Source organism: Corylus avellana, chromosome 1 (genome assembly GCF_965113065.1).
Source record: "Corylus avellana chromosome 1, dhCorAvel1.hap1.2, whole genome shotgun sequence".
NCBI classification, from domain to species: Eukaryota; Viridiplantae; Streptophyta; class Magnoliopsida; order Fagales; family Betulaceae; genus Corylus; species Corylus avellana.
In genome coordinates this window covers 7,864,252-7,929,978 of record NC_142490.1, presented here as the reverse complement: position 1 = coordinate 7,929,978, position 65,727 = coordinate 7,864,252, and the positions used below count along the sequence as shown (strand labels likewise).

The window sequence follows — 65,727 nt, the reverse complement described above, 5'->3', positions numbered from 1 at the left end:
AGGGTATTTTGGGAATTGCGTTCATCAACCGTATGATTGAATGCTGAATTTTGACCAAATGGTTAACATTGCAAACTTCTAAAAGATAATAACCCTAATTTAACACTTTTCAAAATTTAAAGATATAATTACAAAAATAATAAAAGATTATAGCAGTGAGTAATGAAGTTTTCCCATTTATATTATCAACAATTATAGCCCAAGTCAATGAATGATCAAAACCGCGTACGTAACAGATGTCATGTTTCACCCACGCCTATATATATATATATATATATATATATATATATGATAGTTCTTAATTGGGTCAAACAAGCTTGCTGAAAAAAAAAAAAAAAAAAAAAAAACCCTAAATTATTGAACCTTCCTGAGGTGGATTTCTAATTTTTAAATTCATCTGAACCAAACCCACCTGATGATTACAGAAATTCACGTCAGTCCAGTTTGAAAATGAAGACATTATCTCCTAAACAATGCTTAAAAGTTTAATTTTAAAACAATAAAAATGGCATTTCACATCATAATTAGCTTCACCTAATTAGGCTTTATAAGAACTTGAAACCTTGAAATTAATACTACCACTTGTGAGTTTGAAAAGTCAGGTTAATTAGTTCTATATATATCTTTAGTTTTTAAATATTGGAGCATATCTATGACTAGCTACGGTCAGCAATATATAAAATGCTCATATCATATCTTTCAAAATCATTTTTGTTAGATTTATTTAAAATAAAATAAAGAATGGGTATTTCAAATAATTATGAGAGATATAAAATATGTCTAAATTAAAAGTTTTATGTACATTCAATTGAAAGATTTACATCTTTCACGTAAATCCAACATTTATAAATTGAGTGAAAAGAACTTTGGGCGCTATATATGAGTGGATTGTTTATATTGTACTTGCATGATCATGTTGTACCATGCTGCTTAATTTGGAAATTCCATACTGGTGAAATGAAGTGAAAGGGGACAGCTAGAAACATGTCTTTTATAATTGTTCTCTACATATATATAAAAAATAAAAAATAAAAAATAAAAAATAAAAAATTATATGTAATGGGGAAAGTGTGCTTCATCAATAGAAGAAGTCTTGCCTACTTTTCTCCTGTCAATAAATTAAAACGTTGCCTGGTTTTGTAATCTCAGAGCCCTAACATACTTTTTGGTACGTTTAATTAGGTGATCAGGTTTTACTGAAGCAGAAACGTTGATATATATATAGACAAATATTTCATTTTTGAAATGTTTTCTACAATCTTATTTTCTAACAGTTGTTCATACTTAAAGCAGGAGAAAATTAAACCAAAGTAAAATATTGTGAGAGGGCTCTAAACTTACGTACTTCTTTTGGCATTTATATTTCCAAACTTTAAAAAGTAACACTCAACGTTCTTCAACTACCACTTTATTACGGTTAACATACACCCTCCGTTGGCATTTTTCGTCAAATTGGACAGAAATTATATTACATCGTGATACAAACTTTGGGTAAAACTCACCATTAAAAACTGGCTTACAAAGAAAGGATTTCCAAGAGTTTATATACACATGGTTAAGATTAGACTTAAGCCATATAGGACTTTAGAATCATAACATACCACCACGCTTCCATGACCAACGTTCATGGCGGCCCACTCTATTAACACTGACCCAATGGTAGTCCTTTCTCTTTTGAGAGCTCCACTCATTTATTAGTATTTTAATCTAGCATATAAGTCGCCCCCTCTGTGGCTCAATCACAAAGCCACAACTCATTCGATCGCATACTCGATGAATTGGGTCTGATCCTATACTCGACATGGTGACTAACTCTGATACCAAATGTTACAAACATTGGGTAGAACTCACCATTGAAAACCGGCTTATAAGGAGATAGTGCCCAAGAGCTTATATACATATGATTAAGATTAAATTTAACTCATGTGAGACACAAGGATTGTAACACACATCGCCAGCACGTGATTTTTTTAACAAAAACTCTCCAAACTATCCCCTTTCTCTGAGGTTTCTTTGTTGACATTGACCCCTTAAAATTATGGGGGGGGGGGAAAAAAAATTTCTGAATGTTAAGCTTCTCTGCTGCTGAAAACTTGATGAGTAATAACAGTAATAGATTGCTGGTTCGATTTTGCACCATTTCTGGCTAATGTAATTAATGAATTTGTTTGTTTGCAGTTGGAAGCCAGTCTTGCAATTGTCATGGGTCATGAGTCAAGTAAAGAAATCAAAGTGATTGCTTTAAATGGGACCCTTGAAAAACCTTGTCTCTCATATATTGAGCAGATTTTGATACAAATGCTCGGTTCATGCATGCGACCAAATTTGTGAAGAGATTGATCCTGTGAAAGAATGCTGCATGCGACCAAATTTGTCAAGAGTTCTTAATAATTAAAAAAAAAAAAAAACACAAGAAAATTGTTAAATATTTCTCATATCATTGAAATGATCATCGAATATCCTAGAGGTACATGCGTGCTACGGATTAGGATCTTTTGACTCTTTCTTCTCATCTTAATTGGCTTAACAAAAACACCTTTTTACAGTAAGTTCAAACTTGACAGACTGGGAGAAAATTTCCTTAAACTCGGCCTATAAATTTACTATGTGTATCTAATTAATTAGCATATGAAAAATACATACTTTTTAATTAACACAACTATAAAAACGAATTTCAAAGAAAATGTAACACATTATTAGACTCCTTCAACTTAATTCGGAGGAAATTAATTTCGGTCCAAATTAAATTTATGTCCCTTTCAAAAAGCTGGGGTTATTGGATAACGGTGTTCATTGTGAGTGACCTATGATGAAGACTAGTGGTGGTTTAACCAAATAGGAGTCGATGACCTTTTAATAATACAGGCGGAGGCGTGCACTCCACGGCAAGTCATGCATGCAGCAAATATATATATATATAAAGTTTGAGCATCTTAGGAGTTGGAAAGTGATCAACATGCTCCCAATTTTTCATTGCTGATGCATGATTCCATTGTCAATGTTTATTGAAATAATAATAATAATTTATTTTAGAAAGCTTTTTATTGGGTGGTCCACATTTCCTTAATTCGTGTGTTTTGGATTCCCTTTCATAGAATAAATTAATGGTTAATTGGGTGGTTAGTCTTTGAAAGATGCCTAGGGCTTGCAAATGTTGATAATTAAAAACTCCACCTAGAAAGACAAACAATGCAACGAAAGGAGGCATTGTCTTGTTAAAGGGTTATATTTCATGAATTTTTAAACCCTAGGTGGGCTCCGTCAGCTGGAGCACCTGCTTTTTACCGTTTGAATAATATTGATTGGTGTATATATGCAAGTAATAAAATCAGGGTTGTATGGCAGTGACATGTGAAGCCATGTGATTTGGGTCCTCCATGTTGCTCCAGTCTAGGATCCCTTGAGTGTCAACAAAACATCCTCTCTAGCTACTAGGCATTATATGCTAATCTTGGCCATAAAGTTGTGTTTATATATAATTAAGCACTTTTTTTTTTTCTAGAGAAAAATAGTTGATCAATATTCTCTATGGTTTCATTGAGCAAATAGCTCCATAGGTACAAAAAGTTTATGAAAACTCGCTAGGGCAAGCAAAAAACACAATTAGGTCACCAGACGTATCTTCCGTTTGAAAATTTGATGGAATCAGTTAATAAAAACCTTGTTTGATGTGTTTATTAAGGGTTGGTTAGTTATTCTTGTTTGTTTGATTCCTTAATCAATGTTAATTTTTTGTTTGATATAATTTACTGCATTGTGATTCTTGGATATATATGGTGCTTAGGGTATAAAGAAGTTTTTCAATATATATATATAAAATAAACAAATATAAAAAATTAAAACAAAAAAGGGAAAAAATAAGGGGGGTGGTTCAGCCTCACCCCTAAGCCGGCCAAAAAGGGTGGCCAAACGACTCCCAATTTTGAGCGAAAAAGGCCACCGTTCCCCCCTTTAGCCAATTTGGGGGTGATCCGATCATTCCTTATATTTTTATTACAAGAGATGTGTTGCAATATTATTTGCGTTGACATGACACATTGATGGATTCCGTCAAATTTTCAAACGAAAGACATGTCCAAGGACCTATTTGTGTTTTTTTTTTCTTACCCCATAGAGTTTTCGATCAATCACTTTTTCTATCTCGGAGAGCTATCCGCAACTCATTGAAATACTAATTAAGGACTCATTTTTTTACATTTTTTCCATTTTTTTCTTATCCCTAACAAACAACATAACATATGATTGTAGCAAAGTAGTGTCTTCAGCAGGACCAGAGAGGCATCTCTGCAAAAAAAAAAATAAAAAAAAAAAGTATATACTCATGATCATGAGAATGTAAAAGAAATCTTTTCCATGTGAAATTTTCGATCAACTTAAGGTGACATAGCATGTTTGAGACCATAAACTATTGCAAATAAAAATATATGATCAGCTATATTCTCATTTCTAATAGGTCCACTGACTCATAGAGATTGAACTTTTATCTTGTTATTGTTTCTATCAAAATTTTTGGACAATGGTGGGGGTACAGGTATGTAAGGCTGCCCTTAATTTCCTAAACATTGTTTATTTATTTATTTATTTTTTTAATGCTCCTATAAATTCTATTTATATTGCTCTCTTACCAAAAGTAAAATCTCCTCCTAAAGTTTATGAGTATAGACCTATTAGTTTGTGTAACGAATTGTATATGATAATTGCAAAAGTGTTAGTTAAGAGGGTTAAAATGGTGTTGACATGTATTATTTCTTAAAAACAAAGTACCTTCATTCTTGAGAGGCTCATCTCAAACAATATTCTAGTGGCTTACAAGGCGCTTCATAATGGATGCTTAGATGAAGGGGAGTGAGGGAAATATGGCTCTTAAACTGAATATGAGTAAGGCCTATATATTATATAGAGTGGAATGAGATTTTTTTTTTTAGGATACGATGAGGAAATTGGTTTTGTGGAGAGATGGATTTACTTGATTATAACTTGCATCATATGTAACACCTTGGTCCCATATTGGGAAGAGGAGGAATAGCCCACATAGAGTGGATGATTGATATAGATGCTCATGAGTGCTAAGTCTCACATTACCTAGTTACTAGGTAAAACTGGATTTACAAAAAATTCTAGGTAAGCTTTAAATTAACTAGTCATTTTAGGGCAATAGCGTAGATGTAGTTAACACTTTTTTTTTTTTTGGTTTGTTACAATCAAGATCAATTGGGCAGCTACAATTGACAAAATCGATAAGACAATGAGGGTGGGAGCAATAGCTAGAGATCATGAAGGAAAAATGTTAGCATCAATGTGTTCTACATAGCCATACATATCCAACCCACTGGTAGCAGAGGTGTTGGCGGCTTAGAAGGTTATATAGACTTTAGTATAAACATAGGGTTCCAAAATGTCAAGATTAAGGAAGATGTGTTGGAAATAATTAATGATTAGTGCAAGGATTGGAGTTGGTGGAATCGGAATGGACAATTGGTTGATGACGAAAAAATCATTATAAATAGTTTTTAGTCATAGTCAGCGGTGTATACAAAAAGAGAAGCCAATGAAGCAACTTATAAATTAGCAAAGGTAATTATTCATATATCTTTAGAGCAAGTTTGGATTGAATATTTTCATGTAATCATTTGTGATATTGTTCTTGTTGAGAAATGTGTTTATTCCTGATTTATTAAATGAATACTATTAGTTTACCTAAAAAACAAAACACACTTCCTCTACAAGTTTTCTTATCCATCATCAATGTATTTTCTTGTCCATTTCTATAGCTTTCATGTTGTTCTTGTTGTTTTTTTATGTATTACAAGTTTTAAAGATGCCTTGACAAGTTCATGTACCTATTTTCTTAAAAAGAGCAAGAATGTTTTTAAAGGGCTTTAAACTCGCATTTGATTTCTTAAGTTTGTATGTTAGCATATTTTGTTATGTTACATGTTTCCGTTAGGAGTCTAGGATGAGATGTACCACATCCAATAAGCATAAAACCATATTTGGGCCTCTGGCCAAGAGTTTTCACTCTCTAGCCAAACGCTCGCCCATGAGCTCGAGCGTTCGCCCAGAGAGCAGGACGTACGCCCAGTAACTCAATTATGCGAGTTTAGGGTTTTAATAGCTCTTTTTGTTAGATAGAACCTCTTGTGTCACTCGGAGAGTTCTCTAGTACTGCATATAATGATATGTTGTATTTCATTATAGTTGATATTTATGATGTCGGAGTACTCAAGCGAGCGCACGAGGTAAGTAAACACTTACAACCGCTTTCCTTAAAAATGTGCGATATGTCAGTTGACTTAGCACGCGTATGATATGAGCATGCCTATTTTGCATAACTTGGTAATTATCTTAATAATTGGTTGATAAGATGCATCATATGACATAGTACACAGGTACGTGCGATATAATAGCCATAGGTTTACTATATAAACTTGATTCTATGGTCAAATGTGTGTGGATGTGATATGTGGGCCTTGAATTCAATGATTATTTCGTGACCAGCATAACCTTAATTAACGGGTCACTACAAGACGTACATCATTAGTAGCATGGGCCACCCAAGGTCAGACTCAGTTGGGCTATTAGTGTTATGGACGGTAGCATACAATGGTTGGGGTACCGACATTGTATTACAGGTCACTTGGGACAGCGCTAACCCTGCTGAGAAAGGGTAATATTTCAGGTAGACCATACATGATAGTAATGACTTAATAAAACATTAGTTTTTTGCATTAAAACTCTTAGGTGATTGCCACTGGAAGTACGCTCATTTCTTTCAACAAAACGATATTTTTATAGTGTATTAGCAGAGACAACACATCTTTCAAACCTTTGTCAAGTTGCATGTTTATTTTTGCTTAATAATAACTGGCTCATATCGTACCCAACTGTGAGGTTTATTTACTAAGTCTTTAGATTTGTGCAGTTATTACATCTTGTAGGAAATCTCTTTCTAGGAAGAAGAGAGTGGTGAGAGTGCCACTACGGATTTGTTTAAGATAGAAATCTTCATGTTGACGCCATTTTTGATCAGGTTATTATTTTTATTAGTTGCTCTATATCTATGTTTCGAGGATAATGTATGCTTCCTTTGTGGTTATTAGATTTCTCATATTTATTTCACATTCTAATGCATTAACTCTGATTTTGATTAAAAATGTGGTTCCCTAGTTGGCTACCAGTTAGTTATATTGGGGTAATTGCCAGTAACCCTACCAGATTGGTCAATGCCAGATTTGGGAACGTTACACTACATCATGACTTGATTTTGTTGCATCATTTGGTCCATATTCTGAGCCATATGCGCAGCTAGAGCTCCAGTGTAGAGATGTTTTGGTCTTGGGGGTTCAATTGAACCAAAGAGCCAACCTTATCCATTCTAACACTCCTCGACCTAGTAATCAACATGCAATCTTAATAAGAATAGAGATTGCCTAATCTCACTTCCCACAAAAGATACCAATTGATGATGCTGAAAATAACACAATTGAGCCGAAATGATGGTAGTCTGAAAAACAAAGTAAAGGTCAACTCAAAGGCTTACATGGTGGTCAATGGGAATAGCTCAATGCCTAAGTTGGTCATTGTTTTCTTGATTAATTGTCTAATAGTGAAATATGGTAAGAGAGAGTAGTGTGAATGAATGTGTACCTTCGAGGGGAGCCCACCTTTTGCATGGGCTCTGCCATGTGTCATTCTATGATTGGGTAGCATGTGGACTGATCATGGAAGGGCACATCCTAATTATGTCTTCAAGAGGTGTGTATGATTGAGATGGCATTAAATACCACCTAGTACTATGGCTTGGGGTAAGACTTGACGCCTCTATTCCGGCCTTGGTATGGTGTAGCCGTTCTTGGTTGTCTTATGAAGGCATGCATGATTCATGTGGTATTAAATGTCACTTGTTGCTATGATAGAGGGTAAGGCTTGACACCTCCATTCTTGTCCCAATATGGTGTCACCAAATATGTAACGACCTAGGGAAAAACGCTAGCCACATCTATGCTATCACCCTAAAATGATTAGTCAATTTGGAGTTTTTATAGAATTCATTATGAAGCCTAGTTTCACCCAATACCTAGGCAATGTGGGACTTAGCACCAATAACTATTTTTATAAACCACCCACTCTATGTTGACCTTTTCTCATCTTCCCAATATGAGACCAAGATGTTACAAATTCTCAATCTTCCCGACGTCCTCGTCAGGACCACGTCATGCAGAGCTCTAATCCAACATGACCTGGCATTACTAGGTGGCTTTGGTACTACTTGTAATGACCCGGAGAAAAGTGCTAGTCACATCTGCGGTTTCGCCTAGTAACTAGGCAATGTAGAACTTAGCACCCAAGACTATCTTTATAAGCCATCAACTTTATATGAGTTTTTTCTCATATTCTCAATATAGGACCGGAGTATTACAAAATATCTTTCTGAAAATCCAGGAGGTTAACACTGTGGAGGTTGGGGAATTGATCCTATGCTTCGTGGTTGGAACGTGACATGGTCAGTAGGCTGGGCTATCTGACTTAAGTTATTTCCTCACGCCTTGGGCTGGAGTGTCTAGTTCCATTAAGAGCTCTTCGGCCCAAGCCCGACCTCGGTGAATAATGGTATATCAATTACCATTGAGAAGTGCAAGATGGTTCTCACGTTGAGTTAATATAATCTATACTAAAAGAATACAATGAGTGAATAAAACGTCTAGTACTAAATCATTAGCGTTTGAAATTTGAAAAATGCTACACTTACTCTCACTTTTTTATACAATTTTTGCACCCTTACAAGTGGCTATTAAAACCACCATTGGATATGAGATGGATCTTTATTGGATTTTGATCCAATTGTGGTTTTAAAAGCCACCTATGAGTGTGAAAAAATTGTGTAAAGAAATATGAGTAATTCCAAATAAGTGTAGGATTCCTCTTGAAATTTAGATATTAGTAACCTAGAGTGCTGAACAATATTGCATGCAAGAAAATTCACCTGATTAATTCAATTATAGTAGATTTTCTTGTGTACCTTGATCAATTTCAAGGACAACTATACTGTCTTTCCATGGTAATTAGAATGAATTATGCTACTATTTTAGAATTTAGAAGGTTGAAAAATATGAAGAAAAAAAAAACGTGAGAGTTTTGGTAGAAGCCTTTTTCTCAACCGATATGACCATGCACATTATTTCTCTTTTGTTTTCCCCTCCTTCAGACACAATGGAGCCAGAATCAAAAGGGAGTCGAAAAGATGTTTGCTTCATGCAAGCGAAGACCCAAGTTCTTGTCGGGTCACTACTCTTATAAAAGTCTCAAGACAAACACTGAGGAAACAATTTTGAGGTTGGAGTTTCCCCAAAATACTTTTTCAGCCTCATATTTAATATTATCCACCACCATTTTTCCTGAGAACTCAAACTTCAAGAATGATATCCGAGAAAAATTGTGTGAGTGCATTGATTTATCACACTTTGTTATGCTTTCTCAAAGATTGACCTTCATCATGATAAATAGTCATTTTCCTTTCTTTCTCTCTCTTTTATGTGCATAGAAAAATGTTTGCTTTTATTTTCTTTTCTTACACATTTCTTATCTATCTAGCTCCATAAATGAGGCGTGCATGTCCTATATATAGATTTAATAATAGATTTGCAATAGACATAACAAGAAATGTGCAAGAGAATGGTGATTCCTTAAGAATAGGAATGAGTAATGCTACACACACACTCATCATTTTATCTCTCGAAGCTTATGTAATTTTTAAAACTATGAAAAATGTTAGGGGTCAATATTTTTCTCATATTTGGCTCATCTCATTTTACAAATCAATAATTAGATTTGTCAACTTATATTAACCTCACATAAGTCAATAATGGACCCCACAAATCTAATTGTTGATATATTGAATTTGTATAAGAATATAAGTCAAATATGAAAAACTTATTGACTCCTAGCATTTCTCTAAAATTATCATTTGATCAAAATTTATGGATGATTTTAAAAGCCACATCAGCTTTGAGGGATAAAAGGATGGTGTATAGCATTACTTTACTAGGAATACAAGAAACTGGAATGGAATGATCATTTCTATTCTTTCGTTTGGTGACATGCAACACAACAATGACCATTTTTTTTTTTTTAACTGAAATTAAATCATATTTTGCCCAAATTTCTTAAATTAAATAACTTTAAAAATTATTTCCAAAAAGTCATTATTATTTTAGGCCAAAAAAAAAAAAAAAATCCAAATTGGTGGCCGACCACGCGCCTCCCCAACAAAAGCAGAAGTCACATCACCCTCAAAGCCCTTCGGAAGGGTGGTCACAACCACCCTTGATTAGGGTTAATTGTGGCCACCCTTGATTTCCACCGAGTATGGTTGCTCCACCCCTAATTGGCACTGAGGGCGGTTCCCCTTCCACGAGGAGAATTTTTCTTTTCTTTTTTTGCCCAGAAAATAAAATAGAAGATTTTGTAGAATAAAAAAAAAATTAGGGCTATTTTATTCCCCATGAAAAGTAGCAATTCCTCAGAATTAAGACAAGAATGATTATTCGGAGAATATATAAAAGACAAAGCCAACCATAGAAATGGTTATTCTACTCCTGGACCTATTCCTGTCCCAACCGGCCGGAGTACAGATCGATATATATCTTATAAACATGCATTAAAGCTTGGATCGAAAAATTGGAACCATATATATATTCACGTTAGACAAAAATGGAAAGCTGCCTAGGTATATAGCTCTGTCTAATTTTTATTCAATATATACTTATCCCATATATACTAATGACCTAGCCAGTTAGTCTTATGGGGGGATCGACCTCTTTAATTAATTAATTCTTTTGGTATGAAAACAACCATAATAATAAATAGTTGATGACAAAATTGAAAAATAGGGTCTATATATAACACAATTGTGTTCTAACTTCTTTTGGGAGATAAAGATCAAATTAATTATATTGCACCAATATATTGGAACAAGCAAACCCTAAGTAAGTAGCTGGCTACTTTTGCAATTAATGCATATATAGATCGATAATGGTAGCTAGGAATCTCCCTCTTTGAATTACATATATAGGAAAGAATTGTCAATTTCTTGAGTTTAATCCATGGAGAAAAGACAAGATGAAACTCTGAAATATAAGACCCTAGCCTCCAAATCTGTAAGGATATAATTACCAAAAATAAGGTTGAAGAAAACCATATATTGTCTTATTAATTAATAGAATATATATATATATATATATAACGACCATCAACATTAGTAACTCAGAATGAACCTTAATTATGATCACATATGTTTAAGTAATAAGGTACCTGTTTGCTTTCTTCAATCTCGGATATCTTGAGGAAGAAGCTCAACTTCTTGTATTGCAGTCAGTGGAGAAAGAACACGAGAAGACTAGAAGATGAAGAAAGAAAAAGGAACTCATGAACACCATGCCTTACATTTTAATTAAGTTAGGAAACTAAATATATAATTATTAAAAGAATAAATAAAATCATTAATTTTGCTAATCCAATATTACATAGAAAGTAGCTAGAAACCCTACATATATATTCTTTCCCTAAATCTTTTCCCTGTAGAAATTAACAATAAATTAAACTAGCAGGCCACACTCCATTATTTAACATATTCCTCCACTGATTATATATGGAATAAAACACATCAGCCCAAAACTTAAAATATATTGAACGTCAAAGATCACTTCGAAGATCACTTTTTTTTTTTTCTTTTTTTTTTTTAACTTTTATGAATAATTATACAAGCTAGCTATATCTATAGTAGAAGGGCAAAAAGTAGTAGTATAAGAAGAAGAAGAAGAAGAAGAAGAAGAAGTGAAAACATATATAGAAATATGCAAAATATTATGTAATTAATCCATGAAATTCTCAGTTTTCTCTCTGAGAACAACACACACACAATCATGACGAGATATTCTAATACTGTGGCCGGCCATGAGGCCAAGGGTAAGAGTCGTGGTTCAACTGCCCGCCGTTGGGAACCAAATTGGGAGGCAAATTATTATAGACAGGCATCGAGGAAGCCTCGCCCATTCCGCTGCCGCCAATCTCTGGTGGAGAGCTTCCACCCGCCACTGCTCCCTGCACGGCAGGGCCACCGCCGTCCTCTTCATCCTCCAAGGGCAATCTTTCGTACGTGGCATTGGAAAACGTGGCGGCCATCACCATGACCGACCCAGAAGCCAGGAGAGGGCCGACGACGCTGCCGCCGACAACCTGTCCTTGTCCGCCGGCCAGATAGATGGTCAGTCCGGTCGACCCAGGTGGCGCCGGTCCGGGCAGAAAGGAGCCTGTGAGAGAGAGAATCTCGAAGCGGCCGTGGAGAGCCATGACCGCGGCAGGCGCGGACGGCTGGCGGAGCGAAACGTTGGTGACTGTTCCGCTGCCGCTGAGCACGCAGACCCCTCTCTGGCGGCGTCTGGCGAACTGTGCCACACTGTCGGCCACATCAGCGCCGTTGGTTATTTCCATGACGTGGCTCCGCAGCGCGTTAGGGCTGTCTCGGGTGACAAATATCGGCGGTTTCGGCTTGTTTTTGGACCCCGGCGGACGGCCTCTTGGCCGCCGCGTGGCAACTTCGATCGCGCCTTCTCTCGGCTCGTCGCTGTTCTCTCTCTCCTCTTCATCCTCGTTCCCACCTCCGCTATTCCCGGTCCCACTGTTATCATTCATAGATATCCCCAGATCTGGTTTCTTCATTGGTGATGAGCTCGCCGATGTTTCCATCCCCGGTAGCCCCACCTGCCCGGTCCACCACCGGTTCGCCATGATTTCAACTCAACCACAACCACAAACAAAAAAAGAAAAAAGAAAACGAAGAAAAGAAAATCACCCAGAAGATAGATACTCTTCCTGAGTTCTTCTTTGTTTGAATCTAAATCTACAGTACTCTCTTAACATAGAAAAGATTAAGACGTAAGCACGCAATAGCTAGCTTGAGCTAGAAGAGCGATCCATCTTTACAAAAGCAAGCAGAAATGTAAACAACTGGAAAGAAAGTCGGAGAGAGAGAGAGAGAGAGAGAGAGAGAGAAGGTGATTGATGATTTGGGTGCGTGCGAAAGAGTGAGTGTGGGTGTGTCAAGTTCCAGAGAAGGTTTTTGGGGTTTCTCAAATCTCTGTGTGTGTGTTGACGAAAAATGAGAAATGAAGGAGAAAGGTTGGAGATGGTGTTGGGAATTAGGGTTTGTTTGTTTGTTTGCGTGGGGTCGCGTGCGCGTGGGAAGGTGGGTTGCACGTCCTCCTCTCGCATACCGACGACATATGCAAAACATTTCATATCCATGCCCCTCATTTCTTTCTTTATATATATTCCTCCCCTCCTCCTATCTTTCTCAAATACCATTAACCTCCATGCAGCACTGCAGCCTGCTTCTTCTTCCTTCCTTTTTATTATTTTTATTTTTGTTTTTTATTTTTTGTTCCACTCTTTTCTTCTTTTGCCGCATGCAAGCATGCATGCATTATCCCATGCATCCCATTGACAACTTCTTGATCACTAAAGGTGAAAATTATATTTTTATTTTATAATTATTTGATAATGTTAATTAATTAATTAATATAACAGTCATAATTAATTATTGAATATATATATTTTTTTAAAAAAAATCAAGAGTTAATTGAGACTACCATTTGAGTATATATAGTTAATTGGTAGTTATCCTTATGGAAAATGAAAATTCTTAAAATTCTCAAGCATAATTAATCTCAAGTAGTTTGAGAATACCAAGGGGGGGGGGGGGGGGGGGGGGGGGGAAACCCAAACCCAAGTCATAAGCTAGTTTCCTAAAAGAAAAAAAAAATTAAAAATCTCTTAAAAATATATATATGTTTTTTTAAGAGAGAGCCCCCACACTAACTAAAATTCTTAGTTGTACCCCTGAATAGTAGTCCCACAAACTAGCTTGTTAATTTGTAATTAGATCATGCAATTGCAATATATATTATATTTCAAGACGTGAGCCAATTAAATATTTGATTTATGAGTAAATATAAATAAATAAATAAATAAATATAGTAGCAAGACTTGTTCGTTATGAGGACTTTCAAAGCTAAAAGCACTAATTAATGTACTATTCTAGTCACCTCGATATGAAAGTTGTCAATTTAAATATGAATAATCATTTTGACTTGTTAAAGAGTGATTGGAAGGGCGTAAAGTGGCCACATCTGAAAATTACAAGCTTAGGTAAACAATGAATATCTACGTAACTGGGGGAGGCCACAACCTGTAAAAAAAATATATATAATGGACTGTATGACATCTAATAAATAAATAAATGCATGCTGCTTTTCTAATTTCTTGTATCTTTGAATTTTGGCGCATGGCCTTTTAATTTGAACTCTAAATCAATGTCTTTAATTAATACCTCCTTACTGTTACTACTACTAGTTAATTACTACTACTATTATTATTATTATTATTTCTTTTCGTGAGCTATTATGTGATAAATCCTCAATATTTAGTAAATTCAGAATTTATCTGTAAGTTACAGGTTGTGCTGTATACTAAGATTTTGATCAAACTCAACAAGTGATTGTAACAGTAGTATATATACCCTCTTTTGCTTTTTTAGGAATGCAATCCAGATTGCACTTGGCGTCATGGAGGATTTTGAGCAAAAGTGAGAGTTTCTAAAGCGCCGTCGTGCGATTTTGCAGGAGGAAGAAATCTCGCTTGATTCTTGCTCGAGCAAGATTGTGGCAAGATTCTCACTCAACAGTTGCTCAAGAAAGATGTTACGGATGGCAAATAAAAAGTTCGCTCGATGTTTGTTTGACCCTAGCTAGCTCGAGCAAGATTGTGACTAATTGCGGAATAGAGACTTTGCGCGACTACTGCTCGAGTGAAGCCGCAAGAGTTTTAAATAAAGATTATTTTTGTAATTTTACTTTTACTTTAAATAAAAATCACAATAAGGCCGACTTGACCGCGCGCCCAGTTGTTGTCATTATTCATTTTTATCAATAAGAATACTCTAGAGAGAGTTTTTCTTTAATTTTCCTATTATCCTTAGAATTTTTCTCAATTTTATAAAAGAGTTATGAGTTTGGTGCTTACAAATTCTGCTTCTCAATATGCTATGTTGCATTAGTTGGTATTAGAGCTCAGCTACTTTCCTATCATGGCACGAGAAGAAAGCCATGGAGGAAGACATGCAACCATTGGCAATGTGTATGAACATAATGAGGCAAGACATGACGAACAACTAGATGCGTGTTTGTAGCAAATGGAGGAATGATTTGATCGAGCAGTTTGGTGATCGATTTGATGCATTGGCTGATCGATCAGCTCGATCGCCACTTTAGCCAACTATGAATTTGGTTGACGATGACACTCGTTAGCAACAACGTCGTTGCTAACAAGTGTCATCGTCAACCAAATTCATGTTTCGCAGAGGAGGAGCATGCGATTAGTGTTAATGGAGAACCCATCAATCCATTCACGAAGCATATAGCGAGGAAAGAGCTTCCATTGGTGTCAAGCAATGCTAGCAAATGGGAGGTAGGTTTCAAACACGACATACCAGACTTTTAAGGTTCTTAATTTATAGCTCAAAAATTCCTAGATTAGGTTGTTGTTGTAGAGGAGATCCTAGATTTTAAGGAGGTACCTGATGATAGATACCTTATGATAGGCAGGTTCCTTTGGTGGCTACCAAGTTCAAAGGACGAGTCGTTGCGTGGTGGTAGCAACAGAAGCAAAGTAAAGTTCGCCAAGGTAAGTTCAAGATCAACAGTTGAAAGAAATTATTGAAACACATCATAACAATGCTCTTGCCCCACAATTATGTGTGAAAATGTACCAACAACTTCAAACTCTCATACAGGAAACACTATGTGGATGACTACGCTACGATATTCAATAGACTTGTTGTGCACGTTGATCTAGCATAATCAAATTACCAGTTGGTCTCAAGGTATATTGGAGATATAAAAAATTAATTTCAAGCTTTTTTAAATTAATTTGACCTTGTTAATTAGCCTAAAGCCCATCAAAGAGTCCTACACTTGGTAAAGACTTTAGGCAGAAGGTCATTGGGTGTATTGGGAGGAAACAATTGTTCCACCACCCACATTGATTAGAGAGAATGGAGGGCAAGCGAATGCACAACCTAATAGGGTGGCTTTGACTAGTGCCCCACTATGGTGTTTTAAGTGTTGTAAAACGAGTCATATGATGGTTGATTGTAGGAATGACGACAATTATGGTAAGGGATTGTTTGTTGTTGATAAGGATGAATTTGTGGATAATAATTTGGTTGATTCTAAACAAGGCCTTACGTTTGATGAAGAAAAAGAACATGAGGAGTATGTGAAAGGAGATGAGGGTCCTTTATTAGTAATGAGGTGGGCATTCTTCACATCCCATATATATAAGTCTGAGGGGGGTGATTGGCATTGCAACAATACGATTGGGGCTAACGTGCGCATGTTTATTTGTAATTGATTCAGACAGTTGTAAGATTATAATTTTTTGGAAGGCTATTTAGAAAATGTGGTTAGAGACGGAGAAATACCATAATCCATATAAATTAGCTGAGATCAAGAAATGAAATAAAATAATTGTCACTAAACGTTGTTTAATGTCATTTTTTATTGATTCCAATTATAGGGATAACATGTGATGTGATCAACATGAATGCTTGTCATTTTATATTGGGTAGGCCATAGCAGTTTAATTGTGCAAGGATACATGACAAGAAGTGTAATGCCCCGACTTTAAATAATAAGTCGAGAAATTGAATAATTGCATATGCCACATGGCCCTAGCAACTACACTACATACTTATGACTCACACAATAGAAATTGCATTATATCTTCTTTTCTTTTTTTCTTTTTTTTTGAAACCATAAACTTACTTATATAAATCAAACTTAGCACTAGAGCTTAACTTAACCAAAAACTTTATATATAACATCAAAGTCATTTACATATCAAATAAACTTAATATTGTTAAAATATTACAAAAGTGCCACTTAATGGCAACTAACACATTGGCTTAAGCTCTTCAAAAGATCAACCAACTCCAAAATGTGAGATCGCCTGCGAATCTCAAGGGTAGTAGTCTAAGTTCATATAGAGATCCTCCTCACCCATTGCACCAACATCTATAAATCCCATAATTTTACAAGTAGATCAATGAGTACTCTATGACTAAGTAAGTAAATATTAACTTACCAAATACAATGTGTGATGTGAGTCATTCTTTCAAAGATGTATCTCTCTTATTTTTTTAAAAAAATTAAATCCTTTCTAATCTTTAAAAAAATTAAATCCTATCTTTACAATTGATACAAACTTTTTATAGGACTTTCTTAAAATATGTTTGATCAGTATAAATGCATTTTAACTTTGAAATAGACTTTCATACCAAATAATAGATATTCATATCATTTTCATAAAAAGTTTAGTATTTAATCCTTCTTTAGTTAAGAGGGTTGTTGTCGACCCTTATGTGTCCATAACTAAGACTAGGTTTGTACCCCCACCTAGGAAATAAACTTCTCAAAAATGTGTCCTTGCTTGTCATAATTGTGGCATGGTTGGTCATATTCAACAAAATTGTTTCAAGTTGAAATCTCGTAAGCCTATGAGTAAGAGTTCATATTTTAGGAATATTCATGAAGGATTATTCAACATGATGAGGGAGGTTTTGAATAAGTTAGACAAGTTGGAAAATCATGGTGTCCAAAGTCACATGCATGCACCTAGTTTTAGGAAGGTTTGGGTTCCCAGGGAGAATAGCATGCATTAATCCTTTGAGGGAGGGTGGTAGTGGTCTCATCTAGAATTAAGTGGTCACATAGCATATATACCTAGGTTTCACTTCATATATTACATTTCATCCTAGGGCATGCATATTTTGTTTTTATTTCGGATTGTGTTCACTTTTTGTGTCTTATCAATTTGCATATTTACTTTAGTTTTTTTTTTTTTTTTCTTTAAAAAAAGAAAGAATTATATGAAGATTTTGTTCATAATTTTCTTGATGTTGGGACTTTAACATGCATCAAATTCTCATTTGTGATTAGTAAAGACAAATCACACTTTAGGTTCATTGTGTATATTTTATGCATGAGAATTCTATTCTTAATGATGGATTGTTTTATCTGTTTAAATGCATGAATGATGTAGTACATTTTACTCTATATGCGTCCATAAGGTTTGATATTGACCGCATGTGTGAATATTTGGTCAACAATCATTTGTAAGGGGTGGTATAATATATATTACCAAATGGATTATTTTGAATCTAGGTCTTAAACTTTATACACCACCCTTCTTAAACTATTCCACATGTGCCTAATAGAAAGAATTGATGCTCATAAACTTGGACAAAAGGTGAACACTGCACATGGATAATTGTGTCAAAATTTCATATAGAAAAGGTCATTGTTTAAATCATTGCGGAAAAATGCAAATAATGGACTTATATACGAATTTTTCCTATATATGAGTATGGAGAGTTTTTGTGTAAATGTCTCTAGGCCCTAGTATTTATAGGGTTTGAGTTTTTGTCTAGAATATATGTCAATCTTTCACTTGAGGTGAACACTGCACATGAATAATTGTGTCAAAATTTCATATAGAAAAGGTCATTCTTTAAATCATTGTGGAAAAATGCAAATAATGGACTTATATACGAATTTTTCCTACGAGTATGGAGAGTTTTTGTGTAAATGTCTCTAGGCCCTAGTATTTATAGGGTTTGAGTTTTTGTCTAGAATATATGTCAATCTTTCACTTGTGATTTCATCTTAAAGTTTGACCTTCTCATAAATTATGGTTGTAAGCTCACCAAGTGAAAAGTTTTCATACACAACACACAAGCATTATTTTAGGTACATATCGTTATTGTTTTTGTGCTTTTACATGCTTATCCATAATCCATCAATTTATGAAGTCTTGATATATTTTATACACTTTTGTTTTTTTTAAAATTGAATGATTTGCCTCTCATTAAGTGTCGACCGCATTTTGATGTAGCTCATGATGTGCAAATTCTATTTGGGTTAGGGGGATATTTGTTGTAGGTTTTTCAAATAAGTTGCTTGATGCATTTCATTTAACTTATGCATTTTAGACATGTGGTCCAGAATACCAAGGGAATAATTGCATATTCCACATGGCGCTACTACATACTTATGATTCACACAACATAAATTGCATTATATCTTGGGAAAAATATAAAAAAGCTCCACAAACTATCAGCCGTTTTCGATTCAGCCTCCTAATGTTTCAAAAGTGATAAAATATCCCCCCAAACTACCAAACTATTGCATTTTGGCCACCCCATTAGTCAAAACCGTCAGTTTAGACGAAAATTGAAAAATGACGTCATTTTGTTGGGGGCTACTTTATTACTTTCTAAATATTAGGAAGCTAAAATGAAAACGGCTGGTAATTTGGGGGGCATTTTTATATTTTTTCCCAAATTTTTTTTTTCATAAAAAGGCATTGTAGTAACTTACCCATAACAAAACGACGTCCTTTTGCAGTTTCTGTCCAAACTGACTGTTTTGACTAACGGAGTGGCCAAAATGCAATAGTTTGGTAGTTTGGGGGGCTACTTTATCACTTTTGGAACATTAGGGGGCTAAATCAAAAATGGCTAGTAGTTTGGTGGGCTTTTTTATATTTTTCCCTTATATCTTCTTCTCTTCTCTTTTTTTTTTTTTTTTTTGAAACCATAAACTCACTTATATAAATCGAACTTAGCACTAGAGCTTAACTTAACCAACAATTTTATATATGACATCCAAGTCATTTACATATCAAATAAAACTAATATTGTTAAAATATTACAAAGGTGCCACTTAATGGCAACTAACACACTGGCTTAAGCTCTTCAAAAGATCAACCAACTCCAAAGTGTGAGATCGCCTGCGAATCTCAGGGATAGTAGTATAAGGGTCTGTTTGAGATTGTGTTTGAGAAATAGAGCTTTTAAGTCAAAAAAATGTTTTTTGGTAAAAACTTCATTTTTAAGCTTTTGCTAAAATGCCAAAAGTGTATTTTGGTTATTTTTAGAATAAAAAATTCATAAAAAAAAAAAAAAAAAAATCATTTTTAAGCTTTCTAACGCAATTCAAAACATGTCCTGAGCTCATATAGAGATCATCCTCACCTGTTGCACCAACATCTATAAATCCCATAATTTTACAAGTGGAAACAATGAGTACTCTACGGCTTAGTAAGTAAATATTAACTAACCATATACAATGTGTGACATGAGCCATTCTTTCAAAAATTTATCTCTTATCTTTTTCAAATTAAATCCGTTCTAATATCTCAAAAAAATTAAATCATTTCTTTACAATTGATGCAAACTTTTTATAGGACTTTCTTAAAATATGTTTTATCAATATAAATGCATTTTAACTTTGAAATAGACTTTTCATACTAAATAATAGATATTCATAGCATTTTCTTTCTAGAATAAAAAGTTCAGTGTTTAATCCTTCTTTAGTTAAGAGAGTTAATGTTGACAATTTTGTGTCCATACCTAAGTCTAGGTTTGTATCCCCACCTATGAAATAAAAATTCAATGTCACATAATCCACCAAATAAACATGTTATTTTACCTTCATCACTTTTCTCTCCTTGCTAAAAGATTTGAATTGGGTTTAATGAACAACTTTATCACCATTTTTTTTTCAAGAGATGTGCTTGAAGTTTTAGGAGTAGTACTACTATATTGATATATTTCATAAAAAGTGAGACTAATCTCACATGAACATGCAAGTACTCTTTGGAACCACCAACTCTATAAAGCTTTTTATAACATATATCTTCAAATTGAAGCATGTAACAAGGATCCAAGATAATTGCTATAGCTGACACTACATTGAACTTTAACTAATATTTCTCAAATTTAGCAGTATTTGATTTTCCATTTTGTCATGTGCTCATCTTTGCTCTCAATTTATTGCCTCAAAGTCAAATAAATCATAAAAAGGGCTAAACAATATAAATTGGCTATGAGATACTTGGTATAAGAAAAGACGCAAGTGGTAGAGGTATACAAACGGTTATAACCGACGGTTATTGGCTATAACTGCTAGCCGCAACCGCTTTAGGCGGTTATTGTTTTTTAATAACTACAACCGCAGCTGCTTAGGCTATTAGCGGTTATTTTATAACCGGCATTCAATCTAATAACCGGTGGTTTTATAACCACTTTTTTTATATGGGCTTTTAGGTTTTTTAAGTGTTTTGGGCCTTTAATTGACCTTTTTTGGGGGGCTAATTTTAAGGGCTTAAGGACAAAATGTTCCAAAAAAGATGAAAAAAAAAAAAAAAAAGTTTTTTTTTGGGCCAACCAATGTTTTTGAATAAAGCTTAGCAGTCCAAAATATCACATTTCACATTAATATTTCATATACATAGTCATAAATAACCCAAATCTATTAATCCAAATACAAATGAAAAAATTAAAAAGACAAAATCTAAATGGAGGCATAGCACGGCCAAATGGCCCAAAACCAAAACAAATAATATTTTAGAAATAAGTTGTAGATCACTAAGCAAGTGTTGAAACATTGCTCTTATATCAGCAAGTAGATGATGCATAGCTATTGCATCAATCAACAATTCTCAAAACTATTTAACAACAAATTTTGAGGTACTTTAGTTGTCATGTGGTTTGTATTTTGAGATCCGAAATGGGTCGTTGTAACTTGTACATGGTAACATGCCAACATGGAGTTGCCCAATTCTCATATTTTTACTTATTTATTTTTTGGTTGCTTTTACAGCCACGTCGGTTGGGAACCAAGATTTGGGAAAATTCTTGGGATGCCTAGCATTCCTCTTGGTCAATTTGTTGCGCACAGTAATTTACAGACAGCAGAGACTAGAGAGTGATTGCGAGAGAGAGAGAGAGAGCATGGCTGACAACCTCTTCGAAGGCTTGCCTCCTCCTTCCCGACAACAAGAAGAACGAGAACAAGAGCAACAGCAAGAACAACAGCACCAACGCTCTAAAACCGCTACTACAGGCGGCGGCTCTTCTTCTTCTTCTCCAGTTCCGGCTCCGAAGCCAGTTCTCAAAAGCGCTCTCAAGCGCTCCGAGCCCACCGAATCAAAACCAGAAGGTGCGACCATTCTCTCTTCGAAGAAACCCTTGACTCTTTCGCCTATATGGGTTAATCTTTTATTTAATTTTTGCGTATTAAAGAAATTCGCTTGCTTTGTGTTTTTGAACTACTTTCCTTAGTACTTGATGAAAAAGGGTTTCGTGATTTTGAAGTTGTCTTGCTCTTTTCGTTTTTCTCTGTGTTTAGTTTCACTTCTATACTCTATTTGATTGCTGGGAAACGGGGAGGAAAAAAAAAGTGTTTTGGGGTTTTTGTGCGTAGCTTGTGGGGATGCAGTCATGTTCATTGGTGTTATTTAGACCAAGGGGTGGCTTCCTGAGGTATTTTGATTATGTGGGATAGGAGTATGTTGGGAAAAGTTGAAGACTGTGTGGGGAGAGTTTCGGTTGCCTGTTCTTTTAGAAACGCCGAAGATCAATTTTCTTGGGCTTTTGCGGGTGTTTATAGCCCCGCCATTGATTTCTGATAGAAGCCTTTTATGGGACGAATTGGCTTGTTTGCTTAGCTGGTGGAACTTGCCCTAGTGCATTGGGGGGACTTCAACCTTTTTCGTTTTCCTAGTGAGAGATTGGGTGAAGCCCGATCGAGTCCAGCTATGGTGGAGTTTTCAGACTTCATTTTTTGAATAGGGGCTTATGAATATTCCCCTTGTAGCAGGTTCTTTTACGTGGTCAAACAATAGAGACTCTCCCTTTGATTTGGAAGCCCAGTTTCCTGAATTGACACGGAAGAGGCTGCCTAGACTTTGTTTGGATCATCTCCCTATCTTTCTTTATCACGAAGGTCTTCATGGAAGTAGAAGGTATTTTAAATTCAAGAATGTGTGGTTAAAATCAGAGGGTTTTGTAGATAGGGTGAAATAGTGGTGGACATCTTATCACTTAGGGTTCTCCGAGTTACATTTTGGATCACAAACTTAGGGCTTTGAAATTTGATTTAAGAGTCTGGAATAAGGAGGTGCTTGGCAATGTAGAGAGAAAGAAAAAACTTTTTTTGGAGGATTTGTGGGTTCTTGAGGGTATGGAAGAAAGAAGAGTTTTAAGTGAGGGGGGAGAAATTTTGGAAGGCTACAATGATTAATGATTAGGAGAGGATAAATCTTCTAGAGGAGGTGAGTTGGTGGTAGAAGTCAAGGGCATTGTGGTTAAGAGGGTGACAAGTACACAAAATTCTTCCATCGAATTTTGTTTTGCGGTGCAAATCCATATCCTATTTATAACTTTTGTTGCTTGTTCTTATGCTTTGAAGCAGTTTCCAGTTTGAGGATTAATCTGGCTAAATCAGAATTGGTCTCCATTGGCAATGTCAATAATGTTGAAGGTCTGGCTAGTATCTTGGGTTGCATGATCTATTCTTTACCTATGAAATATCTAGCTCTTCTGTTGAGAGCTTTGTTTAAGGCCAAATCTATATTAGATGGCATTATTGAGAAGATAGAACGTCTATTGGCTGAATGCATGATGATGTATTTGTCAAAGAGTGGGAGGGTTACCTTGATTAAAAGTACTTTATCTAACCTACTTACTTTGTCTCTTTTTCACTTGTCAAAAAAAAAAAAAGAAAGTCTCTTTTTCCCCTCCCGGTTGGTTTTGCCAACTGCACAGAGAAGTTTCAACTAGACTTTTGTGGTGTGGTACTGGTGAAGAGTTCAAATATCACTTGGTTAGTTGATCTAAGGTTTGTTCTTTGATTCCTTTTTTTTTCCTTATCAAAGTTTGTTCTTTGATTTTTGAAGGAAGGTTAAAGGCCTGTAATTTACTTTTGTTCAATCGATATCTTTTGGAGAAGTGGCTTTGGCATTATGTTCATGAGAAAAAGCCTTGTAGAGAGTGATAGTGGATTCTAAATATGGTAGCGCATGGGGTGGGTGGTGTTCAAATGAGGTTCATGGGTCATATGGGCTAGGGCTATGTAAGAATATCAGGAGGGATTAGGAGAATTTTCTAGTCATACTAGATTTGAGGTTCGTGATGGCTTTAAAATTAGATTCTGGCATGATGTGATCCAAGTCCTTAAGGCAACTTTTTCGAACTTGTTCAGTTTGGCTCATTGTAAGGATGCTTCCGTGGTAGACCATTTGGAGCTTTCTAGAGACTCTCATCAATGGAATGTTAACTTTCTCATAATAGCTCACGATTGGGAGGTGAATTTCTTTACCTCGTTCTTCAATTTGTTGTACGTTACCTATCAAAAAAAAAAAAAAGTTGTTGTACTCCCTTAGATTGAGACGGGGTGGCAAAGACAAGCTTTGCTGGATTCCTTCCAAGAGAGAGTTGTTCAATGTCAGATCATATTGCAATATCCTTGTTCCCCATGATAGCACTCGTTTTCCTTGGAGGAGTATTTCGTCTCTTGTGAGAGTGGTATTCTTTACTTGGTCAACTGCCTTGGTGAAGACACTAACCATGGATAATCTTAGTATTAAATCACCATTTATCTCAAAAGCTTAAGCTTTTAGGACAAGTGGTGATTTTACATGATATCAAAGTAGATGCCTAAGTTCGAATATTGTCTTCGTCATTACCTCCCATTCAATTAAATATTTCACGTGTTTGGCCTTATTGAGTGAGTTTGAATCCACACATAAAGAATGTTAGAATTTTAATTAAATGTGATTAAATTCATCATTTCTTATCAGTTTAAGCTTTTGCGATAAGTCGTGTTTTATCACTTAGAAAGGGGCATGTTATTGTGGTTGATTGGTATATGTGTAAAATGAGTGGTGAGTCAATGGACCACTTTTTACTTCATTGTATGATGGCTAGTGCCCTTTGGAATAGGTTGTTGTAGATGGTATTGGAGCAACCTTGTAATGCCTAGTCGAGTAGTAGACCTCTTCGCTTGTTGGAAAGGGCAGTTTGGTAGGCTTGGGAATGTTGTATGTGGAAGATGGTTCCATCTTGCATTATGTGGTGTCTTTAGAGGCAAAGAAATGATCAATGTTCTGAAAACTGCGAATAAATGGTGGTGGAACTAAAAGATTTCTTCTTTAAGACTCTTTACCAATGGACAACTGCCTTTGAGTTAAATATTTCTAGCTTTCTTGTTTTTCTTGAGCTTTTTTATTTGTCTAGCTTGGTGTTTCTCTTGTTTACTTTTTGTGTAAAATGCAAGATTTTGGTTTTTTTTTTTTTCCCTCCTAAATATTCTCAGTGGTAAAAAAGAAGAAGATCCCTATGATTTCAGGTTTTTATGGCTTTTGAACTTGTATTGCATTTAAACCCTGTTTATATCTTAATCTTGCTTTTCAGTTATAAATAGATAAATCTCTATCTTGCATTTCCTCTGAAATATTAGTCTTTTGAGTGAAGCTGAAATGTTCAGTGTAATTCTCAGCCAGTGTGCCTGAAAAACGCTTGAGGTTTAAAACCACAACAGATGCCTCAGAGAAGCAAGTTATAGAGGCCATGCAGAAGATAGCTTCACATATCAAGAACCCTTCAAAGTTTGGTAAGGCTTCAAAGCTTGCCATACAGCTGATTCAGGCAGGAAGTGTCAAACCAGGAACTAGTGATCACTTCTTTGCCATACTAGAAGCTGCAATGTCTTCATCCACTTCTTGTATGGATCCTTCAGTGCGAGCAGATTATCATGCATTATTCTTGGCAGCACAAGATGCCCAAGAAGTAGGTTATGCTTTTCTTTTTTGCATACACTAATATTCTAATTAGTTTTCAATTTGTCGTTAGAGGAAAACGTCTTCCTTGAGGATAGTCTAACCTTCTGTACTGATTGTAGTGCCTCAATAAGAAGCAAAAGAATCAATTAACTACATGGATGATCAGGGCAGTGGATGCAAATGATTTACACACTGATGACAGCTTTGTGGTATGAACTTTATATTTGGTACTCTCATTACACTCACTACTGATCATTAAACAACTTCACATTTGAGTTAATCAGAAGCATATTGAGGTTTACAACAAGATATGTCAAGAATTTAGTATGCCATAGTTGATTTACCTGCAAATGATTTTCGTTATTAAAGTCATATACAATGCTATTGTCGGTTTATTGTATGGTAATGGTAAGCTCCTCAGTTTGTGCATAAAAATTTCTTCCCCTACTCATCTATGATGCTTTAATTTTGTAAATATGGAGGAATGGTGAAAATCTGTTTGAAAATTTATTATCGTGTTGGATATAGAAAATCTATTTGAAATTTGTATTGTAACTTTAATTAAGATAAATTTATTAGTCTTATTTAATGAGTTTGTGGTGGCATTGGTAGGATAACATGTATAAAAGGAGTGATGATTGGAAGATGATACTTACGGTATATAACATCAATATACATGAAGAAAAAAAATTCTTTTTATTTAAGTGGTTTCTTATTAGTGTGGATGAAGATAGAAACCAATGAGGTCTACTTTTGAGAATAGTGGTTTTGTTTTCTTGCAAAATAGGGCTGTAAAATGTTTAAAAGTCTTTAAGGAATTAAACATATCCCTTGCTTTCAGTCCGTACAGATTCTAGGCAAGTATTTTGAAGAAATGAAAAACTTAATTTCTTTGAGCTTATTGATAATATTTGTTTTTGAGGAGTACTGATGACATTTGGTATATGAATATCATATGTATTGCATGTGTTGTAAGTAAATACTACCAAATGCAAATATATCAATTGTATATGTGGTTTTCTATGCAATACCAGAGGTGTTACGATAAGCATACAATGAAAACTATGTCAATGAAAAAAATAAAGGAAGACTATTCAAATAACCATTTATGTCCCTTATGGCTTGAGGCATGGTTGAGTTGAGTTTATTTTTAAGCCCCTTTCTGGATAATTTTTATAGGATAATTTTTACGATAAGCATTGTTTGTTGCTTGCCTGTGGGCAAGGAAAATTTAGCCGCCAAGAAAGTAGCGAAATTTGGAAAAGCATTCCTTTGTCTTATGTGGATAATTTGGAGGGAAAGGAATAAATGGATGTTTGAAGGGATGAGTTGAATTTGGTTCATGACTGGATGAATGCTTATGCTGTGTCCAGTCCACTTCTAGTCTAGATATTTACTGATCTTTTGAATTAGGAGATTGTAAATTTTTTAGGAGTAGCTCTTGTATGCATCTTTTTAATAAAATGATTGTTTACTTATTCAAAAAATGATATAGTGTATTTATGTAAATATATCTAAATAAGTTACAGTTTTCAGATGCAGATTTTCATTTGAAATTCTTCTTGGTGGTAGATTCGACTTGTAAACATTGAGTCAAGGGAGATGCATCTTTCTCTTTTATCTTTCTTGTATGAGAAAGTGCTACCTAAACACATGGCACGGGGCCAGTTGGTTCAGGTAGCATGGGGTGCCTTGTGATGTAAAGCTTTTTATGTTTTGGTAGAAGAACCACATGAAGCTACTACACTTGGGTAAACATAGAATCCATGATTCAAGATTGCTGAGATGCTGACACAGGAAGCAATATAAATACAAAAATTACATGATCGATTCCAAAAACAAAATTTTACAGAAGGAAGGACTTATTATGTATAATGTAGATTGTTATAATAAAGAGATGCTCACCTTTAAGTTGGAATGATACATGATATTATTATAAGTTGGAATTTTTATAACTGTAGCTTCTTTTTGCATGAAAACTTCATAATCCATGGACTTTTCTTTTTCTTTTGCATAGTACTTTTCCAGAAGAGTGATATAGGAAAGAAATAGAAGGCCATTTCCAGATTGCACCATAGGGTTGAAGGGTTCATGAAACTCCAATTCCCCTCAAATTGGTGTCTTGACATTTTGTTTAAGAAATCCTGCTTAAATCTGCTAATAGCAAATTGTGGAAACTGGGAGATAACAAAACAAAACTATTATTAAATATAATGATCTCACTTGGCTGTACCTTTTTGGTAGAAAAGATTACATGAAACAATAAAACTAGGGAGAAGCTATTTTTATTTTGCGATCATTTTACTAGCTTTTTTTTTATTTGGGTGGCTATTTATTAGATAAGGGTGGGCTTACAGCATGATGGGTTAGTAAAAGTAGTTCACATGTTATACCAGGTTATGGTATTGTTCTGGACTTATCTTCTTATTAGGGAAAAAAAAATTGATTGGTATTAATTGAGATTAGGTGTTTATAGTCGAGGTCTAAAGAGTTGTTTGTCAGTATTGGGCTGTGTGACCTTTAATCTTTAAAAGTACAAATAGTGGCTATGCTCTCTTATTGGGCTTCTCACTAATATTTCCTCTCTCTCTCAGTTTTTATTTGATACTACTTAATGATGTCTTGAAATGATACTAGAGTCTCCTAGAGTTGTCAAAGGCAGGCTTGGCACTTGCGCGAGGGAAGGTGCTATGTAACTCCTCGGGACTGCTGAGTTGGTGTTAGTTTACTGAGGTGCTCACCTTTCTCACCTAGTCGATCTGCTTATTGAACTAATGGCTTTATTGTTGGATTAACCTAAATGACCCACATTTAGTCCATGGCTTAGTCATATAAAGACATTTAGCCCATACTTGAATGATATTCAACTTTCCTATTACAAGCAAAATAAGAATTCACTTATCTATTAAAGCGTTGTGAGGATAGCAAGTACTTTTGGTCTCTCTCTCTCTCTCTCTCATGTGGTACAACATTTGGGTTTCAGTTTTTAACGTTTGAAGAAAAAAAAATGTCAATCTTATGTAATTCTCCGAATTTAGACTTTGGGTCTTTATTTGTTTTTAGGGTTTCTATGATCAAACTCAAGTCCTTTTCAGATGTTGCACCTCATTTGGATGGAAATGAGAGGGCTGAATTGCATGCTCTGTCTTCTGAAAGATCAAAGGATCAAGTACTAGGATTGGTGTGACAGTAAATCTATTAACTGCAGAAGAATTTACCACTGTCCAAATTGACAAACGTCTACCCATGGTTAGATTGCACTGACTCTGGAATTTGGTGAAAATGATGGAAATATCAGAAATGAAAAGGGATTCCAGATTTTCAACAAATTGACCAAATTGACAAGATCTACCCATCATTTTGACCAAATCGACAACAGAAGAATTCACCACAACCCAGATGTAGGCATCAACTTCTATGTTTTGCTAGCTTGCGGTGTGTTTCTGATGCTACTTGAATGATTTTATCTTTATTATTCTGCATTATTATTATTTTATTATGTTAGGAAATTCAAAGGACAGTTTGTGCTTCTTATCTTATCTTAACGTCTTGGACTTATCCCAAGGATTGATAATGGCCGACATGTTGTGGTGTATTAATATGTGATAGTGATTTTAGTTCTGAACTACTAACATATGCTTTGTTTTCTCAAACCATGGCTGACTTTGTCCTTGTTTTGTTTATTTGTTTATGGTGTTCATATAGTTTTCGAAAACAGCTGGACGGATCAAAGAAGCCATATCCAATCTCCCCGTTGCAGCTGAGGATGATGACAGAGAGGAAGCAGCAGCTCTGAAAGATGAAACAGAGTTGACAGACGAAGATGGTCAAAGCGAGCAGGAAATATCTTTCGTTGCTCCATCTGAAGAAAATGAAGAGGAAGAAGAGTCTGACCCATTTGGACTTGATGCTTTCATGTCTAGTTCAGTTAATAAAGGTGGAAAAACAAAGGAAAAGAAAGTTGCAGCAACCAGGATGAAGGAGGAAGTAGAAGAGAATAAGAGATTCATCAGGTCACAAAGGGAAGCCTTGATTATATGTTTAGAGATTGCTGCTCGGCGTTATAAAACTCCATGGTAAATACTTCGTGAAGAATTTCTCTTGATTCTTTTTTTTTTTTTTTTTCTTTTCATTTCTTCAATTATTTTCTTTCTTTCTTTCTTTCTTTCTTTCTTTCTCAGGTGCCAAACAGTTATAGACATCTTAGTAAAGCAGGCGTATGACAACGTGGGAAGGTTCACATCCAGACAGAGAGATGCGATTGAGAAACTTTGGGCTTCCATACGGGAACAGCATGCACGTAGGAAGCAAGGGAAATCAGTCACTGGGAAACTTGATGTAAATGCTTTCGAATGGCTACAGCAAAAATATTCTACTGAGAAGATCAGCATTCGACATTCTGTTGGAGCTAGTGGAGATCGTCGTGCTCAGCAGTGGCTTGGTTGATATATATATATATATATATATATATACTCTTTTTCTTTCTTTTTCTTTTACTTAATATTTTGGAATTGGCCGTACAAGATTTTCATAAACAATCAAAACATGGAGGAGTTCAAGCCCTTGAAAAACATGGGCAGGGTGGTTATAGGGTCAGGTATTGAGTGATCAAGTTCGGTTTATTTAATTTTTTTTTGAATATGAGCTTGGGTTGGACTTATCATCATGCTAGATAGTCTGTTCAAACTCTGTTCATTTAATTTTTCAAATGAACTTGAGCTTGTTTACAATTTACTCAATTAACTTATTCATTCCACATATAAAGTAAATGTGTTTGATTTTCTTTTTTTAATAAATTCTTACTAGTTATTAGTTCATTAACTATTGCTACGATTTTATTATTTAATTTAATTAGATAAATTAACTTGAATATTAAACAATCTAATCTGGAGTCTAAATGCTTGTCTTATGGTATATTTATATCAAGAATCACAATTACAGTTATTTTTATTAATATTAACATTTTAAGTATTTAAAAAGATACAATAGAATTTTATTGGTAATGAGTTAGTGTAGAAGTTTATTCGAGCTTATATGAGTTGAGCCAAGTTCATCTGAGTTTGGTTTACAATCAGATTTCTTCCTCATAATTTTTATAAATTTTTTTTAACACAAATGATGTGACAAAAAAAATAAACTTCGAATCCTTCTCGGACATTGGAATATAGGGATACTAACATCGGAAAAACCAATAGAATAATGATTTACAAATTTCACATAAATTCAACGATAAATTCATTTGGTTAAGAAAATAATTTTTAAGATAATGATTTTTATCATTTCTCTATTAAAAAAAGCAATTAGTAGGTTTTTTGAAAGATCTACAGTAAAAAAAAAAAAGAAGTTTTTTGAAAGATCTAGATTTTATTTTATTTTTGTTTCCATAAAAATTTAAAATTAAATCTGGACCACACAGCACCCATGCCAAATTCCAAACTTCCAAAGTACGAGTGGGTCGAACCGAAGAATATTCGAAAAAAGGGACTTGTTAGCAAAAAAGAAAACACAAACCAAAACCCTAAACCCTAATCCGCACCCCTTGCGCTGCTATAAATCCACAAAGCAAAACCCCAAAGCACTCACGCCGATCTTCACCCGAAGGTACAACCTCTCAACCTCGTTCAGTTTACTTTCACTACACATCTGTTGTCGAAAACTAGTATGCATTTGTTTTTGTTTTCTGCAAAAGAAGCACATATCGAAGGCTTGCGGGTGGTTTTATGAATGCCCGTTGAGCTCAAAAGCTGTGCGAAATCATTATCATCTTCTAATATCATCCTCTTGATGTAATGGTTTGCTCGAGGATTTTGTATAGGATGATGAAACATTCTCTGACCCATTTGCCCTTATATTGGCATTCGGTTTTTAGATTAATTTCCTTTGAAGAAATGCTGTTTATTCTGTCGATTGATTTGTGTAGAGATTTGGGTTGCTTTGTGTTGATTTGGGTTGGATTGTAGGTGATATAATGGAATACTCTGTGTGTGTCTGTGTGTTCATATAGATTTAGATTGGAACTTGAAATTTATTGAAGTATTGGGATAAGAGGAACAATATAGAATTGGATTGTCTGTAAAACAAGTATTTGGACTAAGAGGAAATTACTAGGGCTTAAAAAGGTATTTGGGTTTTAGAGGATGAGCTAATTCGACTTGATAAAGTACTTAAGACGAACATATTCGTGGTTAAATATGGAGTTTTAATTTCTCTTTCATAATAAATCTGTCATCTTCAATGTGTGAGAAGATGAATGGAAGAACTTATGTGGGAAACAATCAATGGATTGAGCTGCACAAAAGTGGTTGCATTGTGTGTTAGCGTATCTGTTTCTTGCTGCGTTTGTTTGACTGCAGCATCTGTTTTCTTTTAGGTCTTTGTTGTGCTTTTCGTGTTGTAACATATGGTACCCTTTTAAGAGAAGCTTCCAATTGGAGTTTATGGTTTTTTACATCTTTAAGGTGAATGCTAACACATTTTCAATTTGAACAGAAGTTTTTGTTGGAAGGCTTTGAATTGGGTGAACAAGATGTCAAAAAACCCAAAGGTTTTCTTTGACATTCTGATAGGAAAGGCGAAAGCTGGGCGAGTGGTGATGGAGCTATTTGCTGATGCCACCCCTAAAACTGCTGAGAATTTCCGTGCCCTTTGCACCGGGGAGAAGGGGATCGGGAGCTCTGGGAAGCCATTACACTACAAGGGCTCGGCATTTCACCGCATAATCCCCAGCTTCATGTGCCAGGGTGGGGATTTCACAAGGGGGAATGGGACCGGAGGAGAGTCAATTTATGGCTCAAAGTTCGAGGACGAGAACTTCAAGCTGAAGCACACTGGTCCAGGAATTCTATCCATGGCTAATGCTGGACCACACTCAAATGGTTCCCAGTTCTTTATCTGCACAGACAAGACCTCATGGCTTGATGGGAAGCATGTTGTTTTTGGTAAAGTTGTGGACGGCTACACTGTGGTTAAGGAGATGGAGAAGGTGGGATCCAACAGTGGGACTACTAAGGAACCTGTTGTAATTGAAGATTGTGGTCAGATTACAGAGAATTGATGAAGACTGATATTGTAGTTCTTGTAATTCTTTGATGAGAATTATAAATGCTCCTGTAGATAAATGTCCAACTTGTTTTATCTGCAATAATGACTACTGATCTTGTGAATAGAGAGCTTATCAGATGCATTGTAATTTTCTTTCTACTTTTGGACTTGTGTTCTTAATGCTCTCACTATTCAGTTGCTTCTCAAGTCTCAAGTTTAAGTTATTTTATTTAACAGTAAAGCGCTTGAGTTCACTATCCTCAACGTGTACCTTATATTTGGATGGTGATGAGTGCTTTCTTGTGATTGGTTTTTACATGGCAGCGGTATAGGGGGTGAGTGACCTTTTCTTTGCATTCAAGAAAATCTAGTTTGTTGCACTCTTTGCTGAGATTAGTATTAGCCAGATTTTCCTAGAAAGAAAATCCCTTGTAATTCTTCAGTAGTTCTTTATCTTACAATTTATTTCCTAGAAAGAAAATTTGTTGTCTAGCCAGATTTTTCCTGACTTACAGTATACCGAGCATAGTTTGGCTGCAGAGAAAATGAACCGACTGAAGCATGTAAATAGTCGTATGGCCCATAAATAGTGTTGGTGTAACTTCCAACAAGAAAGACTGAAGCATGTAACTCAAACAAGAAAGACTTTGGTATCAACTCATGGGCCATAAATAGTCTTTTTTAGAACCCTTCATTTTTTATTGGGCGGCGAAAACTATTAATGCAGTGATTACACATACCTAGTCTTCGATTTGGGAACCTTACAAAGTTACAAGACAGCCAAACGTTATAGTGGCGTTCTGCAAAGATATGAAGGTGAAAATAAAAGTAATAGATGGAGATTAGGGGATGAAAGCATACATGAGTCTTGTCTCCTACTAACTTTGTATAGACCAAGTACATTTTAGGGTTGTGTGCTTTCATAAGCCGATTGTCATTAATTGGCCTTCGATCATGCGGGAGATTATGATCCACCTTTCTTTAACGAGTTGTCTTTCCTAAGTGGGTGTGCTTTCCATAGAAGATGGTTGCCTAATATGAAATTTCCTTCCTAGATGTGTGCTTCATGCAATATTGGGTTTTGGTGAGCTAACTAGTCCTTTGGGGCCGTGTTTAGGCTAGCTGTCTATTGGGCCGATAAGAGTGTAAGCTTCCATTCCAATAGTCTCACATTCTTTTGAACTACTTGCATAGGCCAATAAAAATTAAGTTGAAGACAAAATTGTGGGCGTCATAATGCAAGCATAAGTGTGTTTACCCCCCCCGGCAGGCATGGTGGCATTCATCAATGATTAAAACCTTTATCATGCTTAGTTTGAAAAAACTATGCATCAAGCAGCAAGCAATTTTTAGTGTCAATTGCATATTTAGTTAGATAAATGAGTGCGCTGGCATTTTTTCTTGCTGGTAAGAGAAATGCTATATACACTTTTACTTTCACACTCTTAAATTCAAACTCCTTGACGTAACCCTAAAAATTATCATTAGATCATGGAGAGATCATTAATGAATTTTGAATTCAATGGTGATTTTTATTGACACTTTAGATAGTGCATGTGAAAGTGTATGTAGCGTTTCTCTCCAACGGGGGTGGGGCTAGACATCTCGCCCAATTGATCATTCACCTAGTCATACGTAGGATTAAAACCCAGGTAGGCACCCAACTCATCCCCCGGCAGTGAGACAATTTTTGTTTCAAATGCTGCCAAGCTTATTATTTCTGAAGGACTTCGGAACAACACAGCCAAACTTTAAAAACAAAACCAGCAGTCGTGCTCCCTTGGCTTGAACTCCAAACTTGTTTTGTAGACCTAATGTCAGCATAACGAGCAATTTGTTGGATCTCAGTTAGTAATCGACACGTTCCATGAGAAGGGAAAAGAACAGACAATTACGTACATAGGACAAGCAACTTTTTAACTTTAACTTGTTGAGAATATATAAGAATGTATATTGAATCTCACATAATAATGTATGAGAAGAGCCAAAGACCAATAATACAAATACACATACTAGTAACCAATGTGAGACAATGTACAATATATATAACCTACCAGCTCCCCTAAAACTGAAGGTGGAGTGCGAGAAACCAACTTGAATTTGAAGATAAGATCGCCAAATTGTCATGGAGGATGCGACTTTGTAAGGAGGTTTGCGAGCTGATCATGGAAAGTAATGGAATGAAGATATAGTGAACCTTGAAGAAGATGATGCTAGACGAAGTGACAATCAATCTCAACATGTTTGGTTCATTCATGAAAAACATCATTATAGACGATCTAAATAATACTATTCTTGTTGCTTAAGTGGTGATTTAATATAACTTTGTGGCTCATGTCAAATGGAGTGATTTGTTACATAACATCTCATTTTACGGTTATTTTAGGTAACTTTGCGCGGCACAAAATGCAAAGACAGGCGAAACTAATCTAAATGATAATGAAAAAGACCATTGCAACTTTACTTGAGTTGTTTTCGAAAAAATATGGAGGAAGATAGTATGGCGCAGCAGATGTGCCTAATACATCAACAATTTATTTTATTTTATTTTATTTTTTTGTTTAAGAAATGGCGGCAGAAGCCCTATATCAAAAGAAGGAATCATCTCTTTTCACCAAAAAAAAGAAAAAAGAAAAGAAGGAATCATCATACATTGCTTTGCATCTTATGAAGCTGTTTTCCTCCAATCATATCCTTGATTTTTCAGTGCAGATAATCACCATCATATTTGGGACAAATTGCTTCTTTCTCAAACCCATATGATGAAACCCTCCACTGAATGGTAAACGGTCACACACTAATGTACCATATTGATTTGACCCATTATGGTATTGTGCCAAACCAGTGGAAGCTATACTTTTGTAAGAAAGAACATATGAAAAAAGTTAAAATGATTTCTTTCTCATAACTTGGGAGAAATATTTTCAATATTTTCTTCTACTATTCCCAAACAAGATTGCCATAGTTTGCAGTCTACATTTTGAAAAGCTGATGGGCCTGTTCTGATTTCTGGGGGAAAAATAAGTGGACTTTCTTGAACATGAAAGTTGTTAGTGTATCTTTGCAGTGAACAAAGGCCAGTTGCTTTCATTTGGTGTGCTAAGCATAGCTGTGACAAAGACTCCTTGCTAGTCCCAGCAATGAAGTCCATGTAGTCCTTAATCCTAGCCACCTTCACTATCCAGCTTCCATTGAAGAGAGAAATGAAATGTGAAAGAAGAAAAGCCAAAAATTCTCAACAAATGAATGTGAAAGAAGAAAGGTCAAAGTCTCAACCATCAACATAAATCTGAATATCCTAAGCGATCCTAGACATGGTCTATGTCAGATAATGAAACTAACCAACACTCAAAATTAGGAGTTGCATAACCATCAAACATAAAGAATAAGAATGAACAGATTCAGTAAACCTGGAGATGGGGACTCACGAAACGTGCAACAATTGTCCCAGGAATGATGTCTCTTGCTCCCCCATCGTGTCAATGCTGAGAATAGAGATATTTGTCGTCTGATCATCCACAAATACATTTCTTTCAGACTTTTCCCAATTCAAACATTGAACTACAACACAACCAGTTAATTCCACGCAAAATAAACACGGTTGTCCAGTATAGCATACTATATTGTACTTGAGAATGTAGTGACAAGAAATATTCGGAGGTAAAAACTACAAGAACTCACCGGTTGCCATTGACAACTAGAAATTGCCCCAGTCAGTTAACTGATTCTGCCAGCAGGGCCAACGACCAGCACTCTGCCACCTTTACAGCACTGAAATGGATCATTCACCCCCCCCCCCCCCCCCCCCCCCCCCCCTGTTCCTAATATGGATGAGTCATCGCTCTACCGCAGCTTCACAGGTTGTTTCTTTCTTACATAAGAAGGCCAGTGGCAAACATCTATACATTCATTTTGATCCTGACATGGCCAGTGGCAACCTATCAAGAGGCCGATGTTCCCATTTTGTAACTAATATGTGTAAACCATCACACCGGTGGCAGCCTCTCAACAACTTCAGGCTTGTTCGGTAACATTTTTAGAACAGCTTTTTGCTTTTTAGCAAAAAAATAAAAAGTATTAACAAACTCAAAACACAAAATACCCAAAACTACTTTTACCTTTATGTTATATCACAACCCAAAAACACCCTCTAAAATTTTTTACCGAACGAACTCTATTTCTCAAGTGACAGAGTAAATGCACAAATTCTGGTGTTCTACAGTTAACAAAGTTCATACATATGATATGATCATCAGATCTACACAACTACCTACATTGCAGGACATATTCATGGAGTCGATTTACATGTAAATACTGATATGTGGTCTTTCAAAATTACACTTCTTCTATGGTCACTTCTGCTGTCCTGTAGTTTGCATAACTAGTATTGATATCATTCAATCTGAAAAATTATGAACAGAAAAACCCAGCAAAATTTATTTGTCCATAAAATTGAAAGACTAGAAGAAATAGATTGCAGGGTAGTAAATACAAGAAAGAGGCTAAAGTGCCAGGTAATATATAACTAGAAAGTAACATATGAGTAGACTATGATTATTAGTCAACGAAGTGAATTTATGGGGAGAAAAATGACCTCTTCATGTAATTTAGCATATTAATGTACCTTACTATGCACCTGGTTGTCTGCTACATGCACAGTTAAATATTTTTCCAACTTTGGTGGGGTTTGTGTATTCGAACTCTCTTGTACTTTTTTTTTCAAGTCACACTCTTCTTACCATTTAATTCTATTTGCACCAGTTCTATGGGTCTTGGTACTTAATCACTTAAAATGCACATCACCTAATTGGAGAGAATGCTAAATTAGTCAATTCTGGCAAAGTGTAGCTAATCTTTTGAATGACGGGTTTTTCTCTACCTCTTCCACAACTATAACAGTGAATGTTGAAGCAAAGCATGATTTTGCCCAGATGAACTTGAAGTTGAAGAATTTTAAGCTCAATTTTTTCTTTTGTAATTAGCCTGAGTTATTAAGGCAAAAAGATATTCAAGAGTCGGTCTAACATAGGACAAGATCAATCTAAAGCAGGAACTGAAGAACTATAATTCAAAATGATTCTGAAAGAGAAGTGTAACAGAAAGGAAACAAACATATAATCTTGATCCAGTACAAAAAATAACATCATCATCCACAGGGAAAGAATGATCATATTTGATATTCCAAAGCAAAAAGGACATTACATGAAAGGAGCAGAAAATTAAGCTGTACCTAATACTTTTCCCAAGAACCACCATAGAAAGATAAATAAAGGAAACTAACCAATAAAACTTAATTCTCTGTCAAGCTTGCGATTCTACCTCCTACAGCTTGTCACCATGCAAGTTATAACATATAAGAGTGTACTGTGTATCATGCAAATAGGTTACAACACTGACAACTAATCTAGTGAAAATAAACAACAATCCAATATTTCCTGGCATCATTAAGGCTTTTTTTATGATATTAATATTAATAACAAGAAAAAAAAAAAAAGAAAAAAAAAAGAAAAAGAAAAAGAAAACAGGAATGGAGTAAATAGCCATATGGAGAAGCCAAGAGAATATTGAAATAAAAAGGCCCAATGCGGTCATGAACATGTTTGAGAAGTCTTGATAAGGTCAAGAAGCACATAAACTAAAAGACATGGAGACTTTGAAAACCTTTTAAGAAGCTAAATGTAATTCTCTACTAAACTCTGCTCTTATATCACAGGTTTAATTAACACCTTCAAAAAGCATAAAGCCAAAAGCTTGACAAAATATAAGGTGGGGCAAAAGCTATATAGCAGTTTTCAACTGAGTAATCTTAATTAAGATTAACCAGGAAAGATGACAATGAAGATGTCTTAAATGCTTCTAAATGGAACACATAAAATATGCTCAGGGGGGAAAAAATAAATAAAAGGAAAGAAAGAATGACACCTAAGATAAGACAACGAACACTGGAGGGGAGAGAGGAAGAGGGGAGATGAAGGCAAGCTGAAAGAGTACATACTGAATGACCTCCTATATCAAACTCCTTTTTATACTTGAATATAACAACCAAATTATGCATGAATTGATCGAGGTATGCAGTAATTTCTCTATTCAAACAGGAAATTAAGTAATCATCTCTTAGGACTCCCAATAGACTTGTAAATTTCCCAAGAACACTAACTGTAGTTCAAAGGTGCCCTGAGAATAACCACAGGATGATATCTATGACAATAATCCACCTATCAAGCATCAATAATAGCTAAGCATAACAGTTGATTTTGGAAACTCAAGACAGCATCAGATAACAAACAAGTACATCTGCAACAATGTAAAAGGGAAACAAATGTAGTGAATATATGTTATATCTATCGTAGTGTAACAATGGACATTAGGCAAGGATATAAAGGCTTAGATTCCCTTATTGAAGAATAGAATACAAAATTATAACAAGATTTGTACTCAAATAAAAGCCATCTTTGGCAACAAAAGAGAAAGAAAACAAACAAATCCTTCAAAAAGATCATTAATTTGAATTCTATCAATCTCCACTTGTAATACTGATTGACATAGTATTACTCTACCTCGATTCTTTTCACTCCCAATCTTCATCGGCCAATTGATCATCGGTCTCTTCTCTCGGCGGCCGAACCACCAACACCACAGTCCCTAAGCTCTCCCCCACACCCATTTCCTTCAATGCCAACCCTCTTTCAACTTTCAAGTCCCCACCATCACCATCACCCGCCACCAAATAAAAACTGTCATCGGCCTCCACCCCCTTCCTGCCCCTATCAGCCACCACCAAGATAGCCTCCTCCCTGTACCACCTATTGGCCTTCCAAGGCACGACCCTCGCATCCGGAAAGGCCACCACAACTCCCCCGTTTCCTAACCCTATCAGAGGCTCCCACGCCGGCAACACCACCCACCTCTCCCACCCCTTCTCCGCCACCACCACTCCAAACTCACCCTCGCTCCTATACTCCCTCGGCGCTTCCAAAACCTCCCGCTCCCTCTCCTCAGCTCTGCAAACCGGCAATACAACCACGCTGCTCGCCTCCGCCACCTCTCCAAGCCTCAACCTCACCACCGGAACCCGAACAGCGTTATCTGTATCCACTTCGATCCCTCCTTTCTTGTCACTGGTCCCCTCCAAGTCCTCCAACACCCTGCTTCTCGCTTTCTCAGTCTCTGCAACTTTCAGTGCCTGCTCTAAAGCAGCAGTCCTCTGCTCTGACTGGTTCTTATGCTCCCTACTCTGCCTATAATACATAAAGGAGAGACAATCTCCGGGGAGATTATAATCAAAGCTCTCCCACCCTTTATCCCCACGCCTGCGAGGAAAATCCTTGATGGCGCGGGCGAGCTCCTGGGCGCCCTGGGCGTCGAACCTATGATCAACAATGTAACGGGCAGCGGCGGCGCGCTGCAGGGCGCTCAGGAGACGAATCTCGTACAATAACTCGGCGCCACCGGTGTCGAACGAGGAGACGAGTTCTGGGTCGGTGCTGGATTGAAGGAGGGAGTCCCGGACTTGGGCAGCAACGACGAGGCGGTTCTGCTCGACGCCGGATATTCCAGTGGATTCTTCGAGGGAAGAAGGGGTGAAGCCTTCCCGCATTAGGGAGGGGATGAGCGGTGCGTACTCGTACCAGAGGCCGAGGCGGTTGGCGAGGATTTCGAGGCGGCGGTCGGCGTCGAGGGCGCTGAACTTGGAGGGGAGAGGAGTGGAGGGTGGAGGCCTGAAGGGCTGGTACAGCTGTTGTTGGGAGTTGGAAGGGGGAGTGAAAGTGGCCGAGATGGGCTTCTGGGAGGGTTTAGGGAGGAGTGGAGGGTGGACCGGGAGGGTTAGATTGGGGTGGGGGCTGAGGAAGGTGGAGTTGAAGTGGGGCCGGAGGGTGTTGACCGTTGCAGAGAGCATGGTGTTGAGTGGGGAATGGGGATGGTGAAGGTGGAAGAGAGAAGAGGAGGGAAGAGGCAAGCCACTGCCTTATCCGATGTCTTTTTGGTATATGTTCTATTCATTCGGGCATTTTACTTAACAAGTCGGGGGAAGCACGTGCAAGTCACGTGCTTATTCTCGTGTTCAATAATAATAGAAGTAGTTACCTCGATCGTTAAACACATTTAAATTCTTAACAATTCAATAACGTAAAAGCATCACCAAAGTTAGTAGATATGATAATCTTTAATTCTTGAAAATGTATGCGAGAAACTTCTAGAATGCTATTCCGATGAAAATGTAAGCTAGAAATCCTAGAGTTAATTTTAAAGAGTAAGTTGGCAGTTTAAGATAATTTGCACAAGATAGAGTTGGTGACTCTCTCTGTCTCTCATCCCTTCTCTCTCTCAAATCGAGAAGGTAGATTTTCAGAAAAACGATCGAAAATGGATATGGAGGAGAAAATGGAGTAGGTATGGCTGTCGGGTTAGTCACAGGACAACGCATCTGTTGAAGACTCGGTGAGAAGAAGACTAAAGCCAAAAGAGTCCACACAAATCTCCAAGTCGTTATATTTTCATTAAGGCTAAAACAACCATTTTACGCTAAAACTAAGTGTTACTATTCCCGTGGCATCCCTCTTTTGTATATATCTTTAGGTTTAAGATATTATTTGTAGAATTGGGACCAACTTTATATTGTGTATGTTAAATTATTTTTTATTTTAAAAGTTTAACTCAATAGAAAGAGCCAAAGAGAGGTAAATTATTTATTAATGAGATCGATGCAATTACTTCTTAAAGATGAAATCTTCAAGAGATGGAGCAAAGAACTGTGACACAGTTGATGACTTGCATGGACGAATCTCTAAGACTTGCACATTCAGTTGATGCAATTATACTTGCTATATTACATAAGGAACATTTGGAAGAAGTGATGTTATTCAAAAATGGCTGATTTTATTTCTCGCTTTTCAAATTTCGTCCTTGAGGACAAGGACGTCTTTAAGGGGAAAGAAATGTTACGAGAACTTCTCTCCTTCCAAACTCCCGCATTTCTCTTTTACCAAAGCCCAAAACCAAGAATGAGTGTTAACTCAATCCCCTTGGAACGTCAAAAGAAACCCTTTGTTTCTTCGACTTTGGGATCCCACTACTCCCTACATTCAATATTATGATGGTAGAATAGGCATATCATATCCGCATACCCTAACTTAACATCTTATCCCCAGTAGACAACCTACCCTTAATAGCAGCCCCACAACAACAAGGAGGAGTGTCTAGGAATAGCAAAGGAAAACCTTTGGTTCCTTTCTTATCACATGTACACAAACTTCACTGAATCCAACACTTCATCAAGCTGAATTCCCTATAGTCAACAGTAATCATGCGCATTTAGCAACCAAGTTCTAAATTCGTAAAAAGCAAATTCATAAAACATTGTGTATCATAGTAGTGAGCTTTTGACCTCTTGCCCTTTTTGGAGGTTTTCTTTTTCTTCTTCTTTGTTGCGTCTTACTGAAGCTGTGGAAAGCAACAAAAGATGTTATAAGTAATAAACACACCGAATTTATGGACTAAATTATCTAGTGTAAATTTACGAATTTATGGACAGAATTTAGGTGTAAATTTTACCTGAGTTAGACAGTCTCTTTCATATTGTTGAAATTCTTTAAAGCTAACCTAAAAAGGTTTGAGGCAGTGCTTGCACTGCCACTTACCGAAAGTGGACCATTCGGATCGCCTATTCTTCTTATTTTTTGGTGCGGAAGGTGTCATGACACAAATAAATTTGACAAAGATGAAACTATCCTCTTTAGCAATCCTATGGCTGAAGGCAATATAACTCAATTTAAGAAACCAATTGCAGCTTTCACTTCCACTTCAAATCATTGTGTCCACAAATCCTTCTTAGTTGTCTATTTTAATTTTTCCATACCAACTAAACATACTGCCAATGGACAATTTGATCTTCACAACTATATATACTACCATATTTAATTATTTATATCTATAAAGCACATGGAAACAATAAAGCAAAAAAGTTGCAGTGAAAGAAAACCAAATGTATAAATTAAATGCACCAGTATTGCAAAACATTGAATATAGTTTTTTACAATTTTCTTAAAAGACAATTGAAAAATATCGAGAGTACATTCATCTAATTATTTCATTATTTCTCTTCCCAGGAAGCATGTGGACAGTAGAATGAAGGAGCGTTTTATCTGGAAGATTGTGCCATAATGAAGGAGGGAGCTGTTGGCTTTACTAACATCATATGAAAAAAATGAATTTCAAACTTTGTATTTGAAAGGTCTAAATTCTCTCACAATCAATGAGACTTCTTTTGTTTATTGATATTGTACTATGCTAAATTTACACTTCATCCACCCATCCCTTTATTTGACTCTTGAAATGCTCTATTTGTTGTTTAATGTACTTAAAAAATATATATATATGCTCTACACATAAGTGCATACACAAAAGGTAAACATAAATCCCATAATCCCATAAGTTCTCTCAAAAACAAAAGAAAAAAAAAAAAAGGTATATATTCTCAACACATTTTTAAGTTTAAAGTTTAATGTGTAATAAAATATGAAGAAAAAAAAAATGACGGTCCAACTAGGGTCAACCCAACAGGCCGGTTTTGGATTATGGAGCCACCGACCCGTAATCCTTCCACTGCCAGGAGCGGGAGGTAGACGCTGCTCTGTAACCAGCCTCACGCAGAACCCTCCTCTCTAGGAGCCACGTTACCCAGAGCTTTCGCACGGATCACATGGCTCAGCTCTTGGCTTGGAACGGGCAGGCCAGCAAATGGCCTCCAGAATCCGACTAATTGGGCTGGGCCAGAGTCCCATCATATTAGTACCCCTTCTCAGGTTACAGGCTTGCGTTACTAAGCCCGGTGAACGTTCTCCTCTCTCTATCGCGTTATAAACAATAGAAATTTCTCGCTTTTAACCGATGTGGGATCAAGGCACCTTGTATTAGCTCTGGCCGAAAAGTAGTGGTGTTCGGAAATTGTTGCAAACTGAGTCATTGCCTTGTCAGTAATCATAAACAATGGCCACAAACTTGCTTCAGAATTCCCTCTTTGTAAGTTCTTTTTATATTACTATTATTATTTTATTTTTTGAAGGGTTTTTGTGCATAGAATTATCAAAAAACTGTTTATCTAGTATGGGGTTTGCCCCCTCCCCACCCCCACCCCCTTTTTTCTTAAGAATTTACCTTTATTCATCCAAGAAAAATCTTGATTTCGTGCGGTGAATTACAGAATAAAAATTAAAACTAATACTATTTAAATATAAAAACGCACAACTTAAATTTGTGGTTTTAAGCCTCAAAAGCTATTGAGTCAAAAAGAAACAAGTATTCCTCATTTTGAAGAATAATTATAGGAGTTGTTCATGTTAAACTTGTGATACACAGCTTATAGTAGTGGTTTGCATACTTTTTAGCTAACCGCTAATCGTAACTGTCAAAACAGTTAGTAAAATTCACTAACCGCTTATGCAGTTAACCAGCGGTCAATAACACTACTAACTGCTAACTTAAAAAAAAATAAATAAATAAATAAAAAAACGACCTCGTTTTTATGGTAATATGATAATACCCTACTACATACGACATAATTTATATAATTTTATATATATTTAAACATAAAAACAACATCATTTAATGTATTTTTATATATAAATATAATATACATAAAAGCTATTAACCATTAGCCATTTTTTCAAAATTTAAAACCACCCGCTTTTTGGGCCCAAATATCACTACCATACAGTCGTTGTTATTGTGGCTGCTGCGTCTTACGGTCTTACCTATAGCGACAACCAATGATTCCTAGGTTCTTTTTCTTTTGGGGAAAGTCCACTTAACCCCCTCAAACTACCACTCAATTGACAATGTCCCCCCCCAAACTTTCAATTGTGACAATGTCCCCCCCAAACTACCAAAAATTGTCAATGTTCCCCCCAATGACAAAATTACCCTTAGTAAAATTTTTAAAAAAAAAGAAAAAAAAAAACTAAAACTTCTAGAAAAAACCTAAAACTAACAAAAAAGAAAAGAAAAAAAAAATCCAAACGATGGCCAATTTTTTTTTTTTTTTTTTTTTTTAAAAAAAAATCAATTTTATAAGAAAAAAATTAAAAAATTTTCGATTTTTTTTTTTTTTCATAAAAATTGAAAATTTTCGTTTTTTTTTTTTTTAATTTTTGTTTTATAATTTTATTTAAATAAAAATTTACGTTTAAAAAAATAAAATTTTCGTTTAATAAAATGAAATTTTTTGTTTTTTAAAACTAAATAAAAAAATTAGTTTTTTTTTTTTAAGAATAAAAATTTCCGTTTAAAAAAAAATAAAAAATTTTGTTTAAAAAAAATTGTTTTTTTTTTATAAATATTATCTTTCAATTAAAATTTTTTGTTTTTTAAAAAATCAATTTTTTTTTTTGACTTTATAGGGGTATTTTTGTCTTATTGAGAAATCTATATGGGCATTTTTGTTCTATGGCTAGTCTTGGGGGGAACATTGACAATGTTTTGGTACTTTGGGGGGGACATTGTCACAATTGAAAGTTTAGGGGGGACATTGTCAATTGAGTGGTAGTTTGAAGGGGGTACGTGGACTTTACCCTTTTCTTTTTCATTGCTAAGGTAGTAAGGTTTGTGTCGCTTATCCTGAACCACTGCTCTTTTAGTCGTTAGTGGCGGAGCTGTCAAACCCACCAAGTTTTCTGGATCTTAGCAAGAGGTGTTTGAAAATACTATTTAAGTAAATTGGAATATAAATATATAAATTTCTTAGATCAATAGTTAGCGTGAAAATAAAAATTAACATCCAGATCAATAAAGAATTGAAAAAAATACAAAATGAATTATTGATTTTCAGTGTCACATTATCTTAAACTCCAAGTTATATAAAAGTTGTATAACAATTTACTAAATAACATTTCTCATTTATTATATTTTGATTTCAGCCACAAACAACTTGTATTAGGCCATAAACTAAAGGTGCGTTTGACATTGCAATTTTATAAACAAAAATTACGATTTTAAACTAAATCGTAAAAAGTAAATTATTTGGGATTTCGTTTTTAAAAAATTGCGATTTAAAAACTCATATTTTATTTTATTTTTTCAAATCGCAACAAATAAGGTATTTTTTGAAAATGTATAATTTTAAATACTAAATTGTGATTTTAAATGCTAAACTGCAATTTTGTCAAATATTTAACTACTTATATTTTTAAAAATTACGTATATTTTAAAATGGCTAGTGTCAGAGAGCCAAACAAATGAACTCATAAAATTTACCAAACTGATGTGGCAAAAGGTTTTAAATTAAAAAATGCAATTCTCTCTCTTATTTATCACTTACGATCTGTCACGTCAATTTTAAAAAAAAAATTAAATTCATTTGTTTAGTTTCCTAACAATCCTCTTTTAAAATTACTATTTTTAAATCACAAACCGAAAGCGACCCTAATGGGTGAGAAGAAATATGAAGTCATTTTCGAGACACAAATCACCTTCATTTCCTTGGCCCCTAATAGAACTCAAAATACCAAAAAGTAAATTCACATTTATTGCCACATAAAATATATGAAATATGAATATATCAATTATCTGAATTGGTAAGATAAAAAGTTAAAAGGATAGCCCACATGACTGCCTGACATCATCCAGACAAAAAAAATTTTGACTACAACTTTTTATTAAACTTGGAAGACTTTCAAATACTTCTGGAAGTTTAATTTACAAGTTTTCAATTGACCAACGACTCATATGATATCCTTTGCTCATTACCCATGCTTCATAAACAAAACAAAAAAATCTGGTCGTGGTCTCATTGGTTGACCAGACCAGCTTTTAGGAACATTAGCACTAGTGAATAAAATAACTTGTTTATGTGGCAATTTGAAAGTGATCATCACAATGATTTACAGTTTGTTTGTAAACTTGAGCCTACACTACAAAAAAATAGATGTTTTTTGACATGGCAAACAATAACTTATGTTTGCCACGTTAAAAACTTTTGACGTGTCTAAGCAGACACGTCAAAAAAAATATTGTTGACGTGTCTTATTTAACACGTCAAAAAGTTTTGACGTGTTAAACTAACACGTCAAAAGTTTTTGACTTGTCAATTTGACACGTCAAAAAGTTTTGACGTATCAAATTAACACGTCAAAAACTTTTGACGTGTCAATTCCACACGTCAAAAACTTTTTTTAATAAAAAAAAAAAAATTAACATTAATTTTGATATAAACAAATATGCATTAAAAAACAATTAATGTTAATTGGCATAAAAAATTAATTTTTATTGTCATTAGTATAAATTACTTAGTATATATGTATGCATGCGTGTGTATATATATATATATATGTATGCATGCCAATTAATATATAAATATATGCATGCATAATCATTCTATATATATATTGTGTACCAATTAATATAATTATTACATGCAAGCATATAATTCAACCATTTCATTAATATTAATTTGAACATCATATATATATATATATATATATATATATATATATATATATATATCATGCATGCATAAATTGATCAGTCTAGTAATATTAATATGATAGCTAACCATATTATTTTTGTAAAAATATATAAAACATACTTGATACATTTATTTTATAAGACCCGCAAACCTCATATGAACTCGACCAACACAACATATGTGGTCAGTTAGTTGATACATCTAATTATCTATACATCTAGAATATTAATTTATTTATTCTCTAATTAATTTTAATTGGATAGAGTAAATATATGATAGAGTAAATATAATTTTAATAAAATTTAAATAAATAAAATTTATAATAATTTAAATAAGATAATATATATATATATATATATATATATATATATATATATATATTATAAGTTTTTGACGTGCCACACATGGCACGTCAAAAACTTTTGACGTGCCATGCATGGCACGTCAAAATGTTTTGACGTGCCATGCATGACACGTCAAAAAAATATTAATTTTAATTTTATATATATATGTATATATATATCAAAACTAATTTTAATTTTGATATAAAAAAATATGTATTAAAAAACAATTAATGTTAATTGGCATAAAAAATTAATTTTGATTGGATAGGAAAATTATAGTTTATCATATTAGTATAAATTACTTGGTATATATATATACCATGCATGCATAAATCGATTAGTCTAGTAATATTAATATGATAGCTAGCCATATTATTTTTGTAAAAATATATAAAACATACTAAATACATTTGTTTTATAAGACCCGCAAATTTCACATTAACTCGGCCAACACAAATATGTGGTCGGTGAGTGAATACGAGCCCGTTTGGGAGTGCGATTTCAATAAGTGCGATTTTAAAAATTGCGTTTTTAAAATCGCTACTTTTTAAAATCGCACAAACGTTTGGTAAAACATATTAAAAAGTATTTTTTTTTATCAATTGAGTGTTTTGATAACATTAGCATATAATTGCGGTTTCATGACCAAATTACCAATAAGGATGAACAAGACAGAAAAAAAGAGAAAGGAAGGGTTTTAAATATATTTTAGGTGGGTATTCTTGGTATTTTTTTCATTTCCGTTATAAAAAAGGTAACTATTGCGCCAAATATCTTTTTAATAGAAATCGTGATTTTGTTTTAAATTCGCAATTTTTCAAATAAGCACCCTCTAATCAGCTTATGAAAATCGCAGATTTTTTTGCGATTTTAAAATTTGCGTTTTTAAAATCGCAATCCCAAACACCCTAAAATTGCGATTTAGTTTAAAATCGCAGATTATTTTTTAAAAAACGCACTCCCAAACGCACCCGCATCTAATTATCTATACATCTAGAATATTAATTTATTTATTCTCTAATTAATTGTATTTGTTTTGTATGGATAAAGTGTTATATAAGAGGAAAAAATTATATGATAAAATAAATATAATTTTAATAGAAATAAGATTTTATTATATAATTTTAATTAAATTTAAATAAATATAAATTATTATATTTTTAATTATATAATATAATGAAATTAAATTAAATATAATTTATATTATTTTTTTGACGTGCCACACAAAGCTTTTGACGTGCCATGCATGGCACGTCAAAAGGCTAATAAAAATTATTATTTTAAATTCTTTTAATTATATATATCAAACATATAAACGATATTATATGTATATATATATATATATATATATATACACGTACATGCATAATCATATCAATCTATTAATATTGTATGATATTTAATATCATATATATGATGTTAATTATCCTATGCATGCATAATTATTTTATATATTATATACCAATTAATATAATTATCACATATAAATCAACCATTACATTAATATTAATTAATACATTATATTATCATGCATAAATCAGTCTAGTAATATTAATATGATAGCTAGCCATATTAATTTTGTAAAAATATATAAAAAAATACTTAATACATTTATTTTATAAGATCCGCAAACTTCACATGAACTCGGCCAGCACTAAACATGTGGTCGGTGAGAATACATCTAATTATGTATACATCTAGAATATTAATTTATTTATTCTATAATTTATTGTAATTGTGTTGTATGGATAATGTGTTATATAAGAGGAAAAATTATATAATAGAATAAATAATGTGACGTGTCTAACCAGCACGTCAAAAAAAATAAATTGTTTAGTTGTAAATAATTTGTTAATAATTGATATAAAAAATATGTATTAAAAAATAATTAATTTTAATTGGCATAAAAAATTAATTTTCATTGGATAGGAAAATTAAGTTTATCATATTAATTAGTATAAATTACTTGGTATATATGTATACGTACGTGTATATATATATATCACATGCATGCCAATTAATATCACATGTATATTATATAATTAATTAATGTACACTAATTAAACATAATCATGCTATATATTAATGTATGCCAGGAAATGTGGTTAGATCATACGGTTAGCTAACAAAGGTGGGGTGATGATATTTTGTTGTTATTAGAATGATAATTATAATTATTAATGGTTATTATATATATATATATATATATAGAGAGAGAGAGAGAGAGAGAGAGAGAGAGAGTTTTTGACGTGCTGGGTTTTGGCACGTCAGAAATTTCTGACGTGCCAAAACCCAGCACGTCAGAAATTATTATTGTTCCAAATTTTTTTTTTAATTGGTTTATTTTCTGTGTTGATTATATATATATATATATATATATATATATATATATATATATAGTTTCTAACGTGCTGGGTTTCGGCACGTCAGAAATTATTACTGTTTCAATTTTTTTTTTTTAATCTGATTTATTTTTTATTAGAATGATAATTATAATTAGATATTATAATTATTAATGGTTATTATATATATAACCATTCTGATCTGAATGGTTATAGACGTACGTCTATATATAACCATAGATAACCATTCTGTTGATTATATATATATATATAGAGAGAGAGAGAGAGAGAGAGAGAGTTTTTGACGTGCTGGGTTTTGGCACGTCAGAAATTTCTGACGTGCCAAAACCCAGCACGTCAAAAAATTATTACTGTTTCAATTTTTTTTTTTTTTTTTTTTAAATTGGTTTATCTTCTGTATTGATTATATATATATATATATATATAGTTTCTGACATGCTGGGTTTTGGCACGTCAGAAATTTTTGACGTGCCGAAACCCAATACGTTAGAAATTATTACTGTTTAATTTTTTTTTTTTTTTTTTTAATCTGGTTTTTTTTTTACGTGTAACTTTTAGCACGTCAAAAATTATTTTTGCTAGGAAAAAAAAAAATTTTGACGTGTTAATTATAGCACGTCAAAAATTTTTGACGTGTTAAATGTTAGCACGTCACTAAAAAAAAAGGCGGGATTTTTAACTTTTTTCCCTCTTTTTCCTATCTTCTTTCCCTCTTTTTTCCCCTTTATAATTCTTTTATATATTTGGTCATTTTTCTCTCATTTCCAGACTCAACTCTCTCTCTCTCTCTCCTCTCTCAATCTCCCTAGCTTCTCTCTGCAGCCGGCCAGCTCCCTCTAGAAGGAAGAAGAAAAAGAAGAAAAAAAAAAGGAGAAGAGAAGTAGATCTGCAAAAATAAAAAATAAAAATAAAAAAGGAAAAGGGAAAAGAGAAGAAGAAGAATAAAAGATAAGAAGATTTTTTGGGTTTGGGTTTTTGATTTTTCAGGTTGATTTTTTGATTTGGTTTTTGATTTTTGAAGATTTTTTGGTTTTGAGTTTTTGAAAATGAAGGAAAGAAGAGAGAGTAAGAAAATGGAGAAAAGAAGAGTGCTGGGGGGGGGTTGGGGAGTAACGAAAATGGAGAAAAGAGAAAAGAAGAAAGAAGAGAGAGAGTAAGAAAATGGAGAAAAGAAGAGAGGGAGAGAGCTGGGGGGGGGAGGGGGGGGGAGTAACCAAAATGGAGAAAAGAGAAAAGAAGAGAGGAGAGAGCTGGGGGGGGGGGGGGAAGACAGCTGACCAGCGTGTATATATATATATATAATTTTAATTGAAAAATAATTTAAATTAATAAATTTTTTAATTTAAAAAAAAAAATTAAAAAATTATTTTAATGGCCAAAATTTTTGACATGGCAAAACTGACACATCAAAAAATTTTTGACGTGTCAATTTTGTTACGTCAAAAATATTTTTGACGTGGTAGTGTTGCCACGTCAAAAACATTTTTGACGTGGCAAAACTGACACGTCAAAAATATTTTTGACGTGGCAAAACTGACGCGTCAAAAATATTTTTGACGTGGCAAAATTGACGCGTCAAAAATGTTTTTGACGTGGCAACACTACCACGTCAAAAATATTTTTTTGACGTGTTACTCCCGACACGTCAAAAGTTTTTGACGTGTCACTGTAGACACGTCAAAAATCTGGGATTTTTGACACCCACCCTTTTTGACCGTTGATAAACGTCAAAAACCACATGTCAAAAGAGGTTTTTGACGTGTCAATACTATTGACACGTCAAAAACTCCTGGTAAAAAATTATCACCATTTTTGTAGTGCTATTTCCATTTTGGAGTCTCAAGCCCTTTGCTATTAAGGAGGCGTGACAATTCATGCTCTTATATAGGGTTTGAATTGTGTCGAAACATATATATAAAATTATATATGAATTTTAATTTGACATTTTTAATTAAACGGGTTTTACTCCTCAATCCTAACATCTTAATCTCACATTGGATTCATATTAGATTTGCATATTGTGTAAAAAATTAACATTTATATCGTATGTTGAGATATGTGTATAAGATTATATACATAAAACTCTAACCCGATTTATTTAATTAAATGAGTTAAACATTTCAACTTCAATTCACTAATTTCATTTCAAATTCGCGAATAGCTACAGTTAAAAGATTGCTAGGAATTTTTCTTAGTGCGAATATAATCCCAGGACTGTTTGGTGGGAGCACCTCTAGACATTGTTCTTGTAAAAAAAAAATTAAAATTAAAAAACAATCATATCTGACTAGAAAGTCATGACCACTTTTTTTGTTTCGCTTTTTTGGTTATCTTTCTTCTCCCCTTTCAGCTAAAAGTTTGGGCTGGCAAAATTGATTTATGTGTTAGGTCGGTGACAATATGGTTAATGTACTAGCTTATTTTTGTCAATTTGAACACGACATGTTTATTAAACGGATCATAAACGGATCCATTTAACATAAACTTTAATCCTAAAACTAAGTGACGTATTCATGTAAGGGTTTGCGGATTAATTTATCAACCCTAAATTAAGTTAAACTCAAAATTTACTTAAAATAAATAAAACGTGTCAACCTACGAACCAGTTTATATCAAAACCAAACACAACACGTTTATTAAATGGATCATAAACAAATTACTCATTTATAATACAAACTCCTTTAAACTAAACCATATCTCAAAATAACGTATCATAATCGTATCGAATTGTCAGATTGCGAGTTAAATTGTGGAAACCAGTAAAAGTGATGACTTGAACACAATGTCTTATTTCATTGCTTTGCTCACATTGGTCCAACGAAGTATTGCCCTCATCTTGAATAGAGTCGGCAGCCTAAACCGACAATTCATTTAATTATTGTGTTTTTTTTTTGGGACATGCCCTTGTCTAATAGAACAGGATTCTCTCTAGTCCATTATGGATTGGAGAATATCTAGTTCATGTTCAGGATTTCTTTTTATAAATCTTATGACCACAAATGGGGCACATATTCCATTAATAAAAATAATAATAAAATATTATTAAAATTTTTTTTTAAAAAAAAAATAATAAATTAATAAAAAATAAGAAAAAACAAGGGGGGTGGCCGGCCACCCCCATTTTGGGTAGGGGTGGCTCAAGCCTCCCCCAATGTCCAGCCAGGGGGTGGCCGAACCACCCCCATGGCCTATGGGGGTGGTTCGGCCACCCCCATCTTGCGAAGCCACCCCCAGACCAGCCAGTTTGGGGTGGCTTCGGCCACCCCATGGCCCTTGGGGGTGGTCGAACCACCCCCAAGGGCCAACCTTTTTTTTTATTTATTTTTTTAACTTGGCCCTTGGGGGTGGTTTGGCCACCCCCCATTTGCAAGATGGGGGTGGCCGAACCACCCCCATAGGCCATGAGGTGGTTCGGCCACCCCCTGGCTGGACATTGGGGGTGGCGCACCCCCCCCCCCTACCCAAAATGGGGGTGGCCGGCCACCCCCTTATTTTTTCTTATTTTTTATTAATTTGTTTTATAAATTTTTTTCTTAAGTTTAAAATAATATTTTATTATTATTTTTATTGATGAGATATGTGTCTCATTTGTGGCCATAAGATTTCTGAAAAGAAATATTTGCATAAACTGGATATTCTCCAGTCCATAATGAACTAGAAAGGATCTTATTCCTGTCTGATATGGACATAACACAAATATGTCAAGGTGGCTTTAATTGTGCGGTCCAAAATAACATTGACAGCTCTTTCTTTCTTTCTTTTTTTTTTTCTTGAGAAAAGTAAACCTATATATATATATATATATATATATATATATATTGGGTTTAACTTAAAAAATCGAACTAGTGACCCTTATCTATACTTTTCAACCACAACAAAATTTATAATTATTTTTACTAAACATTCGATTAAAATAATGTCTTTCTAAATTATTGGAAAATTGTAATATATTTTTTGTCTCACAAAAAAAAAAATTAAAAATGCTCATACAAACCAATTTTTAAAATTGACATATGTTGTTGATGCTATTAAAAAAAATGTGTTTTTTTTATCCGTTAAGGACAAATGTCTAGTTTATAGGAAATTTCTTAGGAAATTTTTGTCTTAATATTATGAAAGAAAATATGTAAGAAGCACATATTATTAAAAAAAATATATGTGTTTTTCACATGTTAAAAGACATATTAAGCTTTTAGTGACGGGATTTAATAAATTTTCCTACAACCCAATTTATCAAAAAAAATTTGTCCAAATGTAAATATACAAAAACCTTTAGTTAGGCCCTTTTTTTTTTTTTTTTTTTTGTAACCAATGGCATTGCAGATATTTGGCTGCAATCCTTGGCGACAAAAATAGGTGGAAACTGCCGAAGAAAATAGAAGTTAATTACATGTATTATCCATCAAGCTCTGAATAATGAAGACTTTCTGTGGACAAAAAGGAAAGAAAAAAAAGAAAAAGAAAAAGAAGATAGTGACAGCCGTTGCAATCCGAGGTCCCACTTAATAATGGAAGTTGAATCCTCCATCATCGCAAAAATAGATTCCCTCACAATCAAGGAGACTTCTTTTGTTTATTGATATTGTACTATGCTAAATTTACACTTCATCCACCCACCCCTTTATTTGACTCTTGAAATGCTTTATTTGTTGTTTAATGTACTTAAAAATATATATATATGCTCTATATTTGTTAGGGGTGTCAAAAATTACCGGGAAACTGGGGTCCCGGTTCCGGTTCCGATTTGAAAAATTCAAAAACCAGGTACCTCGGTTCCGGTACCGGTTTTTACCAGGAATACCGGAACCGGGTTTCCATTTTATTTAATAGTATATATATATATTTTACACTTAGGTTTAGGTTTAGGGTATTTTAAAAAATTAAAATTTTATTTCTAAGGCCCAAATAGGCAAAAACATTGATTTTTTAGGATTTTTGGACTTTTTTAAGTTTATTTTTTAATTATTTGGAACAATCACAACAAAGCCCATTTAATTTAGAAAAATAAACTAATATTTTTAAAAAAATGGGCCAACTTATGAAAAAAAAAAAATTGGCTTATTTTAGGCCCAATACCTAAAATAAACCCAAAAACCAATTTTTTTAAAAAATCGGTTACCGGAACCGGGCAGGAATCGGGACCCCGGTTAACCAGGGTCTTGGTTCCGGTTTTGGCCAAAAATCGGGAAACCTGACCGAGTTGACACCCCTAATATTTGTGTCACTTATCGGATTTATGTTTTACATTGAATATATATAAGGGATTTATGTTATATATATATATATAAGTGAAAAAAAAGGTATATTCTCAACACATTTTTAAGTTTAAAGTTTAATGTATAATAAAAGGGTTAAATACTCCATACCCCCTTAGGGTTTTCCAACTTTATTTTTCCCCCCTTGTGGTTTCATTTTTATCACAGGAAGTTCTTATGGTTTTGATAGTGACCAAATTAGTTCATCCGTTAGTTGATCGTTAGAACTGACACGTGGACCAATCAGACGTCGACACGTGGCACATAATTAATTTTTTTAATGAATAATATATAATGATTAAGTGAAAAAAAAAAAAAAAAAAAAGGTATATTCTCAACACATTTTTAAGTTTAAAGTTTAATGTATAATAAAATATGAGGAAATAAAAAATGCCGGTCCAACTAGGGTCAACCCAACAGGCCGTTTTGGATTTTAGGGAGCCACCGACCCGTAATCCTTCCACTGCCAGGAGCGGGAGGTAGACGCTGCTCTGTAACCAGCCTCACGCAGAACCCTCCTCTCTAGGAGCCACGTGACCCAGAGCCTTCGCACAAATCACATGGCTCAGCTCTTGGCTTGGAACGGGCAGGCCAGAAATGGTCATCCAGAATCCGACTAGTTGGGCTGGGCCAGAGTCCCATCAAATTAGTACCCCTTCTCAGGTTACAGGCTTGCGTTACTAAACCCGGTGATCGTTCTCGTCTCTCTATCGCGTTATAAACAATGGAAATTTCTCGCTTTTAACCGATGTGGGATCAAGGCACCTTGTATTAGCTCTGGTCGAAAAAGTTGTGGTGTTCGGAAATTGTTGCAAAATGAGTCATTGCCTTGTCACTTTGTCAGTAATAATAAACGATGGCCACCAACTGGCTTCAGAATTCCCTCTTTAGTAAGTTCTTTTTATATTACTATTATTATTTTATTTATTTTTTGAAGGGTTTTTGTGCATAGAATTATCAAAAAACTGTTTATCTAGTATGGGGTTTGCCCCCCTCCCCCCACCTTTTTTTTATTTAAGAATTTACCTTTATTCATCCAAGAAAAATCTTGATTTCGTGCGGTGAATTATAGAATAAAAATAAAAACTAATATTATTTAAATATAAAAACGCACAACTTTAATTTGTGGTTTTAAACCTCAAAAGCTATTAAGTCAGCCGCGTCCGAAGAAACAAGTATTCCTCATTTTGAAGAATAATTATAGAAGTGGTTTATGTTAAATTTGTGATACATGGCTTATAGCAGTGGTTTGCATACTTTTTGACTAACCGTTAACTGTAATTGCCTAAACGATTAGTAAAATTCACTAACCGCCTATGCAGTTAACCGGCAGTTAATAACACTAATAACCGCTAACTTAAAAAAAAAAAAAAAAAAAAAAACGATATCATTTTTATGATAATATGATAATACCCTACTACATACGACATAATTTTTATAATTTTATATATATTTAAACATAAAAATGACATCATTTAATGTATTTTTATATATAATTATAATATATATTATATTATATACATAAAAACTATTAAGGATTAGCGATTTTTTTAAAACCTAAAATCACCCGCTTTTTCAGCCCTAAATTATCACTACTATACAATCGTTGTTATTGTGGCTGCTGCTGCGTCTTACCTATAGGCTATAGCGACAGCCAAGGATTCCTAGGTTCTTTTTCTATTTCATTGCTAAGGTTTGTGTCGCTTATCCTGAACCACTACTCTTTTAGTGGTCAGTGGCTTACTTTGACCAGCAGTCAAACCCACCACGTTTTCTGCAAGAGGTGTTTGAAAATACTATTTAAGTAAATTGGAATATAAATATATAAATTTCTTAGATCAATAACTAGCGTGAAAATAAAAATTAACATCTAGATCAATAAAGAATTGTAAAAAAAGAAAAATGAATTATTGATATTGATTTTCAGTATCACGTTATCTTAAACTCCAAGTTATATAAAAGTCGTATAACAATTTACTAAATAATATTTCTCATTTATTGTATTTTGATTTTAGGCACAAACAACTTGTACTAGGCCATAAACTAAAGGTGTGTTTGACATTACATTTTTATAAACAAAAAATACGATTTTAAACTAAATCGTAAAAAATAAATTGTTTGGGATTTCGTTTTTAAAAAATTGCGATTTAAAAATGCATATTTTCTTTTTCTTTTTCAAATCACAACAAATAAGGTATTTTTTGAAAATGCATAATTTTAAATACTAAATTGCGATTTTAAACGCTAAACTACAATTTTGTCAAATACTTAATTACCTACATTTTTAAAAATTATGTATATTTTAAAATGGCTAGTTCTAGAAAGCCAAACAAATAAACTCAAAAAATTTACCAAACTGATGCGGTATGAGTTTTTAAATTAAAAAATACAATTCTCTCTCGTTTATCTACCATTCACGGTTTGTCACATTAATTTTTTTTTTTTTAAAAAAAAATTGAATTTATTTATTTAACTCTTTATCTGTCCTCTTTTAAAATTGTTATTTTTAAATCACAAGCAGAAAGCAACCCTAATGGTTGAGAGGAAATATGAAGTCATTTTCGAGACACAAATCACCTTCATTTCCTTGGCCCTAATAGAACTCAAAATACCAAAAAGTAAATTCACATTTATTGCCACATAAAATATATGAAATATGAATATATCAATTATCTGAATTGGTAGGATAAAAAGTTAAAAGGATATCCCATAGCCCACATGACTGCCTGACATCATCCAGACAAAAAAACTTTTGACTACAATTTTTTATTAAACTTGGAAGACTTTCAAATACTTCTGGAAGTTTAATTTACAAGTTTTCCATTGACCAATGACTCATATGATATCCTTTGCACATTCATTCACCCATACTTCAAAAAAAAAAAAAAAAAATCTGGTCGTGGTCTCATTGGTTGACCAGACCAGCTTTTAGGAACATTAGCACTAGTGAATAAAATAACTTGTTTATGTGGCAATTTGAAAGTGATCATCACAATGATTCACAGTTTGTTTGTAAACTTGAGCCTATTTCCATTTTGGAGTCTCAAGCCCTTTGCTATTAAGGAGACGTGTATAGGATTTGGATTGCGTCAAAATATGTATATAAAATTATATGTAAATTTTAATTTAACATTTTTAATTAAACGGATTATATTCCTCAATCCTAACATGTTAATCTCGCATTAAATTCATATTAGATTTGTATATTACGTAAAAAATTGACAACATTTATATCGTCTGTTGAGATATGTATATAAGATTATATACATAAAACTCTAACCCGATTCATTTAATTAAATAAATTAAACATTTCAACTTTAATTCACTAATTTCATTTCAAATTCGCAAATAGCTACAATTAAAAGATTGCTGGGAATTTTTCTTAGTGCAGATATAATCCCAGGACTGTTTGGTGGGGGCACCTCTAGACATTGTTCTTGTAAATAAATAAATAAATAAAATTAAAAAACAATCATATACGACAAGAAAGTCATGACCACCTTTTTTGTTTTGCTTTATTGGTTATCTTTTTTCTCCCCTTTCGGCTAGAAGTTTGCGCCAGCAAAATTGATTTATGTGTCAGCTTCGTGTCAATCTAGTTAATGCATTAGCCTGTTTATGTCAATTTGAATACGACACGTTTATTAAACGTGTCATAAACAGATTCGTTTAACATAAATTCTAACTCTAAAACTAAGTGTCATATTTGTGTAAGGGTTTACGAGTTAATTCATCAACCCTAAATTAAGTTAAATTCAAAATTTACTTAAAATAAATAAAACATGTCAACCCGCGAACTCATTTATATCAAAGCCAAACACAACACATTTATTGAATGGATCATAAACAAATTACCCATTTATAATCCAAATCCCTTTAAACTAAACCATATCTTAAAATTAGGTATCGTGATCCTATCCAATTCCCAGGTTGCGAGTTAAATTGCAGAAACCAGTAAAAGTGATGACTTGAACACAATGTCTTATTTCATTGCTTTGCTCACATTGGTCCAACTAAGTATTGCCCTCATCTTGATTCCTTGAATAGAGTCGGCTGCCTAAACCGACAGTTCATTTAATTCTTGTGTTTTTTTTGGGGGACATGCCCTTGTCTGATATTGGACAAAACACAAATATGTCACAAGGTGGAAAATAACATTGACAGCTTCTTCTTTTTTCTTGAGAAAAGTAAACCTTGAGAAAAGTAAACCTATATATATATTTTATGAAAAAAAAAAAAAATCGAACGAGTGACCCTTATCTATATTTTTCAACCACAACAAAATTTATAATAATTTTTACTAAACTTTCGATTAAAATAATGTCTTTCTAAATTATTGGAAAATTGTAATATATTTTTTGTCTCACAAAAAAAATTAAAAACGCTCATACAAACCAAATTTTAAAATTGACATATGTTGTTAAAGCTATTAAAAAAAATGTGTTTTTTTATCCGTTAAGGACACATGTCTAGTTTATAGGAAATTTCTTAAGAAATTTTTGTCTTAATATCATTAAAAAAAAATATGTAAGAAGCACATACTATTTAAAAAAAAAAATATGTTTTTTTCACATGTTAAAAAATATATTCAACTTTTAGTGACAGGATTGAATAAATTTTCCTACAACCCAATTTATCAAAAAAAATTTGTCCAAATGTAAATATACAAAAACCTTTAGTTAGGCTTCTTTTTTTTTTTTTTTTTGGTAACCAATGGCTTTGCAGATATTTGGCTGCAATCCTTGGCGACAAAAATAGGTGGACACTGCCGAAGAAAATAGAAGTTATTTACATGTATTATCCATCAAGTTCTGAATGATGAAGACTTTCTATGGACAAAAAGGAAATAAAAAAAGAAAAAGAAGATTGTGACAGCCGTTGCAGTATGAGGTCCTACTTGATAATGGAAGTTGAATCCTCCATCATGGCAAAAATTTACCAAAGAAAAATTGATGATCCAAGAAGATGGTCATTTTTTTGGGTGAGAATTTTCAACAACTTGTTATTTGGATTGCCAGAAAACAAATGTGAAATTTTTTTCATAAGATTTACATGTCTAAGCAAATGAACGAACAATCCAAACACATGATACAAGAAGGTGGTCATTTTTTCGAATTAGAATTTTTAACAATTTGTTATTCAGATTACCGGACAACAAATATAGAAATGTTTTATAAGATTTACATGTTTAAGTAAGTGGATGAACAACCTAAAATTTGTTTAGTCCAATGAGTGTACATCATTTTAACTCTCTCACATTTACCGTTTGAATCGTTAGCGATCCAAATAGTGATATTTATAAAATCTCAATCCTCCCTTAGAAGAGAATGCAAAGTACAGTAAAGAGATGATGGTAAAAAGTTGATGCTGGGGACAGTGCTGATTCACCAAGGACCACCACTCTCAGATATACTCAAAAGCTCCTCCAAATAGTCTGCCCCTAAATCCTCAAACACAACCACATTTTCCACCCTCTCCTCCTCCTCTTTCTTCTTCTTACACTTTGACTTCCTCTTCATAGAGTGCCTCCTTTTCAACTCCAAAACCGGCGAGCTCCCCTCCTCATAACCATACTTCATCTCGTGAAGCGACTTGTAAACTATCTCGGCCGGGAAATTGAGAACCGCCAACGAACCCCGCAGCGCAAATGCGGCTTGATCGTAGGCCAAAGCTGCGGCCTCGGCCGTGTCAAAAGTTCCTAGCCACACTCTCACTCCACTCCTGGAAGAATCTCGAATCTCAGCAGCATATTTCCCCCAAGGCCGCTGCCGAACCCCTCGATAGGAAACTTCTTCCTTCTTGGGCTCCTCCTCTTCAATGTTGGCTCTCGAATTCACCTCCCCATGGTCCCTGGCCAAGACCCCAAAGAGAAGCATTTCTTGGGAGTTATTTTCATTGAAGGGAAGGGATTGGTTTTCGAAATTGTACATGGAATTGGTGGTGAATGAGGAAGACGAGGAGGAGAAATCGGAAAATGGGTGGTGAATGAATGAAGAATCCATGGTGAAATTGATCATGCAGAAAATATTTGAAAGGATAGGGGGTTTATATAGGCACAAAGGGAGGGAAATTGACAGGTTTAAATAATGAGGAGGAGGAAAGATACAAAGTGGGTGGTAAGGATGGAAAAAGGGCAGAATTACATGAACATTGGAGTGCCATTACAAAACTGTCGTAATTTGTGGGCCATAGGGAGTGTTAGAAGCACGTGAGTCAAAGGATCTTAGAGCATGGCGGCTAGGTCAGGCGAGAATTTCAGTGTGATGTCAGCATAATTATGATTCCACGATTCCCATTGGACGGCATTGTCCACTTGCACTGGGCAAACTCTTAAGCCTGTTTTGTCCTTGTCATCTCCCAATCTGTGGATTGTCACAGCTGATAAGTCACGGCCATCTATTAATTGCCAACTGAAATTTCTCTAGTAGTACTTAACTCACTCTAATAAGTGGTAAGTATTATTTTTTATATATTTTAATTATTTTACTAATTTAAGAATTTAAATATTAATTTTTTAAAATCTCAAGAATATTAAATGGCATTTGTTAATTATTAGAATATTTGAAAGAAAATTTTCTCCAAATTAATTTAGAGAAAATTTGTGATAATAATTTGAAAATAATTTGTATCCTTAATTGCCAATATGAAGTTGACACTACAATAGAAAAGTCCCTGGTTGGAAATTAACTCATTACAATAATAATAATAATAATATTACAGCGCATTAAAAGAAATGCCGGCAAAAAATTCCGGCCTGTATTTGTGCCGCCCGCAAATAACGTGTTGGGATAAATAAAAGATGATGCATAAATTCACTACCAGGAAATATTAACAATTATGAACGCATGTTTTTTTTTAAAAAAAAAAAAAATTATCAATGTTTAACTTAGTTGTTGATGGATTGTGATTCCTTTAAATTATTTAAAATTAAATATTCTCATGTTATGAAATTATAATCATTCATTTTAAATTTAAGGTTTATAAAATATCAGCTACTTTTCAAAAATGCCTATTTTTTATTTTTTATTTTTTAAAGGAAAAATTGCTAGTCCCTGGTGACCCAAGGCTTGGGTCAGCCAAGGTTTAGTTTAGTTTAGTTTAGTTTAGTTTTTTTTTTTCTTTTTTTTCTTTTTTTTTTTTCCTATTGTTTTACTTTAAAAAAAAAAATTAAAATAAAGAAGAACTGTATACTTTTATAAATTTCATGAGTATAAAAGACATTTCATTTGTAGCCATTTGAGTTAGAAAAATGATAGGCTTATAAATAAATTTTACAAAAAAGTTTTTACAACATAATGTAGCACAATATGATTAGGTTTCTCAAAAATTAAATTTCTCTCATTTCCAATCACGTTGTAAAAGTTTTTTTTGGTAAAATTTGTTTGTAAGCCTAACATTCATTTTTATTTTAAAGTAAAATAATCAATTCAAGTGAACTTAAAAAATAAAAATAAAAAATTGAACCGGTTTATCTTATCATTTTATTCTCATGCACGCATGGAGAGACAAAAGATTTATCTGAGTAATTTTAAATGGTCTACTTGCGTTTTACTTGTATCTTACTAAAAATGATGTAGCTATTAAAATTACTCTTTGATCAAAACTTAATAATGATCAATCACAAACTCAATAATGATTTTAATAATCACATCATTTTTAATAAGACATAAATAAAATACAAATAGACCTCTTAGAATTACTCTATTTATCACATTGTTGCATTAACAAGAGAAACATTAACTAAATTACAAAATAATAATAAAAAAATTAATTAAAAAATAATAAATAATAATATTTGCGCAGCCGGTAGGAGCTCAGAGCTCTGTGGCCCATCAACTTTTGACCATCTTGGTGCACTCCAAAGCCCAAAACAACACGTGGTCATATAATATAATAATAGACCATGTTAGACTCACTCTCACTTACTCAACTCAATTTTAATTTTTTTTTTAATTATTATTATTCTCCTTAAAATAGAAAAAAAGAAACAAAAATGGATTATAAATTTATAATATATAGAATGGTCCATACTTGTTTGACTGATCTCATCTTTACAAATGTGCATGAACCTGTAATTATCATTCATACAACAAGTTGCATATTTTCTTTTTTTTTGTTTGTTTGTAAAAATACAAGTTGCATATCTTTTCTCTTCAATATATATATATATATATATATATATATATATTGGAGTCTCAACTCAATATTTTTAACGTGACAAATTATTGGTTTTTCTACTTTTTTTTCTTTTTCATGTAATGATTACTTTCTTCGTCGTCAAAAGCTCTCTGGTTAGGCATATGGTTCTAGAAATGGCTTTTTCTTGCATTTTCTTTTTTTATTAGACAGAGAATGCAAAAAACTTACTCAATTTTAGTCTTTTTGTTGAGGCACACAATAAAGTATAAACTCTTCATATGCAGCTTGTGAGAGAATGCTTCATAGCTGGAGAAATAACCAATTAGATATGCATGTCGAGCACAAAACAAATTTAGCTGTGCCTTGTTCGATCTACAGTGTAATTTGTGTTCGCGTGTTAGGTCTGAGTCATATCAAGACATATGTGTAAAATTATATAGGTCAATTTTATCTCGACTCATTTAATTAAACATGTCAAACTCCTTAACCTTAACCCTCTAATTCCGTATTAGGTTCATGTCGGGTTCCCATGTTATGTCAAAATTACTTGCTATTATGCCGCGTGTCAAGTTCGGGTTGTGTTAAAACATAGGTATAAGACTATATAATTAGGTCAATCCTAACTCGATCCATTTAATTAAACAAGTTAGACTCCTTAACCTAACTCTTTAATTTCATATTGAGTTCGTGTACAAAAATTTACGAGTTCTAGTGCAAACCCAAAAAGATTGGATTAATCATCTCCGCTTTGTTTGAAATGGAGATAAGTTATTTCACAATTTTTATTTTATTTTATTGTATTGCTTACATAATGTCACGTACCTAATATATTACAACATTATTTAAAAATATTAAATGATGATTATGATGGTCATTTACACAATTAGATAAATATACATTTTTATTAATGCTTGGGCCCATTTTCATAGAAATTTATTGTTGTGTCCATTTAATGGATTGTCTTCTAAATTAGGTTTCTTTCAGAAGATACTGATAAAGACTCAACTGAAACCTATCTAATATTCAATTTTTATGGGCATATATTTTGATTTTTGTCTGTTTTTTAAAATTTTAATTTTAAACCTAACATAATTCTTATGTGGCTTTGTGCCACTAAATAAAAGATGGGTCTTAGATGAGGCTCAGTTGAGTCTTTATCATATTTATTTTTTTAGTTATCTATTTATGAATTGAGATATGATAGAAACTCAACTGAGCCCCATCTAAGACCCAACTTTTGTAGATATATATTTTGATTTTTGTCTCTTTTTTTAAATTTTAATTTTGAACCTAACACAATTTTTATGTAACTTTGTAACTAAAAGTTGGGTCTTAGATGGGGCCCAATTAAGCCCTTATCATATCTCTTATGAATTTTACAAGAATTAAAAATATTTTGGTTATTATAATTTTTTTTTTTTTTTTCCTATTCTATTTGTGAAGTTATACGTGTCATGTAGACTCATCCCCTGAATCTAGCACACAAAGCGCATATTGGGTGTTTACCATTGATGATGGCATGATCAATTTATTAATGAATATAATATAGTTAACATCCCTCATCGTTTTAAAGTAATATTATTATTATTATTATTAAAGTTGGCTTTGAACTCTTACCTAAATATTGCAACTGGCTAAGCGTCTGGGAGGTTATTTGCAAATTGGATGCTTTTGACCTAATGATTGTAAATTTGCATTGGATCCCATCTAAAGAGAGAAAGAGAGAGGGGTAAATAGACCTGCTCTATTTATACATTTTTGTCAATTTTTATGTATTTTTTTTTAAAAGATTAGTCATTAAATTTGTAACATTCACACGTGAATTTTACATATTAAATATATATATATATATATATATATATATATATATATATATATATCGAGAGGAACGACCATAAGAACGTGCGTTTAAGTATCAAGAGATGAAGACTGATGAGTGGGGTGAATAAATTACCCAAGGATATTAGATTAGTAGTAGTTGGTCAATTGGAAACTTGTAAAACTTCCAGAAGCAATTTTAATGTCTTCCCAATTAATTACCAAGGTATAATTTTTTAGAGAATTCTTTTTATCTTCCATAATAATAAGAGATCCAAAGTATAAAACTTTCACAGAGAAATATAGCAAAAAGCTATAAAAAGTAAAAGTACAACATCGTAAATACACTAAAAATTTAACAATTAAAAATGTATCTACCTCCTCTGATTCAACTCATATGTATATTTCATTTAAGGTCCACGTACATATTTCATTTAAAGGGAAAATCTACTTTGGACAAACTAGATCTGAATACATGAGTATATCTTATCTTAAAGAAAAAAGCTTTATTAACCCAACTGTGAGACAAAACCCTCATACCGAAACTATCCATCAGCTCAAGGGTCAAG

At 33.8% G+C, this 65,727-nt stretch overlaps 4 protein-coding genes, 1 long non-coding RNA gene, 2 other non-coding genes and 1 pseudogene across 7 annotated transcripts; 2 read left to right on the top strand and 6 right to left on the bottom strand.

Annotated features, from left to right (window-relative positions):
* Positions 1 to 11,934: 11,934 nt before the first annotated feature.
* On the bottom strand, positions 11,935 to 12,786 carry LOC132171996 (AT-hook motif nuclear-localized protein 20-like). Its single transcript, XM_059583414.2, has one exon. It carries the CDS (start codon positions 12,784 to 12,786, stop codon positions 11,935 to 11,937), a length of 852 nt encoding a protein of 283 aa, XP_059439397.1.
* A 9,008-nt stretch (positions 12,787 to 21,794) lies between these two features.
* Positions 21,795 to 30,557, top strand: LOC132172456 (nucleolar/coiled-body phosphoprotein). Its single transcript, XM_059583965.2, has 5 exons — positions 21,795 to 22,118; positions 25,458 to 25,747; positions 25,860 to 25,949; positions 29,446 to 29,816; positions 29,922 to 30,557. Exons 1-5 carry the CDS (start codon positions 21,911 to 21,913, stop codon positions 30,184 to 30,186), a joined length of 1,224 nt encoding a protein of 407 aa, XP_059439948.2. The 5' UTR covers positions 21,795 to 21,910; the 3' UTR covers positions 30,187 to 30,557.
* Positions 30,558 to 31,258: 701 nt separating this feature from the next.
* ROC2 (rotamase cyclophilin 2) lies at positions 31,259 to 32,982 on the top strand. Its single transcript, XM_059581496.2, has 2 exons — positions 31,259 to 31,341; positions 32,230 to 32,982. Exon 2 carries the CDS (start codon positions 32,267 to 32,269, stop codon positions 32,792 to 32,794), a length of 528 nt encoding a protein of 175 aa, XP_059437479.2. The 5' UTR covers positions 31,259 to 31,341; positions 32,230 to 32,266; the 3' UTR covers positions 32,795 to 32,982.
* Positions 32,983 to 35,664: 2,682 nt separating this feature from the next.
* On the bottom strand, positions 35,665 to 36,573 carry LOC132171887 (uncharacterized). The gene is made up of 2 exons (XR_009439085.2): positions 36,463 to 36,573; positions 35,665 to 36,342 (listed from the first exon to the last, which is right to left on the bottom strand). It is a non-coding gene; the product is annotated as an uncharacterized LOC132171887 (long non-coding RNA).
* A 2,515-nt stretch (positions 36,574 to 39,088) lies between these two features.
* Positions 39,089 to 40,748, bottom strand: LOC132172321 (rubisco accumulation factor 1.1, chloroplastic). The gene has a single exon (XM_059583799.2). The coding sequence runs from the start codon at positions 40,676 to 40,678 to the stop codon at positions 39,350 to 39,352; it is 1,329 nt and encodes a 442-aa protein (XP_059439782.1). The 5' UTR covers positions 40,679 to 40,748; the 3' UTR covers positions 39,089 to 39,349.
* A 2,559-nt stretch (positions 40,749 to 43,307) lies between these two features.
* On the bottom strand, positions 43,308 to 43,611 carry LOC148587914 (signal recognition particle RNA). Its single transcript, XR_015909840.1, has one exon.
* An 11,976-nt stretch (positions 43,612 to 55,587) lies between these two features.
* Positions 55,588 to 55,892, bottom strand: LOC148587913 (signal recognition particle RNA). The gene has a single exon (XR_015909841.1).
* A 4,578-nt stretch (positions 55,893 to 60,470) lies between these two features.
* LOC132172464 (ethylene-response factor C3 pseudogene) lies at positions 60,471 to 61,224 on the bottom strand (annotated as a pseudogene).
* Between the last annotated feature and the right edge of the window lie 4,503 nt (positions 61,225 to 65,727).

Excerpts from the sequence above, each read along its gene's own strand:
- ROC2 (XM_059581496.2), top strand. The coding sequence starts at position 32,267 with ATGTCAAAAAACCCAAAGGTTTTCTTTGACATTCTGATAGGAAAGGCG.
- LOC132171996 (XM_059583414.2), bottom strand. The coding sequence starts at position 12,786 with ATGGCGAACCGGTGGTGGACCGGGCAGGTGGGGCTACCGGGGATGGAA.
- LOC132172456 (XM_059583965.2), top strand. The coding sequence starts at position 21,911 with ATGGCTGACAACCTCTTCGAAGGCTTGCCTCCTCCTTCCCGACAACAA. Across the intron at positions 22,119-25,457 it reads CACCGAATCAAAACCAGAAG|CCAGTGTGCCTGAAAAACGC; the intron begins GTGCGACCATTC and ends TGTAATTCTCAG. Across the intron at positions 29,817-29,921 it reads CGGCGTTATAAAACTCCATG|GTGCCAAACAGTTATAGACA; the intron begins GTAAATACTTCG and ends TTTCTTTCTCAG.
- LOC132172321 (XM_059583799.2), bottom strand. The coding sequence starts at position 40,678 with ATGCTCTCTGCAACGGTCAACACCCTCCGGCCCCACTTCAACTCCACC.